Consider the following 72089-nt stretch of genomic DNA (forward strand, 5'->3'; position numbering starts at 1 on the left):
AATGATATGATGTCATTTTTTGAGTGGCAAGTTTTCAGAAGGGCTTACTAGGTTGGCCATAGCCATTCTCTCTCTCTCTCTCTCTCTCTCTCTCTCTCTCTCTCTCACACACACACACACACATGATTTTGAGCTGAGTCGTTGCAAAACTTTGTTCTGGGCATTACTCAATTGAAACTGGCTTGGCTTATCGAGTCAACTCGTCATGACAAACTGAATTAATGCACTTTTCAATGAGATACTGATAAATTCTATATTTTACATATCTAATCCCTGTTGTAACTATTTTAAATATTTACTAATAATTATTGAATTTTAATCTTTATAATTATTGTAAAGTGAGTCGAGTCGGGTCGGGTCGAGTCTTCAAGTCCACCTGGACGATTGAGCTTAGAGTTGAATCGAGTTGTCATATTTTAGACTGTCTCATAAATGTACTTATCACCCCCCCTTTTCCTTTTTTTTTTGCTGATGCCTAAAGTTTGAGAAAGAGAGGGAGCATGTTGCTTCCACCATCGACTGCTACATGAAGGAGCATGGTGTATTAGAGGAAGAAGCATGTACCAAGCTTCGAGAAATGATTGCTATGGGGTGGAAGGAAATAAACAAGACATGCCTTAGACCAACAGTTATCCCGTTGCCACTTCTTCTTCGAGGAGCCAATCTCCCACGTGTGATAGAAGACCTGTACATCCGCGGAGATGGATATACTCATTCCAAACATGAGACCAAAGAGAAAGTCATTGCGGTGCTTGTTGATCCCATTCCCATTCCCATGTGAAAATCAGGTGTCACACAATCATCTTCTGTTTGCTTAAATAAGCTTGTGGTTGTTTAAATAAGGCTTTGTTTTATAGTCACCTCTACTCTATAAGGGTGTGGGCCATCAAAATTATTTCTCATATGCTTGTATTTATGTTTATAAGATTATTGGGTGTTTAATATACGTTTATAGTTTTCATATGTGACTCTGATTATATCCATACCATTATCATGATGTCAAAGCATTAGTCTTTGGTGCGATTACCAGGATGGTGGTGTTATGAGTAGTTGTCAATTTAAAGGCTTGATTCGCTTCTTGAACATAGTTGACCATTGCATGTGGAGTGAATAATTGTAGTAGAGGATAATGAGAAACATGATCTTATGGACCATTTTTGTCTGTACGGCGCTCCTCATGGTGCATGTGTCTGTACATCAAATGTGGACTGTTCATTGTCATTGTCCATTGCTTCACACATGGTGGCCCACTTGATTAATGGACCAGCAGATTATTTTGGGTAAGGAACATCAACCATGGTGAGAAATCTGAATGTATTGGATCCCATGTGTCCGGTACCTGAAGATGGGGCACTGGGATTAGTAGCATTCCTCTTTCAAGATTGATATGCTTTTCAATATCTACCAACCAAAGTTGCAACAAGCACATCCTATAAGCAAAAAGCACATCAAGATGGATGGTTTCTTATTCATGAAAAAATGTATTTACTTGAACTACTTGGACTCATAACCACAGTTGCCAGGTTTGAATCCTTTCATTAAGAAATAAAATATAGAAAATGATCTGCTGAATTTCCAGCATTTCGTTTCATCCAACATTTAGTACAAGTGAAGGTCCATTCAGTATCCAGATTGATCATCTGGTTGGCCATACTATGGATGGGTGACACCATGTGGATGAACAATCCAAGCCATCCGTTCGGTTAATGCATCTGGATTTCATCAGAATCACTAAGCTCAGATTGACTCAACAGACGTTCTAGGTGAGTCAAGTTCTTCAATTATGGTCTAGTCATTACCCGGTGATTTGTGACTTAGAAGCTCTCATATTTTACTCAGGAAACTAAGTTCAATATAGGAGCGAATTAATTGAGATATTTTATTTTCAGTTTTAATAAAGGCGTTCAATGCAATTTAGACCATCAAAGGACTACACTCTGAATCTCAAAACAGAACACAATCCGTTGTACAACAGTATTCAATTCACGAAGTCGTGGGTCCAATCCTTGTATTAGTTCTGTATGAAGTAACATGCATTCCCTGGCATGGACATAAAATTCAAATCTAAAATCACCCAAACTTATCAAATAAAACAATATTGGAGATACTTGATATGAAGAACGGGGAAGAGTCTCGTAAATCATTAAACCAATCAAGACTCTGAAATAATCATCCTAAATTGCAATGGAAATCAAAAATTGAAAATATCAGTTTATCAACAAAAACTGAAATGAGATAGAATTTCACAAATGCTACCAATTACCAAAGGCATTATCTTTTTTTATTTTCAATTTCTCTGTTTTTTCCTCCTAATCATTGAACTACACCAAAGGAGAGAATTTCACAAATGCTACCAATTACCAAAGGCAACCGGGCTTCTTTCAAGTTTCAAAAACCCAAAATACACATCCTTAACTCCAACTCACAAATTCTGGCATCTTTATCTCCAAGTAGAAATACTGCTATTAATGGTTCAGCCGATGAGATAATTGTAATTAAGAAATACATCTGTGCAAGTTCCAAGCACATGGTTGCAAGAAAAGCAAAATAAGTGAAAGAACCTTTGTATTCTATATAAATTTGTATTTTTTGAGTGTTCTACATCACAAAGCTTATGCAATCAAGTGGTGTCTTTTGCCCAATGATCCAAACCATTGCTATTATTGGACCCACTGTAAATGGTCCACACACTGAAATCTCTTTGATGTAAAAATCCCACACCTTTCAACAGGTGGCAACAAGGAAAATGTTAAGGAAGAAATACAGCAATGGTTCCCACACAACCAACATGGTTGGATTGGCCTGAATTTTAGAGCAGCTTATTTCACAAAATTAATAAACTAATGTGGCATAATCTATTTGTGAAATAGGCTGCTATAAAAATCAGGCCAACCAATTACAACCAACGGACCCAACATGTAGCTAGTTGCAAGTTCTCTTAACAAATATTTTTCCAAGAATTTGCGTATCTTGGGACATTTGTGAGTCTCTTGCTAGTAATGAAACAACTAACAAGGACAATCTGATTTTGGAGAAACTAATGTTTTTACTATATGTCAATATGGCTTTTCCAAGAATTTGTGTATCACCTAATGCATGATCAAGAAGCATACCTCAGACGGGACAAAATGGGTTGTGAGACCTTCTGCAATCATTTCTTTCCCATTCAGCCTTGCACCAATTAAGGCAAAGTACTCCCTATACGGAGTTTTCCAAGAAAGTTCTCAAACTCTATACAAGCCCATAAAATATACACAATAACTGTAATTTTAGTTTGGGCTTACTGCTCTGTACAGGCCCTCCTTGCCCTTCATATAACGCAGCAAAGATTGATTTTTCATATTCCAATTCGATCAAAGCCTGATTTTAAGCAATTTTAATTAAGATAAGAAATCCAATGCTTCGAGCTATAGAAACTGATCAAAACACTAAAAATTCAAGAAACAAGAAATGGGTCTAGAATCGAAAGCACATACTGGTTGTTCCAAATGCAAATATCATATGAGCAAATCTTATCACATGGACGGTCAAGATTGAGTGTTATGGAAATGGAAACTATTGTTTAATTAGATTGATTAGATTCACCCATAGTAAGATTGCAATTTTTCCTCATCTACCGTCATCCACTTCAAAAAGGAACATTTATAGAGACAAGATTGCTAATGCAAATCAAATGCTCGATTTATAAATTAAAGAATCTGCAGGAATACACATCAGCAACTACTAAAGCCTAGTCACCACAAGGTATCATAAGATGGAGTTAATGGTTGCAACATCGCTATGAGAAACAAAGGCAGCTTATTTGTAATTAGAGAACAAGAAAAGGAAATCCAACTAACCAGATTTCACCCAACAATTGAAAATGGATGACAGAAACTACTAATACAGTTGAATAAATACATAGTCTGAAATGACGGCAACATGTTTTGCCAATTTACAAAGTAGGTGTCCATGTAAATATTTTCATCTGCTACCAAAACATCCCCTGTTTCTTCCCAATTTAGTTGATGAAAAACAAAGAACTATCCTGCTGAAATTGTCGCATTCGATCAGAAAAAGAGTTTCTGAACAAAAGGTTTTAACTTCAACCTTCTCAACTCGCAAAGGTATCATTTTCCAGTCATAAACCAATTCTAAACTTCTCAACGCCTACTTCTTCTGTAACTCATTTAAAAAGAAAGCAGTTTTTAAACTGAGTTATCGGAAAGAGAGATAATTTTGAGAAAGAATTCTCCCACGAAACCGCCAGCATTTAAATGCTCGAAAAGGTTATTTCATCCCCAAATCATCCAAAATCAGGCAAGAAACCAAAAATTCCTAACCGAAACCATCCAAGTCAACGTAATGCATACATGCATGCTAAAATCTACATTTCCACAATCAAAGAGCAAATGCAAGCTATATTCTTCCAAAATGAAGTGAAAAAATAATAAATATATAAAAAGAAATCCTAACTTCAACCCAAATTACAAAATTCAAAATGAAAAAAAAAAAAAAAGTTCTCAAACAGATCCTCTAAACCAAAAAAGAAAAGAAAAAAGAGAGAACAATTCTTCAAGAAAATCATCGAAAATTAGAAAAGTAGTTCTTCGACCAACCATTCCACTACATTCGGTCAAAAACCCCCATTTCCACAAACCTTCAAACCATTTAAAAACATCAATTCCAGGAAAAAAAAACCATAAAATGTCCAAGAAACCCTAATTCCCAACCAATATCACAAAAAGAAGAGTTCTCCACACGATCACTCCAGAATTCCAGCCCAAATCTTCCAATTCCGAAACAAAAACAGACAAGAAACACAACCTCTGACCAGATCGATCTACCCATCCGTCCAAAAAAAAATCTCAATGAGAAAGGACTAGAAACCTGAAAGAAGATCAAAGAACAGGAAAGAGAAAACCAAATCCAACGAAACCTAGCTTAAAATCATGCCAATGAAGAGGAGAAATCAGATAGAAGACTCTCGAAGAGTAGCAATGTAAGGCTCGTATCCTAGTCCGTACTGTTCCGTCAATTCTCGGGATCCTTCCCGTCGAATTCCGGCAACCTACGACCTATAATCAACATTTGCGCACGACCCTAAGTCGTATCCCGTATATTTGAGTCGGCTTAATCCGAGACTTGTACCATTGCGACTGCACCATCGCCGCAGTTCCAACGCCGTGTCTTGCATACCGATCCGATACCCTGGCCAGGAGATGTGAGCCCGCGTTCAGTTTGAGGAAAACGAGGCGCATTGCAAAACCCAAGAGAATCTCTACAACATGTCACCTCAATCAATCAATCAATCCCATCAAGGGTCAAGTACACCATCACCTCACACTCATCCCCAAGCAACCCCATAAGTCAAAAAGTTCTTACACACCTCATACCTTTCTTACACAACCTACCCCTAAAGTTAACAATCTCTTACACACCCATCACTCACCACATCCATCACTCCATCACCCATCCCTCTCTCTCTCTCCTTACAACCCTCTCTCTCTCATTTCTCAAGCTCCATTCCAAGCAACCAAAAACACCACACGTCCAAACTTCCCAAGCTCTCATGGAGGAGCTTTAATGTGGCCCACTTCCAACCATCTTATCTCCCATCTCAACCATCCAAACTCCATCTCTTCCGTTATGATCGAAGCTAAGGAGCAAAAGAAGCCAAGGGAGCAAGAAGAAGACGGTGGGTGATCTTGGATCTTCATCTCTTTAATTTTTGTGATGTAAGGGCCCGCTTATGGTGGGACCCACCTTGATGTAGGCTTTGTATCAAAGAGGGGCCTAAGTGGTGGGGCCCATAGTGGTGGGGCCCCTCCATCCTCTCCATTCTCTCTCTCTCTCTCTCTCTCTCTCTCTCTCTCTCTCTCTCTCTCCATTGTTTTTTCTATGTATGATGGCCTATGGCCCACTTAATGCATGACCTTATCCACGCTATCCATTGATGTGGACCCTACTGTTTTTATGGGTGGTACGTGCCATGGGAAAAACACAAATATTAGGCTAATCCAAAACAGGTGGGCCATGTGGGACCCACCTTGATGAGGTGTACATCCACACCGTCCGTCCAGGCAGACACACCAGTGGAGGGTGCAGCTAACAGTGAAGTGTTAACTATCAGTGGGTGCACTGACGTAGGGAGTGGTAGCAATGAAGTGTGGACTGATGTGGGTGCACTAACAGTGAAGTGTGTGTAGACGATGGGGTCCATGGGACCCACCCACATCATCCATCCATTTTGGTGGGCCACGCCCCACGCATGTGGTGAATCCACCGTCCAAGGACGGTGGGACCCAGATCCATGGCTCACATGGTAGGCTGAGTGAAAGATACCTCGTTTCGAGGTTGAGGTCTTGGCACGATTCCCTAGTGCAGGTGGCTATAGGGAGTGTGGACTGACGGTGGGGTCCATGGGACCCACCCATGCCGTCCATCCATTTGGAGTGGGCCACACCATCACGTACGTGTGGTGTCCACCGTCCTTGGACGGTGGAACCCAGCTCACGTGTGGGGCCCTCCTTAATGCACATGACTGTCCAGGCCATGGATGGCCTGGACATTGATTTATTATATAATATAATATGTATAATATAATATATATATATATATAAGATAATATATATATATATATATATAATACTATATCGGGTAGGTTCCCACGTGGGGACCCACCTGCTATGATATTGTATATGTAATATAATATAATATAATATATATATATATATATATATATATATATATAATCCTATATATGTAGCTGTGATATTTATATAATATATAATATATATTTTATATGTAGATACATAAAAGCTGCACAGCAGCAGCTATATCCGTAATATATAATATATGTATATATATATTTTTTTATTTACATACATAAGGGTGGGCCCTACGTGGGACCCACCTCTGTTGTTCTCTAAAGCAACCTTAGCTGCATGTACCACAGATATATGGCTGCCTTATGACCTACTACTGTACACGGTAGCAAGCTCTGTGGGTCCGACCTCTTCCATACACGCCGTCTATTTATGGGACCCACCAGGATGCTTGTGTCGTATACAAATCATCCAACCATTTGTGAGATCATTTTCGGGCATGATTAAATGAATGGGTAAGATTTAAAGCTGAAGTGGAGCCCACCATTTAAATAGTGGATAGCAACATCCACCGTTAGAAATTCTAAGGACCGCAATGGTTCCCACTCAAGCTGATATTTGGTCTTCACTTCATCTATCCCTATGTTAACTTATGAATAGGTCGGGTCTCAAAAAAATGCATAAGGGCGGGCTCGATTACATACATGAAGCCCATTGGTAAGGCCCATTTGAATTAGCCCATTTGATTCAGCCCATCTGAGTTAGCCCATTCAAATCGGCCCATTCGATCAGTCCGATGTGATGTATGTGAGGCCCATGGGCAAGGCCCAATGTGATGTATTCAAGGCCCATGGGCGTGGCCCATTGTGATACACTTGAGGCCCTTGTATGAAGCCCAATGCAATGTATGTGAGGCTGAATGTGATGCATGTGTAGCCACCGCGTTGCATATAAATCTCATATGTGGGCCACTCCTTGGGAGCAATGTTGGTTAGATGTCCACATTGAGGGGCAATGATGGTTAGACGTCGTTATTGTGACCTTCCCTTAAGCCTTGTTAGGCCCATTCTCTTTGTGGGTTAACCCAAATAAGTGAGCCCCATTCACCATAGACGGATGACTCTGTGCTATCGGATTTAATATAACCATAGCTGAGTACCGATCTTTATACTATGGTTGACCGGCTGATCATCTATGGACCCCACTTTGTTTATCTACTGATTATCGGTGCCGATTATCCAGGCTGACACCGATTATCAACCCTGATTATTGGTGCCAATTATCAACCCTGATTACCAATGCATATTATTGATTCCGATTATCAATCGATTCTGATTGTCGTGGCCGATTGCCTGTTAACGATCGAGGCCGATTATCGTGACTGATTGTCGGTTTTCAATTGTCATGACCGATTTGTCGATTTCGATTGTCGTGGTCGATTGCTGATTTCGAATGACTTGACCGATTACCAATTAGCGATCGAGGCCATTTATCATTACCGATTGCTGATTCCGATTGACGTGACCGATTTGCCGATTCCGATTATTGACCGATTTCGATTGTCGTGGCCGATTACCTATTAGCGATCGAGGCCGATTATCATGACTGATTGTCGATTTTCGATTAACGTGACTGATTTACCGATTCTGATTATCGATCGATTCCGATTGTCGTGGTCGATTGCCTATTAGCGATCGAGGCCGATTATCGTGACTGATTGTCGATTTTTAATTAATGTGACCGATTTGCCGATTCCGATTGTCGTGACTGATTTGCCGATCGAGGTTGAGTATCGAGGCCATTTCCGAGTGTCGATTCCAATTGTTGAGGCCGATTCCGATTGTCGAGGCCCATTGTGATGTATTCGAGGCCCATGGGACTGGCCCATTGTGATATATTTTCGGCCCATATGGTAAGGCCCGACTTGATGTATATTAGGCCCGTGGGAGCGGCCCATTGCAATGTTTATTAGACCCATGAGAAGCGACCCACTTGATGTATATGTGGCCCATGAGTGAGGCCCATCGCGATGTGTATTAAGCTCTTGAGTGAGGCCCATGCTGTTGTATATTTAACCCTGGTGTGAGGCCATGAGTCCACTGTATGTTAGGCTCTATATGGGCCATGCCTTGGGGGTAATGTTGGTTAAATGTCCACATTGTCGAGGTTGATTGTCGATGCCGGTTATTGATACCGATTATGAGTATGTGACCGCATAGCATCATAATACATGCCCATATGCATCATCTGCATGTTTGTTATGAGATGTGGTTGACCATTGCATATGTCATTAGGCAGGTTGTTATGAGACTCCCTGATGGGCGGAGGTTATCTCACATGAGCGCATGATATGCGCAGGATTGGTGCATGACTGGATTATATGACTCATGCATCTTGTATTGTGTATTGTGATTACTATACGCCCTAGCAACATCAGGGCTGTAGCCTCCACAAGCATATCAAGTATTGCCAGATGGGACACCAAAAATATTTGGTTCGAGCATCGGGCTGCCAAAGATGGTCCTTGGTGAAAATCTCTAAAACCCTCTTGGTACCAGAAGACGCCCCAACGTCGAGACCGAGTGGATGTACATGAGCACCCGAGTGCCAAATACCAGGAAGTCGTGTCTCTCACTGTGTCGTGGTCAGATGGGAGGGGGTGTGGCCTTACCCGCCCGAGGGAATAGGCATAGCTAAGCTGAGTTTGACCAGCTCGAGGAATGGGTCCGCTATCGACGAGCCGGGTAGGTATTGGCAGACTACTGGCCAGGCGGATAGTGAGGTCTCTTCCACTTACCCAGTTTTGCGCTTGATGGGGCAGCAGGTGGCGTGGAGTGTACTAGACCCTAGTGATGATCCCAGAAAGGAACCGTACTGATATGTGGACTTATTGAGTAGGAGTTGCATACTCATGTATTCGTTTCATTCACTATCCACTCGGGCTGATGGTACGCAACTAATTGTTGTGTACCTTCGCATGGCCAGGATTTCGGTTGGGCACGCGACTAACCTAAGATCAGGAGTTCACCACATTAAGTCTGACTATCCAAATTTAAGTATGGGACTGGTTTAGATAAAAGTCCCTTGTGATGGACCCCATAGCCTGCGATACTATGTACTATCATCCTGACTTCACTCCAGCTTGGTCATTTCCTTCACACCGCATATTACATTGCATCTATAATACTTAGCATTTTGAGTTGCCATGTTTCTGCATTGATATGGCCATTAGTACCCATGCCTTGCATCACATAGCCTTGGTACGGCTGATGGCACTCATAGACTTATTAGTATATTTTCGCTTATTTCGATATTGTATGATTTATGGCATTGTATCCTCAACATCTAATATTTGGCTCGCTTTGACTCATCATTTGCATAACTGATTTGCATTGTGTACCCTGATATTGTATGACTCATGGACTTGTCAGTACTTCTGCTTACTCTGATATTGCTTACTTAGCACTTACCTTGTGCACACACTTTCACCACTCACTAAGATTTCTATAAGCCTATGCAGGATAGATGCATGCAGGTGGCGTAGGTTACAACAGCATTGAGTTTAGAGTGTGTAGCGGACTTATGGAGCTTTGATTTTTGACATATGTATTTCCCTTTCAACAATGTATTCAACTGTTTATATTAGTGGATATGTGATAATGATGTTGCCTTTGTGACTTGGGTAAACTTATGGTTATGCTTATTATGAGTTAAATGTACATTGGAAAATCCTCCTTGTAGGATCCCAGGATCGGAATCTGGCGTATGAACGCTGGGAGCCAAGAATGGGGTACTATGGAGGCTGTCAGCACCGGATTCGGCGATTGGGAATTTTATGAGTCCGGTTTTCGAGTTTGGGGCGTGACAGGCAAAGAGACGTGCTTGAATATCGGTCGAAGAAGATGGCATAGGGAGAGAGAAGAAGATGAGATCGCATGGAATTCGAGCAAGAGGAGAGGAGACGAAGGTTCGTTCTCTGCCTTTTGTTTTGAACTCTACGCAAAACCAGAGGGAGATTAGAACTTACAAGAACTCTACGCAAAACCGTGAATCGCGAGATCTAGAGCCGGATTCGAGATCCGAAAGGAAAGTAATGGAGATCTCGAAATTCCTGTCTTGATGCTTTCGAATTCCTAGCCATTGATAGCTGAAGAGAGAGAGGAGGGGATTGTAGATAAAAAGATAGCGTGGAAAAGAAGGAAATGTGAGAGGATTGATTTTTATGAGGTCTGTGTTCAGTTCTGGAATGGCTTCCAGAACCAAAAACATGTCCGTTCCAATTAAGCCATTTTGGTGTAGTGCAACTTGGGCACAAGTGTGCGAGATCATGGCCATTCTTAAGGTGTGGCTGACTGCAAACATGCCCTCATAATAAGACCAATCCACTTATCTGGTGGACATTCATATGAAAACAGAGAGGAGCCGAAAGATTTTCTGTATTTGAGACAACCCAAAAGGGTTGAATATATAGATATTACAGTCATCTATATAAGGAAAAAATAAAATCAGAATCGTCTACCTATGGAAATGAACTACACAAGGTATATAAGGTATACAAGGCATGTTAGCCTGTCTAACATCCCCCTCAAACTAATGCTGGTCATCTCTTAGGTTTCTGGGTAGTCTGACTTACCACGTGCGAGCGCGATAGCTCGAGAGTTCCGGCAGCATGATCCCTCGAGGTTTAGTGGTGACCCTGACCCTTCTGCCGCCGAGGCATGGTGCACTAAGATTGCAAGGATATTTGACACTATGCAGTGTCCTACGGATCAGAGAGTTTCCCTTGTGACCTATCACCTTCAGGGCGAGGCCCGTCATTGGTGGTCATCCGTATCTAGGATGGTAGGGCCCCAGTTTGTTTGGACCTGGGATGAATTTGTGGTCCGTTTTGACTAGAAATTCTTCCCCGAGCATGTTCAGATCTAAAGGGCGATCAAGTTTAAGACCCTAGTTCAGGGAGATTTGACCGTATCTTAGTATGAGGCCCATTTCTTAGCCTTGTCTAAATTTGCTCCTCATCTCACCAGTGATGAGAAGATGAGAGCCCGTCATTTTGTGACTGGCTTGCGTCTTGCCCTTCACAGATGTGTAGTAGGGCATTTTTGGAGACATTCGACTAAGTTGTGCATCAAGCACTGGTTTATGAGGAGGACTGGATTATGACCCAGAGATCGAGAGAGCAGAGTTTCGGTGGAGACCGAAAGAGGAGATCACCAGCCGGCAGTTCCAAGTAGCACCATCAACAGAGATGGAGAGGCAGATCAGGGTATCGACAGCCTGCGGCTCAGTCAGTAGCTTCTTCATTATCATCAGCACCGCCAGTTTCTTCGTCTTCTGGCCCCTTTTCCGGTGTTTTCTTTGGTTGTAGACAGGCCGAACATCGGAGGCGTGAGTGCCCTCTCCCCATACAGCAGCAGAGGCCACCGCAGTTGGCTCCTCCTCATCCTCCTCAGCAGAAGCAGAGAGCACAACCTCCACCAGCCGCTCATAGGGCTCCTCCTCAGCAGCAAAGCCAGCCAGGCAGACCTCCTTGGCAGAGATAGCAGCACCAGCGAAGGGGATATCTGTATGTCCAGTCCCTGGGTCGAGTGTGTATCATAGCCCAGTAGGCACAGACTCAGGACCCCCAGTCTTCCGGTTTGATTCCTCTACCAGCTCAAGGCCGATTTTATTCTGCGCAACAGGCATCAAACCAGGACCCGCAATCATTGACAGGTGGAGTCGTTGAGGGTATTCTTCTTATTTTTGCTTGCGTTGCTCATGTTTTATTTGATTCGGGTGCTTCCCATTCTTTTGTAGTCGAGCAATTTTGTCAATCAACTGGTATTCCATCAGAGTCTGTGTCTGAGGCCTTAGCCGTTTCGACTCCCATGGGAAAGTCCGTTGTCTTGACCCGTTGCTGTCCTTCTTGCCCCGTGTTAGTAAGCAAGAAGTTCCTTCCTGCCAATATGTTCGTGATGCCGCTGTTAGGCTTTGATGTTATTCTGGGTATGCACTGGCTTATGGAGTATCGTGCCATCTTGGACTATACCGTGAGGACAATCACGTTCCACATTCCAGGCTTACCAGTATTCCAGTTTATCGTCGAGCCCAGAGGAGAGTCGTTATCTAGTTTCTTAGCTTCTGTCATTGAGGATTTTGTGACAGAGTGTATTGAGTAGCTGCCAGTTGTTTACGAATACCCGGATGTGTTCCACGAGATACCGGGTTTGCCGCTGCGTCAAGAGGTGGAGTTTCAAATTGATCTGGTGCCCGGTACCGCTCCTATCTCGAAGGCCCCCTACCGGATGGAAGCATTGGAGTTGAGGGAACTGCAGGAGCAGTTAGATGAGCTTCAGGAGTTAGGTTTCATTCATCTCAGTAGTTCGCCTTGGGGAACCCTTGTATTGTTTGTGAAGAAGAAGGATGGTTTGTTGCGGTTCTGTGTGGACTATCGTGAGCTCAACAAAGTCACCATCAAGAACCGATACCCACTTCCCCGTATTGATGATCTGTTCGATCAATTGTAGGTTGCACAGTATTTTTCCAAGATAGACTTACACTCCGGTTACCATTAGATTCGGATCCAAGAGGAGGACATTTCGAAGATAGCTTTCCAGACACGCTATGGTCACTTTGAGTTCCTGGTCATGTCGTTCGCACTGACTAATGCACCTGCTGTATTCATGCAGCTGATGAACGAGGTCTTTCAATCGTTCCTCGACCAGTTCGTACTAGTATTCATTGATGAAATTCTTATATATTCGAGAACCCAGGAAGACCATGTTGAGTACTTGCAGATTATGTAGGAGACCCTCCATGCCCACTAGTTATATGCGAAGCTGGAGAAGTGTGAGTTTTGGCAAGAGGAGGTGAAGTTCTTCGGTCACGTGGTGACGAGGGAGGGTGTCGCTGTGGACCCCTCGAAGGTTGATGCAGTGCATCAGTGGGGCCAGCCCACAAACTCGTCCAAGATTCACAATTTTCTTAGTCTAGCGGGGTATTATCGAGGATTTATCGAGGGTTTCTCCCGTATTGCAGTATCGCTGACCCAGTTGACGCGAAAGGGCGTCGAGTTCGTCTGGAGTAACACCTGTGAGGAGACATTTACAGAGTTGAAGGACCGCCTCACGTCTGCTCCTGTTCTCACTCTTCCTGATGGGAGTGAGAGTTTTGTTGTTTTCATTGATGCCTTTAGAGTTAGCTTGGGTGCTGTACTGATGCAGCATGGGAAGCCAGTGGCGTACACCTCGGCCAGCTCAAGGTCCACCACTCATGATTTGGAGCTTGTATCAGTTGTCTTCACACTGAAGGTGTGGAGGCATTATCTATATAGGGTCAGGTTCGAGCTCTTCTCAGATCATAAGAGCTTGAAGTATCTATTTTCACAGTCCGAGTTGAACCTGCGTCAGAGGCGATGGATGGAGCTGTTGAAGGAATATGATTTTGACCTTCAGTACCACCCAGGCAAGGCGAACGTGGTGGCGGACGCGCTCAGCCATCAGCAACGAGGCCTAGTGGCACAAATGATGGTGCGTGAGTGACAGATGCTCGAGGATGTTTCAGTGTTTGACTTTGAGTTTGGTCTGCAGTCTTCCATTGTTCAGCTTTCGAGCTTGTCGATTCAGCCTTCTTTGGTGGCTAGGGTGATTAAAGCTCAGCAGACGGACGATTCACTTCAGGAGTTTCGAGCAGAGGCCTCATTCGTGGAGCAGTCAAATCGGCAGATTGGTTCCAATGGTGGATTATGCTTTAGAGGCCGATTGTATGTCTCGGACGTGCCAAAGTTGCGTCATGATTTGATGACCGAGGCACACCGATCGAGACTTACTATTCACCTGGGCTCCACGAAGATGTATCATGATATGAGGAGGCAGTATTTTTTGAAGGGGATAAAGCGCCAAATCACTAGTTTTGTAGCCAAGTGTGACACATGCCAGCGTGTCAAGGCTGATCACCAGAGACCCCCTAGTCCCTTGCAGTCATTGAGCATTCCAGAGTGGAAGTGGGAGCATGTATCGATGGACTTCATCGCAGGTTTTTCGAGGACTCAGCGTGGTCACGATACCATCTAGGTTATCATCGATCATCTAATGAAGTCGGTTCATTTTATTCCAGTATGTGCTTCCTGGTCTACGGTCCAGCTTACAAAGGTGTTCATTAAGGAGATAGTGAGACTGCACGGCGTCCCAGTTTCGATCGTTTCAGACTGAGACTCCAGATTTACGTCTCCGTTTTGGAGGAGTTTCCAGTAGGCGTTGGGGGTCACTTTGTGTCTCAGCACCGTTTATCATCCGCAGACAGATGGGCAGACCAAAAGGCCTTGAGGATATGCTCAGAGCTTGTGTGATTAACTTTGCGAACAGTTGGGATGATCACATGCACCTCGCCGAGTTCGCGTACAACAATATCTATCAGGCGATTATTAGCATGGCTCCTTTTGAGGCACTTTATAGTAGACCGTGTAGATCTCTTAGTTGTTGGACCGAGGTTGGAGAGCGTCGTCTCTTAGGTCCTGAGCTTGTGTAGCAGATGTCAGAGGCTATTAATGTTATCAGGCAGAGGATGCACATAGCTCATAGCCGGCAAAAGAGTTTTGTTGATTGTCGGCATCGACCCCTCGAGTTCGTAGTCAAGGACATAGTATATCTCAAGGTCTCGCCTATGAAGGACGTGGTTCGCTTTGGTGTGAAGGGCAAGCTCACCCTGAGATTTATTATGCCTTTTGAGATTATTGAGTGCGTGGGTGTTGTGGCTTATAGGCTTGCCTTACCTCCTGATTTGTCTGTGATCCATAACGTGTTCCATGTCTCTATGTTACGTAAATGTGCGTCAGACACTATTTTCGTGATTAATTGGCAGTCACTCGAGGTCCGTAAGGATGCTTCCTACATTGAGTAGCTAATTCGTATTCTTGATCGAAAGGAGCAGGTCCTCAGGACCACGGTCATTCCCTTGGTGAAGGTGCAATGGGGTCATCATTTGGAGGCCGAGATTAGGGAGCGTTATCCCCATTTGTTCAATTATTGATTGCTTGTATTACCTTCTCTTGTGATTGATGATTGCGATATATATACATGATGATGTTATGTATTTTATTATTCCGGTTTTGTCAATTTCGAAGATGAAATTTCTTTGTTGGTGGGGAGGATTATGAGACCCAACCCGAGTTCGCATGTGTGCATGTGTGTGTATGTAAGTATGCATCCCGTTCATTTTCATCCCGCGGTCCTACCGGTCAAATTCTGGCGATCCGTGACCCTCAAATTGTGTTTGTGGTCATCCTTGAGTCCGGTCACGTAGACCCGACTCGGATCGACCCTAGACCTATGCCATTGCGTCCACATCGTCGCTGAGGTTCCAACACTGCGTCTCATGCACGATTTCATCATGTGCATTTTGAGATATGGATCCCACCATTCTAGGCCCTTGATCATGCATGTGGGACCCACCTAGACCTATGGGCACATTTTCCTCTCTCTTTTCCATTCTATCCACTTATTGCTAGCTACCTATAGCCTAGCTATGATTGCCTCTCTTTTCTAGAGAGTAATCATGAGATCTTGTTGCTTCTCCCATGTGTCATGATGAATTCCTCTTCCCTAGCTAGCTCCTTCTCCTAAATTCATCATTTCATTGCTACTACCTTTCATCTCTCGCTCCTCTTTCTCATTTCTCTTCATCTCATTCTCTCATTCTCCTCTCCTCCTAGCAAAAATTTTTAACACCTTCTCCTTTATCTCCCTCCTCATCTAACCTTCTACTTTCAATCTTAACCCTACATCTATGATCCTTGGAGCTTAAGGAGTCCTATGCTACAAGAATCTTGAAGATCCATTAAGGTGAGTGTACTTAGCTTAAGATTTCCTAATTTTTTTGTGGTAGATTCTCCTTCATCTCATCCTTAGGAACTTGTGGGGCCCATCAAGTGATGATGGAGGTACTCCATGTCTCCATGATCAAGGCCAATGGTCCATTCCTTTGCATGCAAGTTCCATGGATGGGGCCACTCTCCATGGACCCTATTATGCATTTTTCCTTTGATGCATATCCTTTAGGGGTCATTTAGACCGCATTCCTACCATTTGATTGATTCCTAACTCCATGCATGTGCTAGATCTAGATTATATATGATCTAATGGATGACATGAATGTGTTATGATGAAGGGATGGACTCAATAGTGGCGGAGATCCTCTCGTGGCCAGACTTTCATTTTTTCCCTTATTCTATCTTTCATTTCTGATGTGTGTAGAGAGGCAATCATAGTTAGGTTATAGGTAGCTAGCAATAAGTGGATAGCATGGAAAAGAGAGAGCACTAGGTGGGCCCACATGGGAAAATGTGTCCATAGGTCTAAGTGGGTCCATCAAGGGCCAAGAATGATGGGATCCATATCTCAAAATGCACATGACGAAATCGTACATGAAATGCAGCGTTGGAACCGCGGCGACGATACGGACATAAGGTACAGGTCTAGGGTCGATCCGTGTCCGGTCACATGGACCCGACTTAGATCGACCCTAGACCTGCGTCATTACGTCCACATCGTCGCTGTGGTTCCAACACCGCGTCTCATGCACAATTTCGTCATGTGCATTTTGAGATATGGATCCCACCATTCTTAGCCCTTAATCATGCATGTGGGACCCACCTAAACCTATGGGCACATTTTCCCATGTGAGCCCACCTAGTGCTCTCTCTTTTCCATGCTATCCACTTATTGCTAGTTACCTATAGCCTAGCTATGACTCCTGTCATACCCCAGACTCGGTAACGGGATTCACAAGGAACCCGATGACCGGTTCTAACTGCAACACCCTCTATAGTACCCCATTCTCGACTCCTGAGGTAGGTTCCGATCCTGGGATCCTACAAGGAGGATTTTCATAATAGTATAATCATTTTCGATACAAGCATACCCAAGATCATAGCAAGTACATCTGAGAATAACTAAAGGCACACATCACAAAATCTATTAAGAATTTGAACTTTTACAAATATCCATAAGGTCCAAGAAGACATACATAAGATGATCGAAAAAGGAAAAGAAGGTCTGCAACACTGGGGTCCTCAAGCTCAACTCTACTCCACGCTCTGCCGCTACGACGCCTGCCTAGGATCTCCTGCATGCATCAATCGTACATAAGCTTATAGAAGCTTAGAGGGTGGTGAAGGTGTATGATAATAGTGCACAGAAGAATAATAGGGGATACAGGAAGGGAAACATGCTCGATGACAATATCACTAGCCTTACCAAGGCTTATCATGAATACAATGTAATGAGTACTGGGTGTCATACCATGGCAGTGCATAAAGGGACTTATGCAACCAATGCTAATGGGATACAAGTAATGCCAGTGCTCATATCCAAACCACATGTCAAGTACATTTCCAATCATAAGGAAATCACCGGGGTCCATTACACTGCTGAATGATTGCCCCTCTATAAACCCCGCACAGTCAAACGAGCATAAGAGACCTTACTACCTGCCTGTGGACAACCAATAACCAGCAAGGCCTGACGGTAGTGGACCCATTCACAAGTTGGTTAGACTCAGCCTAGCAATACCTCGTTTCATCAGGTGAATAAGGTCATACCCCTATCCAACCGACTACATGACAGTGGAAATCGCGGCCTAACGATATAAGGCCCTCGTGCGCTCATATATTCCACCCGGTCACGGCGTTGGAGCAGATCCTTAGTACCATGGAAGTTTTAGAAATTTTACCCATAGGCATCCTATGCACCCGCTATGCTCAAGTAATATTTCCAGCGTCCACACATCCAGCCATCCATGAATATCCCTGTGGAGGCAAGGCCCTGATAAAGCAATGGCAGTATCATCATGAATGTGATGCCAATGCATGAGTCACACATACAGATCATGCACAAGCTTCAAGCACTCAACGTGCACAAGGGGAGAAACTTCGTCCCTCTATGACCACCATACAATGCAATCAATTCACACAAATGATGCGTATGGGTCACAACAACGTAAGTGTGCTACCTGTTGAATGTATGTATTCCTCCTTCCCGAGGAGGGACAATGACAAGATATATATAGACAGGTACTCTAAGGAGAAATGAAGTTCTCTTAGTGGGGGCACAATACTTTAGGATGACCCACAAGCTAAGAGAGTCATAAACCTAAGGAAGAAGCGGTCATAATCAAGGGCCCAAGGTGAAACTTCAACCACCTATAGGAACCCTATGGGCCTACCTTGGGGCCACCAAGGAGGTCATCCAACCTCAATTAGGTCCTAAAAGGCAGCCTGCTACGCATAAAAGTAAAGTCCAAGGCCCAAGCAATCCATGGCCTAGTGGGCCACACACTAAGCCCAATGCATAGGCAACATGGTGGGCCCTCAAGCAAGGTTTGGGCCCAACCATAAAGATCATGGGTCCATTCATTGTGGTGGGCCTAATGGGCAGCCCATTATTCCATCATATGGGTGATACTTATGTTTAAAACAAATAAGTTGGGCCTCACATCTCGACCCAGGTATGGGTTTATTTTAGTGGGCAAGCAAGGGCCTAACTACTTGAGTATTTGACCCATAAAACCCATCACAATGGCATGATAAATATGGGCCCCAAGGGTCCAATGGGCCTATTGAAAGTTTCAGCCCAACCAAGGTTATAAGGCCCAATAATTAGCTAGAAGACTAGTTCAATAAGAATTCAATTGGAATGGGCCTTAAATATGTATTAATTAAGCCCAAAAAAATTTAATTAAAATGGGGCAAGATGTATGTGATAATATCCCTAAATTTTGGTGGACTATGCTGCCCCAAAACATCCATTTATGGGCAGCAATCATGGGCCTATTGCTGAAATTCCAGCCCACCCACAAGCTGGGCTTACTGGAAATTCAAAATTAATTAATTTATAAATTTATTTTAATTCCTAGTGACCCATACATGTCACAGGGGGGCTCACCAGATGAAGGGAGTAAATTAGACACATAAATCAGATGGGCCATGCTACTGGTGTCACGCCCCGAACTCAGAAATCGGGCTCACAAAATTCCCGATTGCCAAATCCGGCGCCGACAGCCACCTTAGTACCCCATTCTCGGCTCTCGACATTTATATACCAGGATCCGATCCTGGGATCCTACAAGGAGGATTTCAAATATGATTTTGATTCAGTATAAGCATAACCATAAGCATAACCCACAAACAATAACCACAAGAACACCATCACAAAATTCACTATGATCAAAAACTTTTGAGTACAATGCGTCTGAAGGGAAATACAAGATAATGCAAATAACGGAAACTCCAAAAGCTCGATTGCATGGTCCTGCTGCTCCTATGCTACGGCTGCGTCCTAGCGTCACCTGCACGCATCGATCGTGCATAAGCTTATAGAAAGCTTAGAGGGTGGTGTAAGTGTGTGCGCAATATGAGCATGCAAAAAATGCAAGGTCAGAGTAATATGGAATCATGCTAATGAGTACATGAATGCAATCAGCCGTACCAAGGCTATGTGATGCAAGATATGAATGTTATCGGCCATATTAAGACCATGTAATGCGAGATGCAACTCAAGCATGTCAATCCTCATCTACAATATCAAATATCAGTACAGTTCTCATTCTGGATAATCACCGGGGTCTAGTACACTCTACACTAGCTTGTCATCCCTATCCAACGCACAACTGGAAGAGTGGAAGAGACCTCACTATCCGCCTGCCAATATCGGGCTCGACTCGTCGATAGCGGACCCATTCCTCAAGCTGGTCAAACTCAACCTAGAAATTGCCCCCTCACTCAGGCAGGTAAGGTCACACCCCTTTCCAACCGACCACGACAAGTGGGAGACGCGGCCTACTGGTATACGGTCCTCACATGTATCCACTCGGTCTCGACGTTGAAGTCATCCTCTGGTACCATCGGGTTTAGGAATTTTCACCCAGGGACGTCTATGGCCCCCCGATGCTAGAAACAGTTTTTCGGTATCCAATCCAACCACCCACAATGTGTCTGTGGAGGCTATGGCCCTGATGTCGCTAGGGCATACAATAATCACAATCACACAAATGCCAGTGTATGAATCACCCTACCAGACATGCAACAATCATGCACGTACCACGAGCTCATGTAGGGCAACTCTGCCTATCAGGGAGCCCATAAACAATCCGCTCGTAGGCATATGCTATGATCAATCACTCCTCATATCAGGCATACATATGATGCGTATGATCATGAATCATGGATCTATACTAAACATGTTATATGGTGATGGGCTCTGTTCATAACGAAGATGGGCCTAGACGGCCTACACACTACAAGTATGGGCCTATCAATGGGGCTTAGGAAGAGTGACAATGTGGACATTTAACTAACATTATCCTTACAATGTGGACGTCAAACCATCATTGATCTCAAGGCATAGCCCGCTATAAAGTTCAACACATAAACCATGGTGGAATCACGTTATAATGGGCCTCATGTACATCCCATTGGGCCTCGACCCATGGGCCTCCAATACATCAAATGGGCCTCATGTACACGGGTCTTGTATATATCAAGATGGGCCCCAACGGATGGGCCACAACTACATCAAGATTGGCCTAATCGCATGGGCCTTATATTCGTCAAGTGGGCCGCACTAGTGGGCCTCGAATACGTCACAATGGACCTTCATATGGCAAGTGGGCCACACCACATGAGCCACACGTATATCAAATGGGCCACACTCAAATATAAGTGGTGATAATAATTTCCACTATTAAAATTCCCAAGGCCCGCCATAACATTTATTTCTCATCCAATATAATCATAAGGTCCCAAAGGATGTCAATGGTAGCCATTCAATCCTCACCGTACAGTGTGGTCCACTTGATAAATAAATCTGTCTTATTTTTGTCTCAAGCCTTAAAATTATTATTATTATTTTAAAAAAAAGTGGTTGGATGGTTTGGATGAAACTCATGCATCATGGTGAGTCCCATATGGATGGACAGCAAAGATAAAGCACATACCTCATGATGGGGGCCACACTAATGGAAGGTGTGGCACACATACATCAATGGGTCCCATGTGGAGCCCACCATAATGTTTATTTTCCACCCAATCTGTTGACAAGGTCACACAGACATGGGGCCCACTGTAATGTTTATTTGCACCCAACCAGTTGATGAGGTCACTTAGACCCTGACCCACCATAACGTTTATTTGCACCCAACCTATTGTTAAGGTCACTCAGACCTGGGGCCCACCGTAATGTCTATTTTCCACCCAAACTGTTGATAAGGTCACATGGACCTGGGGCCCACCGTAATGTTTATTTTGCCATCCAAACTGTTGATAAGGTCACGTGGACCTGAATGAATAGGAAAAACAAATTTCATATTTGATCCAAAACTGTTGCAACCCAAAAAGGGTTCAATGGTAGGCGTCAATCACCTCTGTTTCCTGTAACGTGGGCCACCTGAGTCCCTGTAGCGGCTAATTTTTGGGAGGGGGGTCACTGCCCAAGGGGCCCACCCAATGCACGGAGTGAATGTTCCACACACATCATGGTGGGGCCCACGGCTGGGACCGTGGATCCCAGCCTCTTTCGTCCACACGGCAACAGCTGGCAGCAGCAGACACTGCTGTTGTTGCTTAACATTTTATTTTTTTATTTTTAAAAGAAAATACGTTTTTTTAAGGAATTCCCTAGGTGGGGCCCTCATCAGAGAAATTCGCCTCGCCCATTGCACCCTACGGCTCAAGACCGACCAAATGAGTCCAATATGCGGTATGATTTGGGGAGTAAAAAGATCAAGGTGGGTTTCAACAGTAAACACCACTATTTCCTACGGTATGGCCCGCTAGAAAATGGGATCAGCTTCATTTTTTGGCTCAACACCTAAAATGAGATGGAGAATGGAATGGACAGCGTGGATTAACTTCATACACCAAGGTGGGGCCTGCATGAACAGCCCACCCCAAAATCTCACACATATATTATATATTATTTTTTTTGTTAACCTGTCAGTACATACCCATGTCAGTACACGCATTCCATGTTAGCCGCTCCCAGCTGCACGTCCAGCATCCAGGGACGCTAAACGGCATGGATATAACACAGGCACCATGGTGGGTCCCGCACGGACGATGTGGCCCACCATGCATGTGTGTGTGTGTGTGTATATTAATATAACATAAATATATATTACATATATTTTAGTCTAATAGGTGGGATCTCCCTGAAATGTGGTGGGCCACTCTTCTAATGGATGGAGTAGATTTTACATAATTCGGTGGGGCCCACTACATTCTAGGGAGAGAGAGAGAGAGAGAGAGAGAGAGAGAGAGAGAGAGAGAGAGAGAGATACGGTGAGATAGAGGGACCCTACCATTATAGGCCCCTCTTGGTTAAATCACATACATCAAATGGGCCCCACCAACAAGTGGGCCCTAAAATAAGAAATAACGGTGGATCACCCACCTCTAGGCCTTCTTCTTGGTCCCTTAGCCTCCTTAGCTCCTATGCTTAACCTTTGACGATGGATGATGGAATTTTGATGGTGGGGATGAGAGATGAGAGGGTGGAAAAATGGGCCACACTTGTTGCTCTTGGAATTGCTTGGGAAGGCTTGGACGTATGGAGCTTGGGAGAATAAAGATAGAATGAGGGAAAGAGAGAAAAAAATATTAAAGGGATGGGTGAGTTTAAATTTTTGTAAAAGGGAGATAGGTTTGTTTGAAAAATTGTAAAAGAGGGATGGTGGGGGAGAGAGAGAGAGAGAGTTGACTTAAGGGAAAAGGAGGGATGGGTTGTTATACTTAGGGTATAATGTATACTTGACTTGGGTGATTGATTGATTGATGGGACACATTGTAGAGATTCCCTCGAAATTCGCAACGTGCGACATTTTTCTCGAAATGAATGCGGACCCACAACTTCTAGCCTGGATATCAGATCGGTGTGTAAGTCATGGCATTTGAACCGTGGCGATAGCGCGGTCGGTAAGGTACAAGTTTCAGTTCGAGCTGACTTTGGTATGTGGGACCCGGCTTAGGATCGCACACAAACATTGGATATGGGTCAAGGATTACCGAAATTTGACCAAAAGGACCGCGGAAGCCTACGGAATGATACGGACTAGGATACAGGTCTTACAGCTAGACTGGATGTCCAGCAGCAGCCCAATGGGCTGGGCGTCCCATGGTGGGTAGTCCTATGGGCCTGGGTATTTGGCCTCAAAACTTACCCAATGGGCCCCAAAAATAGAAAACTACAGAGGGAGGATGATCACTGCCCCTATGGACCCACATAGATGAATGGTGAGATATAAAATACATTAAGGTGAGCCCACAAAGTAGCCTGGATGGCCAGCTAAGGCTGGACGCCCCAACCTGGGCCTCCCAGCTTGGTGGGACACTCCAGGCCGTACCACGGACAGTATAAGGGCCTGTTAGGCCTAAAATTTTGTAGGTTGGTACTTACAAGGGTGGGTCACACCTCCACAAAATTTCATGATTTTTGGATGCCCAAAAGTATTTTAATTTATTTACGGAAAACAGTTTGCTCAAAAATTTCTGATCATCCTGGATGTCCCAACATGGTGGGATAGTCCGGCCCTTTCCATGGTGTGTACAGGAGTTTATTAGCCCTAAAAAATTTTATGTGGGTCCCACCATGGGTGGGTCACCTCTTTGTAAATTTTTGTAATTTTTGGATACTCAAAAGTATTTTAATAAATTTCGGAATTACAAGCTGTACAGGGTGAAATATTGCTGGAAATATAACTATCCTGAATTTGGGCCATCCAAATGGGTGGGTTCTGGTCCTCCAAAATTCCTGAAATTTGGACACAAGGCCCCTCATCAAGCCTACAACAAGTTGGGAACAAGAAATATGGCCCATCTTTTGAGAAAATATTTTTAAAATTTTCTTATGGGACTATGTTGTTGGACTGCATAGCAGAAATTTCTGGCAGTCCACTATGTTGGCCCACCCTTTTGGATGCCCAAATGGGGTCCATTGGCCTTAAAATTTTGCAGGTGGGTCCTACCATGGGTGGAACACCTCTCTACAAAAGTTTAGAATTTTTGAGGTATTATAAGTATTTTATTTAATTCTTACAAATTATGGACAGCAAGGTCCAGAAATAATTCCTGCTGAAACAATGTTGCTGCCCCTGACTTGTGCAGCCCATTAGAGTGGGCCCAAGTTTGCCAAAATTTGAGAAAATATAGGGCCAACATCCCTGCACAAGTATACAACAAGGTAGGGTCCACAAAGGTGGCCCAACATTTTAGAAACAAGCTGATATTTATGTTTTTACAATATGCAGAGTGGCTGGACAGTCCAGAAAATCTGGACTGACCAACCTTCTTAGCCCACCTTTTTGGGTGATCAAGCTAGGGCGGATGGAGGTGGAATTCAACACACATGAAGGTGGGGTCCACACCTCCACGAATCTTCTATCAATGGAGGTGAAACATCCCTCTTATCAGTCCATAATCCTAACCCAAAAACCATCCAGCAACTGTCCAGAAATTTTCTGGACAGCAACATATATATGAAATGAACTGAGCATGGGAACCAAAATAAGGGGAATCACCCCATGAAATCAATGTTGTGGTCCACCTCAGTGGGCCCCACAAACATCCAGACCAATTACCCTTTATAAAACCCATTGCATGCATCCGATATGGAGTAATTAGGGTGCCAACATCTAGGGAATGGACAGCCATGGGCGTCCAATTTGCTTGGATGGTCTGGATATTCCAGGGCCCCCAAGTGGGCCACACATTAGAAATGAAAGATAGAATAAGGGAAAAAAATGAAAGTCACAAGAGAGGATCTCCGCCACTATTGAGTCCCTCCCTTTATCACAACACATTCATGTCATCCATTAGATCATATACAATATAGATCTAGCGCATGCATAGAGTTAGGAATCAATCAAATGGTAGGAATGTCTTTCCCACCTAAATCTATGGTCTAGATGACCCCTAAAGGACATGCATCAAAGGAAAAATGCCATGATGGGGTCCATGGAGAATGGCCTCATTCATGGAACTTGCATGCAAAGGAATGGCCTATTGGCCTTGATCATGGAGACATGGGGTACCTCCATCATCACTTGATGGGCCCCACAAGTTCCTAAGGATGAGATGAAGGAGAATCTACCATAAGAAAATTAGGAAATCTTAAGCTAAGTGCACCCACCTTAATGGATCTTCAAGATTCTTGTAGCATAGGACTCCTTAGGCTCCAAGGATCATGAATGTAGGATTAAGATTGAAAGTAGAGGGTTAGATGAGGAGGGAGATGAAGGAGAAGGTGCTGGAAATTTTTACTAGGAGGAGAGGAGAATGAGAGAATGGGATGAAGAGAAATGAGAAAGAGGAGAGAGAGATGGAACATAGTAGCAATGAAATGATGAATTTGGGAGAAGGAGCTAGCTATGGAAGAGGTATTCATCATGACACATGGGAGAAGCAACCAAGATCTCATGATTACTCTCTAGAAAAGAGAGGTAATCATAGCTAGGCTATAGGTAGCTAGCAATAAGTGGATAGCATGGAAAAGAGAGAGCACTTGGTGGGCCCACATGGGAAAATGTGCCCATAGGTCTAGGTGGATCCCACATGCATGATCAAGGGCTAAAAATGGTGAGATCCATATCTCAAAATGCACATGACGAAATCGTGCATGAGACGCAGCGTTGGAACCGCGACGACGATGCGGACGTAATGGCACTGTCTAGATTAAATGAGATTCAAATCACAAGGAGCTAACAATCTCTTCACTACAATGTTTTCAGCATGTTTCCATTGCAAGTGACTCCCCCTTTTGAGTATTTCAGCCCAATCCCTAGCGAACCACCACTTTTGGAGATATCAACCTCGTTCACAAGCAATTACAAAAAAGGCTCCCAATAAAAAAAAAATCACTGAATAAGCCATAATCACTGCCCCAAATCGAACTCCAATATCTGAAATCCAGTAAATTAAACCATATAGAAGATCCAACGAATCTAGGCCCCAATTCCTCGACCTCCCAAAATCCCCTTCCCCAAATTGCAATCTCAAACCCCCGAAACAAATCACAAACTATCAATAGAATAGAAGGGTAAATTCTACAACACCAATTCGCAGAAAATCATACAATTCGGACAGCTCACAAGCAAATCAAGATGGAAATATGATCATTCAAAAAAAAGAGAGAGGGAGAGAGAGAGATTTTCAAACTGATTAACAGAGAGAGAGAGAGAGAGAGAGAGAGCTACCTCTTGCTCGGAGAGGGGCTTGCGCTGCATGAGCTGAGAAATCTGCCCATCGAGCTGGCTATGGGAGTTCGAAGAAGGGCCTAGATCTACGCTCATCTTCTTCTTCTTCCTCTTCTCTTGAAAATCTAACCTTCTCTCATCTTCGAGAAGATGGGGGAAAAGCCCTAACCCTGGTTCTACTCTCTCTCTCTCTCACTCTCTCTCTCTCTCTCTCTCTCTCTCTCTCAAATGAAATGAAATGAAACAAGAAACGAATAGAGGGCAGTGGTGCTTTAACCAATAAGAGAATACCCTCTCAGTACGCATTCCGCTTCCCGTCCTGGTGGGGTTTATACTGCATTAACTTTGGAACTGCTTGAGACCATTCTAGAACCAAAGATACACACCTGTTACCAAATTTAGATTTTGGTGGTGTAACCTTTTAGCCATCCATTGTGTGATGATATACCTAGGATAAGATAGATTTGTGTGTTTGTATTATTTCTTCAATTAACTACCTAACCATCTCTTTCTTTTTCTTCAAATGAAAAAGAGTGAGAAGGTGAACTAACAACAAAATAATACAACCAACCACAAAAATCTCCCTATAAACAACTGCAAAACCAACCAAACAAAACTCATTTTTCTCACCCACACACTGCTCTCTTCCGCTACTATCCTCCCTATAAAAGACCCAAACCCTTAGCTTCTTCTCACCACATCTCATTCATATATCTTAACTAGTTTAGTACCTTTTCTCGCACTACCATTCATGGCTTCAAAAACTTGCTTCTTAATTATATGTGTGCTCATTTGTGTGTCACTGGGCCACTTGTTGGACACTCCTGAGCCGTCAGCCCCTCCACCAATGCCGACTATCCGGATCCTGCCGAAACCCACATTGCCAAGGTTGCCTCCTTTGCCTGAGATGCCGACTCTACCTATGTCAACGTTACCACCATTGCCGAGTGCCCGATTGCCACCTTTGCCGGTCGTGCCTACACTCCCAAAGGCAACATTGCCACCATTACCCACTACCCAATTACCACCTCTGCCTGTCATGCCCAATCTGCCGAAGCCTACGTTACTGCCACTGCCTGCCATCCCTTCCATTCCAACAATCCCAACCATTCCCTCCTTCCCAACCAACCCTACACTCCCTTCCCTCTCTCCACCTCCTTCAAACTAGGTTATGATAGCTGTGGCCTGGCCCACTCATTGATATAAAGTCCTTGCATGTGATGGTGCACTCTATTTTGTGAAGATTATTTTTATTTAGTCTGTGGATATATAGTACGCTTTGTGCCATCTTTTGGCACATGTGGTTGGTCTGTATTTTTATTTTATTTTTGTGGGATTTGGATTGTGTGTGAGTGAATGTATTACTTTTAATTGGTCATTTGGGACCTGGACTATGTATTGGAATGTCTTTTGCGTTAATAAATTCTCATTCATTTGATGTGCATATCATGAACTTGCCTCCTTTCACAATCTTGAGAAAGAGAAGTCCATGTTTGGACTGGTTTAAGCCTAGATTTTTTATTTTTTATTTTTAATTACTGTTCCAACCTAGCTTGTCTAGCACAACTGAGTTTTGTGGACTGGCCGCAGCACAATGACCTCCCTAGAGACTGTTGGTGTGTGTGCATAGTAGCATTCATTAGGGATGCACCTCGGACAAGTTGGGTCGGATTGAGGGTTAACCCGAGCCGGACATGAATAGATGGTTAGGATCATTTGTTTAGAGTGACTTTCAAGATGGATGGACAATAACATGTGGGCAACACATCATGGACAATCCAAATCAAGGATTGTACGTTCTGTGTTATACATTAAAATGGACTGCCCATTTGTCTTGGAAATTTACTATATGATCAAGATCTTCATAACTTTCAAGAGAGTTGGCAATCAAAAATAGGCCACACATGCTGGATCGATTGTCAACATTAACAATTGGATCTTCTCTATTACAAATAATATGTACCAGTAATCTCCTAGTAACTGATTGAATTGTTAGGATCATGATACTAAAGTGTATTTTAAGAGGGATAGAAAATCCAATGTGGGCCACACATGATGGATGGTCTGGATCAATGAACGAACCTTCTTTATTATAATTATTATGGAACATCTATTTTCTTAAACATTGATCAGATGGCTATGATCATTTAATCAAGTTGTCTTTTAAGAGGGATGACAATGAAAGCGGGGGCCATGATGAATTGTATCTTAATGGATCTTCCAATTTCTTAATCACGCATGGCAAATATTTAACTCAAAATTAAACTCTACCAAATTTCGATGGATCATAAACCAGATTAGATTAGATCTTAAATCAAATAGTAAGATTAGATCGTAATATTGGTATATTTGTGGATGATCGACGGACAGTGTTTTATGTTTAATTTCAATTCCAAAAAAAAAAAAGAGTGTTCAAATAGAGTTCAAAATTGTTCCTGATTATGAAACTATGTTCACCAGACTGAAATTTTTGTAAGAAGCAGATTTTCAATGGTATTTTTGTTCAGATTTTGATTTAATCAGTTCCAAACGTATTTGGGTAAGTTTCTTATATCCCGAGAAAAAAAAAAAACCAGCATAAGTTATTATCCCATATTCGGAGTTTACACCTTTGATTTTTAGATTGGCCATGAATTTTTATAAAAAAAATTTTCGTTACTCTAATTAATCTCGAATAATGATGATAATAATCATTTGTTCAACCCTTATTTTCAATAGCCGTTATAGCAGAATCTAGCATGCATAGTTCTGACACTACAACAAAAACTGGATTAGCCCACAATTTATGTGGCTAATTTACCGGTTCTAATTAAAATGGGCGTCGATTAGCGATCGGGTATATATACCAGTACCAAAAGCCCTGACCCTGTTTTTCTCCCCTCTCCCGACTCTCTCCCTCTCACCGCCCCCGACTCTCTCTCTCTCTCTCTCTCTCTCTCTCTCTCTCTCTCTCTCTCTCTCCTCCAGCTTTCTTTTTGTTTGAAAAGAAGCAACGCCGTCAGATCTGGCGATCTGTGATCGTTACCCCTGAAAACGTCGCTCGATGCCACTGCACCTAAACGCGTTTGCTATGTCCGCTGCACTCGATCGGTACTCTCTCTCCCTCTCTCTCTGCACCTCATTCCTCTCATGCATCTCCCGATTTCTCCAAATCTCCCAAAACCCTAGAGATTTTAGTTGATTTCTCTAAATCTTCTAAAACCTTATTCACATTCCAACTCTACAGCTGCCTGAACCGAAGAGACTGGTCAGGTGGTTTTTTTCCTCTCTCTTTTAATCACTAATGGATTTATTTTTTTACTTCACTGGATTTGGGATTTTACAGGCCACTTATTTCTTACACAAAGCATGCTTGTATAGAATTTGAGCTATAAGCATGTCACATGTTTGACGAAATTCCTGAAACAAATGTGTGTAATTTTTATGTTTGTTTTTCTTAATGGTTTGGTAGGTCCTTTTTTTTTAATGGCTTGGTAGGTCTTTTTTTAATGGTTTTGTTTTCATGTTTTGTATATCTGTGCTTGTACGGTACAAACATGCATCTCTTTTATTCTCCCATCATGCTGAAAACACTTGCCCCAGTGAGGAGAAACAATCAGGCCAGAAACTATAGAGGGCTAAGGCTCTTCAGGACCTGCTACAGGTGAGGAGGCACATCGTTATGCCTACACCATGGACCAGAGCACGATTACACAAGGAGACCACAGACATAAAACTTTAGCTATGAAATCATGAGAATTTCTGTTTGGTACATGATTGACAAAGCATGATCATACAACCAACCCCAAAATGGTGGGATGAGGCTAGGATGATGATGATGGTGATGTAAATAAATAAAGATAAAGAAATTCAAACAAAGATTAGTGACTAACCAGGGAGTATTGGTGTGAAAATGGAAAATCTCCAACTGTCCTATTTTGGCAAACAAATATCTGTGAATCAGAGATTAGGATTGTTCAATCAATATAATCTTGGGATTGTGACTTGGCAGTAGTGAACTACACAATATACTTGTTTTGGTTAAGTTAAGCTTGTTTTGGTTTTTGCAGGGCATAATGAAGTGCATAGAAGGAATTTTTTTATTTTTTTATTTTCATTCATCAATTGCTTGAAGGTGGTGTAAAATATTCGTTTCTTTGGTGAATGATTTTATGCTGCTCTGCCTTTCAGGAACAACCCACTCCGAGTTTTTTGTATCTTTGATTTTAACTTGTCAATGTCATTGTCAATTTAATACAAAATTCATGTTCACCTGCAGTGTTGATGAGCAGGTAGCCAAGGACATATAACTGCTAGATTCCATTGCTGAGAAGCAACCCCAAATCTTCTCTGAAGAATGCAAGTATTATTGAAGTAAAGAGTTTGATTTTTTTCACCGGAGTTTGAAGATGAGATCATAATGCTGGTTGAGTTACTTGATGCCTCTGCCTTTTGGATGGATTGAAGATTTTTGGGGTCCTAATGCATTTGGTTTATTTTGACTTTTGTTACTCAATATTTATTGGATGTTGCAGGTTATTAGCACATGGGATGGCCAAAAATGAGTGATGCCCCATTGGTTTGACCTGGAAATTTTATTATAACTAACCTTTTCAAGTAATTGGATGATTCATATGATCCAGTAACATTTGTTGTTTCATGTCTACTTGTTGAGGCAAGGCTTTTAAGATTAAATGGTTGTAGCTTGATTGGGAAGTAATGGGATTTTGGTTGTTAAGCTATTAGCGGCTCTTACTTTTTTGGTTGGAGAGCATTGTGATTACGGTATATCTGCATCCAACATGACTGTTCATTTTCTGATACATATGTATCTCACCTTATATTTGATCACTTTAGTCTTTTTTCTTTTTTCTTTGGGTGAAATTGGGCAAGTTTGAGTTGAAGCTTATTAAGTGGTTTGGAGTGTGTTGAAATGCATTGAAGCAATTGAAAATGCTGCTTAGTTCTCCTGTTTAATCACTGTCAACTGCAAATTGAATTCATCTCATCCATTCGTCTTGTTTGTTTACGGGATACATAGTTTTGCTAATTATGTGGACTTAACAATTTTAAGTAAATGGGTTGGGCTTGGATTGAGCCCTAGTCAACTTGTTCTACCCCTATAAGTTATTAATGGGTTGAGTTGGATTTAGCCCAGCTGATCTGATGGTGGCTTATATCTCTGTAATTTCTTCATTTTACATGTTCTTGCCTTGAATTGAAATCTCATGTCACTAAAATTTGCTTGATTCCGTGGAAATCTTTAGGAACCCTGAAGAGATCCCATGGGGTACGACTGGTACTGAGTATGTTGCAAAAAGGAGGTCCGTAGCAAATAATGATGAGGGATTGCTATGTGTGCAGAAGACCATGTTATGAATGAGCCGTTCTAAATCCTGTTTTCCCAGACAGTTCTTCAAACTTTTTATTCCACTTGCTAATGTTCCTTGATACAAATCATGCAGTCCCTATATTTCTATATGGAGCAGTAGATGAGCAAGCAAGGACCCTTGATTCAACCAGTAGAATTGCTAGATAGGTGAGTATGTATGCACTCTCCTTGTCGCTGGTGGAGTCTGATCCAAATGCTCCTTTTGGTTATGGCTTGTGTTTTTTGAACTTAGCAATGGATGGATTCACGAATGCAACTCAGGATTCCATAACTGCAAGGTTTGTCAGTTCATGAGTTGATTGTTTCTCCTCTTGTTGGTGAACTTGTGCTTTCTGAAAATATTATCTTTCTGAAACAGAACATTATTTACTTCGATCTTGCATCTAACTTCAAAATTTCTTTCTCCTTTTCTTGTTACTATCAGAATTTTCTATTCATACTTATCAAAGGAAAATAAAAATATTTTTTCAGAGATGATGAAGCTCTTTAATGTTGCATACCATTCCTAAATGGCACATGACGCATACCATTACTATCAGAATTTGTTTTTATTCCTGAACTTTATCTTGCAGTTTTTGGAATGGGTTGATGAAGTAACAAACGGATGACAAAAAACATCACTGTGGGGCCTTGGTAGGTTTCCACCATTGACATCATTATCCCCACTGTTTCTACAGTGTGGTCTACTTGAGCTGGATATGCTTTATTTTGGATCCGTCATTATCCCCAATGTGGGGCCTTGGTAGGTTTCCACCATGGACATCCAAGATTTTCTGTTTCTTTGCTTTACCTCTGTCTCTCTTTTCATTTTTCTATTTTCGATGGCAAGAGCTACAAATGTATAAGATACTTAGAATTGTAATGTATATCTTCCTTTTCTCTCTCTTCCCATCTGAGCCCATCGACCTGAAAAAGGTGAAAGAGCTTCCACCAAATCTCTTGTGCAAAGGGGCAATGAATCGACAAATGATCTCATGTTTCTGCATCCCGATGGCACACGATGCACCCATTCAAAATGATCAGCTTCTTTTCCCTTAAGTTTGCTTGGTAAAAAGATTTATATCGACAAAATACCTTGTAGGCAGATCTACAACAAAATTCACATATGTATATTCTACCCTCAACCATTCTCTCAAACTGGAGTGTCACTGAAGATGACTGAGTTTCTTTTGTCTGGAATTTTTTTTTCTTCTTCTTTTCTCTGGAAAAAATCTGTGATCTGATTGAAAGATGAAATGTCAGCTTTTTGTTTTCACAGATTTCTAAATAGCTTTTCTACATGATTAACTTGGAACTGGAAAAGTGGAGTTTATTTCTCACTTGGAAAAATTAAAAAGATTTAAAAGCATATTTTGAAGACCGAAAATTTCAATTCTTCAAAAAAAGAAGAAGTAATAATAATTAAAAAAATGAAAGAAAGAAAGAAAAATAAAAAATAAAAAACTGAACATCTCAATGAGCCTTGATGAACAAAAAAAGGTTGAGAGAAGAAAACAGAAACCCTTAGCAGTTTACACAAATATATAATTAATTCCCAATACATGAGCGCTTTCTCAATGGCGACATGGAATTTTGAAACTCTCCATCTTTCTCCATTGCTGCCCTCAAATGACCTTAACCAGTTTATAACCTTTTCCTCCTTTTCATTCTCCCATGCATTGAGGTCTTTTGCAATGCTATCAAGAACAGGACCTTAATAGTAACTCATTACTATTTCTTTTCATTATTCACCACCAGCACCACTATCATGGCCTTTTTCCAGCTATTCATGGTTGACTACATGATTTGATTGGGAAATATTTGATAATCAGCTGCCACCTGACATAAACTCTCTTCCTTTACCTTGGCTTGGGACCAGCTGGCATGTTGCCATCTGGCAAAGTTCTGGATAATGTTCACCCTTGTTAGGTTAAAAAAAGCTAATGCTCACTTTCGTTACGACTCCTTAATGTTTCTTTCCATTAATCACCATCATCACTATCATCACAGCCTTTCCGAGCTATTCAGGGTTGGCATCATGGTTTGCTTGGGAAAATTTTGATGACCAGCTGCCCATCTGATATCAGCCCTCCTTTACCTTGGCTTGGTACCAGCTAGCATGTTGCTACTGGGTGAAATTCTGGATTATGTTTACTTTTGATACATTAAAAACATGAACTGCATAAAGTAAGGAAAAAAAGAAAAGAAAATACATCTATAGCCTTTTAGATACTTTTTTTTTTTTTTTTGGTTTCTATTTTTCCTACTTGTTGAAAGAAATATTTAAATCACGAATAAGAAAAGGAAAATTAATTTATCGATAAGAAAGAAATACTAAATTTTTTTCTAGTTGCTAATTAGATAAATTTTGCTTGATATGTCCAAATAAGTTGATCAGATCTAAGCATATTTTGCTGTTAAAAATATAAAAAAAGGAAAAGAAAAAAGCAAGCATATTATTATTTGGTATCTCTCTTCACAAGTTTCAGGTTGATCTTTGTATCTATGATTTTTCCCATTCATGTTGTTTCTGCTATTTATAGTAGTCGCTGCTATTTGTTTGGTGGCTTTATTAATTTCTATTTTGTTCTTTATTCTGCAGCGAATGCAGAGCTGTATTGCAAAATTGGTTTCTCTAATAAATTTCTCCTGTTGAAAAATTAGAATTCCTGTTTTTATTTTTTTATTCTTGCAGTGTGTATCTGCTGATGAAGACAACTAGGCTGGGTAACTATAAAAACTGATAAATATTTTTTTTTTTTTTTTGGGGGTTCTTGTAGTATTTTTTTTTTCCTTTCCTCTGATTGTTTGTTATGATTCCTCTGAGTACCTATTTTCTGCTTACACTTGCTAGCTGAGGAGCACCTTCTTAAGATCCTAGCTAGACATCCATCAGTCAGGTCCCACCATGAACATTCTGTGGTTCCAATGCAGGTGCCAATGCTTGGGTATTGCATCATTTTGAATGAAATTCTCACCAAATGCTTTAGTTAATCAGTTCTATCATGACTAAAATTCAGTCTCATGCATCAATCAAAATGAACTATTCCTAGGTTCTAAATGTATTTTTCAGTCTCTCTATCTACAACTAAAAATCAGGCTAATCAAAATGTAACGCTTTTGTCATGATTGATTGGTAAAAGTTTTGTGAGTAGGTGCCTGCCTGACATCAATGATACAATCTTGGACTATGTGGTGCATTGTTACTAGGCAGGGTTGAATAAAATATCTAAATACCAAGCATCTTTTTTCAACTAGATCACCTTTTTTCAAAAAATACCTATGGTGTTGTTGCTTATATCTTAGTTATCATCTCTCAGAAAATACACGTAGCAAAACCTGACCGGTCACATGCTGGGCACTACCAAAGATAATGTATTCCAAAGAAACCAACGAATGGATAATCCTTGCAAATGATTGGGAGACTCCTTCAGGGCGGCAATAATCCAGACAATCTGTTGCTTGCTGGGTTCAGCCCTATCAGGTACCAGGCCTAAGATTTCAAGCCTGGGCATTGTCCTCAAGTCATGGCAAAAACTGTAGAATTTTGGTTTTCTAATTGTTTTTCTGCAAATCAGTTAGTGATTTTTTCCATATTTTGTAACTCTTTCTGCAAAAAAACAGTAGAGTGATTTAGGTGATCTCTTGTTTTAATTGCAAACAGTTTTGCACTGCAACATGTGGTTAGATGTAATCTTTTAATTATTTATCAATACAGACGCACATTCACTTATGCTGCCCACATATCTATGCTTGGCCCTGGGGGGTAGCCCTGGGGGGTAATAGTGGTGGTTGCACCGACGAGAACACAAGCTGTGAGAGGTGGGTCGCTCTCGGAGAGTGCACGAAAAACCCAGAGTATATGGTGGGATCTGCAGAGGTTCTTGGTGCCTGTAGGAGGAGTTGCAAGGTGTGTTAGCTGACTGTTTTGGTCATGTTAGCAGTTGTCGTAATCTCACTGGGGTTGCTACTGGTGGTGATCTCTTCTAGTGAGTCTGGTTATTTAAGCACCTAAGATGTTCTTCCTTATTTCTAGTCTTCTATCATTGCTGACTTTTTCCTTATTTCACTTTTCATTATAACTGACAGTTCTTCCTTATTTTTACACTGCCAGTGGGTACGCTTTTTGGAAGATGGGTCTGTGAATTACATAGTTGGTAATGGATCTTATTTCTAGTCTTCTATCATTGCTGACTTTTCCTGAATATCCAGTTTATAAAAATATTTCAAGCAACAGGAGCGAAGCAACCTGACTATCTAGTTATTACTGATGATGTTGATTCATACCTTGCCATTGAAGTACAGCCCCTTGAGGACTGGAACAGGAAGGTATTTCACTTGCACACATTTAGTGGATAAAACTCCCTCCCTAGTGATTTTCTATTCTCGTTTTCAAAATGTTTCTTGTGGTTAGCTGTTTAATTTACATTTGGAACTTCAAACATTGTTACAGTGAGGCAAATGCATTTTAGTGGCTGACCACAAGGGTATTTTGATGCAAACATCAATTGGGCCCCCAGTACCACCACTCCTAGAAGAATAAGTCATGTATCCTTGCCATTTTGTTTTGTTTTGCAGGTCCAGTGGAGCTTACTGCATGTAAGATGATGAGAACTGAAGAACGAGGAAATGAAAATCTGGAAGAGGCTTTACCTTTAAGCAATGAAATGAAAAATTTGCCTTCACATCTTGGTATGCCAACATCCATACAGCCTTGTTCTTAATAAGAAGAAATGGTTGGTCAGATAAAGTGATGAAATTAGAAAGTGTCTGAATTTTCTTTTGATCTCTTTCATATTGATTTTTTCATGTTTACATTCATTTGGAGTTTCTTAGTTCAATTCAACCACCTGGAAAATCAACATGCTTTCTTTCATCATTGCTCTATCAGATTCTGGCAAGGATGAGTACCACCCATTCATTGCTTTTGAAAATCAAAATATGGCAGAAAGCAGGTTTTTTTTTTTTTTTTTTGGGTTAGCTTGTTAGTACAACATCCACTCTGTCTATCGATGTTGTCAGATCACTTCTATTTTCTTGCTGTGTATGTTGAGATTCCTGAAAATATATTGTTCTAAACATTTAAACTCTTTTAACATGTCGATAGTTTGATTCTGCTTGCATATCAGACTAGATTGCTTAGGGTATTCCAACAATGAATTTACTGTTGGATTCTACAGTTTTCCATTTGCTGATGATTCCTTAGGGTATTCCATGTACAGTTTTTAAGATTCTATCCAAAGATGCTAGTTGAGGATCCAAGCTACTATTGTTGGATATATTATGTTATGAATTATGATGCCCCATTGAACACAACTTTTTTTTTCTTGGCCAAGAAACTATATGGGTGGGGCCCTTATGGTGATCTAGAAAGTTCATTTTCCCATGCAGCAAAGGTGTGAAATCTCAAAAAATGTTTACTTCTTTGCTTTCTTTTGATTGATTTTTAGTTTCTTTTAATCGTGTTCTTACTTTTTGGTTGTTAAGCTATTAGCAGCTCTTACTTTTTTGGTTGGAGAGCATTCTGATTACAGTATATCCGCATCCAACATGATTGTTCATTTTCTGAAATCTCAAAAAATGTTTACTTCTTTGCTTTCTTTTGGTTGGATTGATGGCTTTCTTCTATATTTCCCAAAAACCAAGGAATTGTTACTAATTTCCACTGTTTTACTACTAATGACCTCCATCCATTTCCTCTAAAACTTGTAGAAATTTAGTTAATTAAGTCTTCTTCCTTTTTTGTATGGACTTTAGTAAGTTGAATTTGCAATTAGTATGGCTTGCTAAACAAGAACTTAAAATTTCTTTTTAAAAAAAAAAAAAAAAAAAGTGGAAACTAATCCCATTTGCTTGGAAACAAATTGTAGCTGCAATCATTGTAATAGTACAGGTATTGTTGTCTCCTGCTACCAAGCAAATTGTTAATTCTAATGTTTTGTTTCTCAATTCAAGTGCTTCAAATGTGAGGAAATCGCTTCTTTAAATCTGAAGCATTTTCAATGTGGATTTATATCTTACATAATTTTTTTCTTGGACCAGGAGATTGTCAATATTTCTCTTTTATGCGTAATTTAAGTCTGGAATTCATCTGCTAACCCATTCATATATGCTTGTTCAGGACATACGCATGTGGCTGAGGCACTGAAAGTACTGCTTCACATATTCTTTACTATGCCTTGGACGTAAGTCTTGTTTTTTGAGTAGAAATCCAATACTGTTAAAATTATTAGAGTCACCACCTTATCATTATATTTCACTTGCATTCTTCAAGTGCCTTTTCTATATGCCATATTGTTCATTTGTCACTGTCACATTTTTAGAAAACATGATAAAGCAAACAGAAACTGCAGTTTTTTGCTTCAGATAATGTTATATTCTTTTGCTTTGCACTTACAAGACTTTTCCATTCTAACCCGAGGTGCATTTGAGGTCACAACAAGGGCCATGGAACATCATCTGTCTTTGAATCTTAGGATATTGACAAAAAATCATCTAATGTTGGAATCCTAGATGTTAAATGTTCATTCAAGACTTGGAATTATTTCACCTTATTTGTATCAAAGGCTATAAATTTCTTCTAAATAGAGAGAAGCAAATTGTCTTCAAATTGCATCTCACATATTATCTATCTAGTCGATAGGATATTAAGCTAAGGTAACACACTTTTAATGATCTCATATACATTAGAGCGCATTTAGGACTTGCTATATTTGCATTGAGCAAAATGGTGATTGTGCTCGATTGGATCACTTGGTCAACTGAGCTCACTTGCCATTGTTAAAGTCCCTTGATATACATTGGCATATTATCTATCTACTTTTTTATTATTCTTTTTCCCTGTGCACAGGATTTTAAGGAATTGTGCCTAAATTTAAGCCTACAACCAAGCACTTCAGCCTTTTGACGCTACTCGAGATGGGAGTACCATATAGAGGATTTTTTTAAATTATTTAAGACCATTTTCAATTTATTGTAATAAATATTATATATATTTTTTATTGTGAAGTAATATAGATTTTGTTTAATATTTAGTTTAAATTGTATTGCAACATTTTTTATGTTTCAAATATTTAAAAAAATACAGGTTTTAATTGAATTATATATATAAAAAAAAAAATTTACCAGCCTATGCTAGAGCCACTTAAATCTGTAGAGGAACCTTTACCGGCGCTTGTACAGATCTTTGTCGCCGCTTTTCCGTATTTAAAATTGTCTAGAAGCCAACTTTAGCGGCGCTTAGATTAGCTTATACCGGCGCTTTCTTGCCAGCGCTTATAGCAGCAGAAAAAGCGCCGCTGAAGCCAGAGAGACCGCCGCAACAGCTTTGCGGCGCTTTGAGTAGCGCCGGGAAAAATTGCTTAGTGCTGGGAAAACTCTTATTGACATACGCTTCTGGCAGCGCTTGTCTAGCACTAGTAAAAGAATATGCCGGCATTTTTAGGGGGTTTTACTAGTGGTTTTAGCCACTGGTAAAAGTCCTTTGTTTTGTAGTGTGATCACTAGAGCACTTAGCATGTGCACCCCATTAGGCAAAATGAACTAAAAAGGAAAAAAAAAAAAAACTTTCAAACTCTCAGAGAGTGTGATTGATGATATTTGCAATACCCTGCCATGACCAATTATGTAGAGTTACTTGTGATATGTACGAATATGCATGAAGTATTCAAAAATCTGTAAATATACATGGAGGAAATTTCTCGATAAATGTAGCCAGGACGTATCAGGTGGTGCCGTGTACTACTTGAGAGGCCGATGGAGAAACGATCATGCTCGAACAATTATATGATAGGTGACAAGAGGAGAAGCAAAAGAAGCTAGAACATGGGCATAATCTAGAGAAAAGTAATAGAAAATGGTTATGAAAATCGTCCGAAAGTGAGAAATATTTAGAATAAATGAATTAAAGCTATAAATGGAAGAGGAATGAGATGAAGCAAAGAGTCTCGTATTAACTCAAACAAACCAAATATATCTTTCAATTATCCTATCGATTTAAATTCCATAGTGTAATATTTTACTTACCTTGTTAAGCAAATTTCACTTATTAGTGTAATGTTTACTTTCCAAGCTTATCGTTTTACATTCCGTAGTGTAATCCGTAGCAGTAACTGAGTAGTTGGTAAGCTTTAGCTGTAATTTGAGTTTATACCCATTCGTTGGATTCAGTTCATCCATTGAAAAGGTGTTCATCAGCTGTTCTTCATGATCGATTGTAGGATCTCTTTTCCATTTTATTCTGATATGTATTGAAAAGTCCTTTCATACAGAAGGCAAAGGTGCAACCCATCATTAAAGGATGAACCTCACCCTCTGAATATCACTTGATTCGATTTTACACAGTAAGCGAGTGGCTAAATAGGCGACCGATTTCTTTAAATTTCGATCATACACTATGTATCTGCCTTTTTTGGCGCTTGAGGTCATTGTTGTTCAGTTTAAATTGAAGGTACAATTTCAATTCTATCGCGCCCGTGCACCTATTCCAAAAAACAATGGCAAACAATTTTCTGGCGTGCCCGGTGGGACCCTGTCTCTAAATTACCAGTATAGTATTGCCAATAATGAATAGAAGTGCCCTTGTTGTCGAGGTTGAGCCCTCTACACCAACCGCACTGTCACGCCCCGAACTTGGAAACCCGGCTCACAAAATTTTCGATCACCGAATCCAGCGCCGACAGCCTCCATAGTACCCCATTCTTGGCTCCCAGCACCCATACGCCAGGTTCCGATCCTGGGATCCTACAAAGAGGATTTCAAACATGATTTGATTCGTAATTAGCATAACCACAAGTATACCCAGATCACAAAGGCAACATCAACATCATATATCCACTAATAGAAACTTTGAATACAATACTGAAAGGAAAAAAAATACATATGTCAAAATAAAATCGAAGCTCCATAAGTCAGCTACATACTCCAAGCTCCACGCTGCTGCAACCTAAAATCACCTACACGCATCTATCATGCATAAGCTTATAGAAATCTTAAAGGGTGGTGTAAGTGTGTGCACGAGGTAAGTGTCAAGTATTCAATACAATGTCATAAGCCTACAATACCAGAAATACTGGTAATCCATAAATTGTACAATATCGGAATAAGCAGAAATACTGACAAGATCATAAATTATCAGAGTAAGCAGAAATACTGACAAGATCATAAATCATACGATAACAGAATAATCAGAAATACTGGCAAGTCCATGAGTCATACAATATCAAAGTACGCAATACAGTTCAGCTATGCAAATGAGAAGTCATAAAGAGCCAAATATCAAATGTCGAGAATGCAATGTAATGTACAATTCCTTATGTGTTTACAAATACATCAGCCGTATATAGAAAATGCAGAAACACAGTAACCCAAAATGTCATATGCCGAGAATGTAATGCAATATGCGGTGCGAATGAAATGACCATGCTGGAGTGTGAAGTCGGGATTATAGTACGTAGTATCGCAGGCTGTGGGGTCCATCACAAGGAACTTCTATCTAAACCAGTCTCATACCTAAATTTGAATAGTCAGACTCAATGTGGTAAACTCCTGATCTCAGGTTAGTCGCGCGCCCCAACCGAAATCCTGGCCATTGGAAAGGTACACATAATGAATAGTTACGCACCACCAACCCGAGTGGATAGTGAATGAATGAATATATAACTCCTGCTCAATATATCCACATATCAGTACGGTTCATCTCTGGAATCATCACCGGGGTTTAGTACACTCCAAATGGCACTGCCGCTCTCACAGCCGCACAGTCCAAGTGAACATAAGAAACCTCACTATCCGCCTGGCCAATAGTCTGTCAATACCTATTCGGCACATCGATAGCGGACCCATTCACGAACTAGTCAAACTCAGCCTAGTAATGCCCCTTATGCTTGGGTGGGTAAGGCCACACCCCCTCCCAACCGACCACGACACAGTGGGAGACGCGGCATCCTGGTATTCGGCAGTCGAGCGCTCATATATCTACTCGGTCTCGACATTGGGGTGTCCTTTATTACCAATAGAGTTTAGGGATTTTCATCCAAGGCCATCTATGGCAGCCCGATACTAAAATAAATTTTCGGTGTCCCGTCTGGCTATCCACGACATGCATGTGGAGGCTACGGCCCTGATGTCGTTAGGGCGTACAGTAATCATAATGCAACGTGCATGAGTCATACAATCTAGTCATGCATCAATTCTGCACATACCATGCGCTCATGCGAGATAACCTCTGCCTATCAAGGAGTCTCATAACAACATGCTCAATGACATGTGCAATGATCAACCACCTCTCATAACAAACATGCAGATGATGCGTGTGGGCATGTATCATAATGTTATGCTATCACATACTCATAATCGGTATCAATAACTAGCATTGACCATCGACCTCGACAATGTGGACATTTAACCAACATTGCCCTCCTGGCATGGCCCTCATAGAGCCTAACATACAATGGACCCATGGCCCCACACGAGGGCCAATTATACAACACCATGGGCCTCACTCAAGAACTTAATACACATCATGATGGGTCTCACTCATGGGCCACATATACATCAAGTGGGTCACATCTCACGGGTCTAATATACACGACAAGTGGGCCCTACACATGGGCTTCAAATACATCAAATAGGCCTCATCCTATGGTCCTCATATGTGTCAAGGTGGGTTGTAACGCCCTGAAAATTGGGGGTCGTGCATACGTTCGACTCCCGAGTTCCCGGGGTCACTTATAACCAATTTTCATTAATATGCATTTAATCCATTTTAGTTGCGCAGCCTGGAATTTCCTGGAATATGAAACATAATCACACAAGTCTACTAAAATGAAAGAGATTTATGATATATAGAGGTCTAAAAATATGAATGGGTCGCACAGGGCGTTGCCCAACAGAAACAACAAAAGAATATTATATCCCAAAAATGATAAGGCTGAGCCCACTACTCAGCAATCCCGATCCTGCCCATCAAGCCGATGGAGAGTGGTCCATCAACTGGAAATAAGATAACTCATCCTCCTCGTCAAAGCTCGCCTCGCCAAGCTCCTCCAGTCCTGAGTCACCTGCATCTATGAACGGGTCTAGTTGGTGTTTTAAAACACCGTCCCAGAGTGGAAGTGAGTGATCAACTCAGTGGGTGCTATTAGCCATAAGTTGTAACAAGCATCAATTATAATAAGAATTTAATGAAAAGTAATCAATCATAAACATCTATCTAGTCTTGTTAATGCGCATGCATGCAGGATGATATGATGTATGCCCTCGCCACAACACTCCCTCGAGCGACTCCATCTAACGATCGCGTATGACAACACTCCCTCAGTGCGACCTCGACTGCCGAGTCACCAACCTAGCTAATGCCATGCAATGATGATGTTAACCGGGTTCTTAGTTAAGTTTATTCATCCAGCAGATTTGGGAATCTGATACACCCCACGTATTAAATGCTCTGAACTAGTTGCGAGGCCAAGACCCCCCAATGTGTGAGGCCAAGACCCCGCAATCCTTGATCCCGTCGGGTTTCCTCCATCCCCGACTTCAAGCACATGGGGGGTGCTGAATGTGGGATCGCTCGCGGTCACTACGGGGAGGCACGTCACCCCAGCGTAGGCCGACAGCTCGGACATAGTGTTCCATTCCACCATGCCCAGCTCACGAGACTGGATCAATATTCCATCCGGTATCGATAGGCTACAACGGTGGTAGGGTGTTTCAGTTTCCATACATATGTGAGCAAACAAGGTTAACAAACTGGGTAGGTCAGCCAGTGGACTAAACCGCACGAGTCCAGGCAAGTATGTGGCGGAACGACATCAGGTACAAGCGACCCATGTAGTCTAACTACTGCCGCCCACACATACTCGCCCCAACCCATGAGTTTAGCCTCAAGGTGGTCCTACCAACGGAACCAACTCTACTCTCCTCATGTTCCTGACTAACCCAAGGGTAGGAATAATGATTTATAGCATGCTAACTACTAATGTAACATCAAACATATTCAACACTATGTTCTCATGTTGCTCAACATACAATTCAAATTTCTCTAGCAAGCAAACTATTAATATCATGAATAAGGTGTATGTGTGTGCGCTCGTAAAAGAATATGCCGGCATTTTTAGGGGGTTTTACCGGTGGTTTTAGCCGACGGCAAAAGTCCATTGTCTTGTAATGTGATCACTAAAGCACTTAGTATGTGCACCCCATTAGGCAAAATGAACTAAAAAGAAAAGGAAAAACTTTCAAACTCTTAGAGAGTGTGATTGATGATATTTGCAATACCCTGCCATGACCAATTATGTAGAGTTACTTGTGATATGTACGAATACTCATGAAGTATTCGAAAATCTGTAAATATACATGGAGGAAATTTCTCGATAAATGTAGCCAGGACGTATCAGGTGGCGCCGTGTACTACTTGAGAGGCCGATGGAGAAACGATCGTGCTCGAACAAATATATGATAGGTGGCAAGAGGAGAAGCAAAAGAAGCTAGAACATGGGCATAATCTAGAGAAAAGTAATAGAAAATGGTTATGAAAATCGTCAGAAAGTGAGAAATATTTAGAATAAATGAATTAAAGCTATAAATGGAAGAGGAATGAGATGAAATAAAAAAGTCTCGTATTAACCCAAACAAACCAAATATATCTTTCAATTATCCTATCGATTTACATTCCATAGTGTAATATTTTACTTACCTTGTTAAGCAAATTTCACTTATTAGTGTAATGTTTACTTTCCAAGCTTATCGTTTTACATTCCGTAGTGTAATCTGTAGCAGTAACTGAGTAGTTGGTAAGCTTTAGTTGTAATTTGAGTCTATACCCATGTGTTGGATTTAGTTCATCCATTGAAAAGGTGTTCATCAGCTGTTCTTCATGATCGATTGTTGGATGTCTTTTCCATTTTATTCTGATATGTATTGAAAAGTCCTTTCATAAGGAAGGCAAAGGTGCAACCCATCATTAAAGGATGAACCTCACCCTCTGAATATCGCTTGATTCGATTTTACACACTAAGTGAGTGGCTAAATAGGCGACTGATTTCTTTAGATTTCGATCATACACTATGTGTCTACCTTTTTTGGCGCTTGAAGTCATTGTTGTTCAGTTTAAATTGAAGGTACAATTTCAATTCTATCGCGCCCGTGCACCTATTCCAAAAAACAATGGCAAACTATTTTCTGGCGTGCCCGGTGGGACCCTGTCTCTAAATTACCAGTATAGTATTGCCAATAATGAATAGAAGTGCCCGTGTTGTCGAGGTTGAGCCCTCTACACCAACCGCACTGTCACACCCCGAACTTGAAAACCGGGCTCATAAAATTCTTGATCGCCGAATCCGGCGCCGACAACCTCCATAGTACCCCATTCTCGGCTCCCGACACCCATACGCCAGGTTCCAATCCTGGGATCCTACAAAGAGGATTTCAAACATGATTTGATTCATAATTAGCATAACCACAAGTATACCCAGATCACAAAAGCAACATCAATATCATATATCCACTAATAGAAACTTTGAATACAATACTGAAAGGAAAAAAAATACATATGTCAAAATAAAATCAAAGCTCCATAAGTCAGCTACATACTCCAAGCTACACGCTACTGCAACCTAAAATCACCTGCACGCATCTATCGTGCATAAGCTTATAGAAAGCTTAGAGGGTAGTGTAAGTGTGTGCACGAGGTAAGTGCCAAATATTCAATACAATGTTATAAGCCTACAATACCAGAAATACTAGTAATCCATAAATTGTACAATATCGGAATAAACAGAAATACTGACAAGATCATAAATCATACAATAACAGAATAATCGGAAATACTGGCAAGTCCATGAGTCATACAATATCAAAGTACGCAATACAGTTCAACTATGCAAATGAGAAGTCATAAAGAGCCAAATATCAAATGTCGAGAATGCAATGTAATGTATAATTCCTTATGTGTTCACAAATACATCAGCCGTATCTAGAAAATGCAGAAACACAGAACTCAAAATATCATATGCCGCAGATGTAATGCAATATGCGGTGTGAATGGAATGACCATGCTCGAGTGTGAAGTCGAGATGATAGTACGTAGTATCGCAGGCTATGGGATCCATCACAAGGAACTTCTATCCAAACCAGTCTCATACCTAAATTTGGATAGTCAGACTCAATGTGGTAAACTCCTGATCTCAGGTTAGTTGCGCGCCCCAACCAAAATCCTGACCATTGGGAAGGTAGACATAATGAATAGTTATGCAACACCAGCCCGAGTGGATAGTGAATGAATGAATGAATGAATGAATATACAACTCCTACTCAATATGTCCACATATCAGTACAGTTCATCTCTGGGATCATTACCGGGGTTTAGTACACTCCAAATGGCACTGTCGCTCTCCCAACCGCACAGTCCAAGTGAGCATAAGAAACCTCACTATCCGCCTGGCCAATAGTCTGCCAATACCTATTTGACACGTCGATAACGGACCCATTCACGAGCTGGTTAAACTCAACCTAGCAATGCCCCCTATGCTCGGGCGGGTAAGGCCACACCCCCTCCCAACCGACCATGATACAGTGGGAGACACGGCCTCCTGGTATTCGGCACTTAGGCGCTCATATATCCACTCGGTCTCGACGTTGGGGCGTCCTCTAGTACCAAGAGGGTTTAGAAATTTTCACCCAGGGCCATCTATTACACTAAATCATTAGAGAGGCAAGATTAACATTTAAGAGAAATAAACATGCAATTCATACAATTCCAACAATGTGTCATCCTTAGGTTCCTTTAGATTCTTCCATACAACATATCAAGCAAACAAAATCATTAAACTCCAACTATAGTTGGTGCTAGGCCACCTAAGGATAATAGTCTGCACCTTAAGGGGAGATTTCCATTTTTTGAGATCTTAGGGTTTGAGGATTTGGGTAAAACCACCATTTCCTAAATCAAAATCAAGAAAGACAACATTAATGCCTAGCAATATACAATAAATTGCTCTATTGAAGGAAAATATACCATTCTTACATCCACTTCTTGGCATGGGTGGGTTTGGTGGAGGTTTCCTTGGAGAATGGGTAGAGAGTTGCAAGGTTGTGCTTCCTTGGGCCCCACCTCCTACCACATACTCCTTTCCTTTCCTATTCCTCTCTCTTTCTCCTCCTTTCTCCTCTTTCTCTTCTCCCTTTTCTCTCTTCTCTCCTTCCTTCTCTAGGACAAATTCGTATGGGGAGAGGGGTGCCCCAAATGAGGCCCTTTTATAATGCCAGATTTGGTGCAAATGGCCCTAAGTGCTAGGTTTTTACTATACTAGACCTATGAGAGGGTATTTCTAAGCTCTAGGGCCCACTATGGGGTGTACAAGTCAATATACACCATAGGATAATTAGCACTAATGATGATCTACGTATGGATATGATCGACCCGTCATTTGGATGCGCCGATCGACAGATATGATGAGAAGTCTGTTCAACGGCCGCCGATGGTCGATCGGGACCGCGGCTATACGGATATGAGTAGGGAAATATCCTCACTCTATGTGTGAAGTTTGGTCGCAAACCGACGGTCCAAAATCCTCAACTTTACATGAGAGTGGACGACTCAATTCACTTAAGTTCTAACTCCTTCCTTTAGGGTATTTGCACTTCTCATGCACTCGTCCTTCAGCTCAAGTTGACCGGTTCTGGACCGTACCCAGGTCCGATTCCCGCGATGGACGTCAAGCCCAATGAGACGGACATTATTCTATAGTTTTGGAACTAGTGGTCCACCAACGAGCGGTCTAGAGCTTGTTTGGATAACCGGGGCAGTTCTGGTGGCCCTCTGACCATGAAACTTATAGGATAGGTGCTCCATGGCCCGATGAAGGGCCATGTAAAATTTAGGGATGATCAGATATGGGGTTTGGTCGCACGGGTCTGATTCGCGATCAACGGTCACCATGCCACGATCGGGTCCTAGAGTTTGTGGACAGGCGTAGAAAAATACATTAGACCCTCATCGTAAATTATGAAGAAATCTGACGGCTGAAATGTCTTACATTTCAGTTTTATTTACACGTGCCAGATTCTAATTTTGGCATTGGTGGGGCGCATCTGGCAAGTGCCAGATTCCACTTCTGGGTGTCCACTGGGTCTGTGGTTCGCGATGGTCCACAAGCCCAGTGAGTTTTATGGTTTTCTAAATTTTTAGATTTTTCTGACCTTCCCGCGTCGCGGTACAGCCCGCACGGGCTATCGCTAGGTGTAAACGGCCATCTGGCTTGGAGGCCCGCACCAGGTTCTATCAGGACCTGTCTAGCCTAATCAATTGGGCTAATCTTGGTCTAGTTTATTTGTGATACCTCACTATGAGTAGCTTAAACGAACGATCCTGTGGCAAATCCTACGTGGATGCCCCAGGACACTGTTCTGGTTGGACGGGACGTTACACTACACCTGATGTTCAAATGATCGGGAGAATTTATTGGTCAGACTGGTGCGATTCTTTACTGGTACCACCCCTGTATATACTAACATTGAGTGCTAATGGTTATTAAGTAATATTTAGGTTAATTAAAAATTTTTTTAAAAAAATTGATGGATTTTTGGAAATCCAAAACAGTGAAAATCCAGGATGTTACATGGGCCTCAACAACGGGTCTCATACACATCAAGACAGGCCTCAAATAACGGACCTTGATTACATCAAAATGGGCCTCAACCCATGGACCCCAAATACATCACAATGGGCCTCAACCCATGGGCCCTAAATGATGCAAGTGGGCCACATCACATGGGCCATATGTATATCCAATGGGCCACACCCACATATAGGTGGTCCACTTGATCCTAGATCTGCCCCATTCTTCTGCTCATACCATAAAATGAGCTCTTAAAATGGTTTAGAGGGTTGGGATGCAACACATGCATCATGGTGGGTCCCACTGTCATTGGACAGTATGAATAAAACACACATCATTATGGGTTCCACCGTTCACCTGGACAGTGGAAATAAAACACAAATATCACTGTGGGCTCCACCGTCAGCCTGGACGATGGGAATAAAACACATATATCATTGTGGGTCCCACGTGGGGCCCACCATAACGTTTGCTTTCCATCCAACCTAGTGATAAGGTCACACGAACCCAGATGAATAGGGAAACAAATTTCATACTGATTCAAAACTTCTGTGGTGACCCAAAAGGGTTTCAATGGCAGTCGTTCAATCACCGTTGTTTCTTATGATGTGGGTCACCTGAGCCATATTTATAGTTGATCTTTAAAGGAGGCCCACTTCAGGAAGTGGCCCACCCAATGAACGGTGTGGATAATTAACATACATCATGGCGGGGTCCACGTGTGGTGTCAGCCCAGTAATGCTTCCACCCTCACCGTCACTGGACAAAACGTCCAGGGACTTACTCTTTTTTTTTTCTTCTTCTTCTTCTCTTTCTTCGTTTATTTTTATCTTATTCTACTATGTGGGGCTCACTAGTGGATAATCCATTCCGTCTATTATATCGACCAACTCTTTATGGACTAAAGGAGTCTAATGATGGATAGGTCCACCACTTATACACACAACAATAGGTATTAGAAAGTTTCAACAATGGGACTTTGTTTCCCTCGGTGCGGTCCACTAAGAACTAAGATTTGTCTCATTTTTCAACTCATAGCCTAATATTACATGGGGAAGGTGGTGGACGGCATGGATTAAACAAATACATCAAGGTGGGGTCCATGGTTGGGACGCCCCCACCCCACGTTTGCATGGTTGACGCGATGGGTGCTCCTACTACCACCATCGGTTGTGGTGTGGTCCACCTAATGGTTGGATCGAGTAGATTTCTGGGCTCCACGGCTAAAATGTGCTAGAAAATGGACGTATGGTATGGATCTAAGAAATACATCAATATGGGTCCCATGAGTGAAAACTCACTCCAAACCTCCCATGCAAAAAGTAAGAAATGACGTGGGTAGCCACCCCCTTAGCATTTGTGGTATGGCACACTTGGAAATCGAATTGGCTTCACATTTCGGCTCAACACCTAAAATGGGTTAGGGAATGAAATGGACGGCGTGGATTGGGTGCATACATCAAGGTGGGGTCTACATGAACAGCCTTTCCTAATAGCTTTGAACCAAAGCTAATATTATTTTTTTTTTCCACTTAACGTCCAGCATCCCTGGACACTGGACGGTTTGGGCTCACACATATATAAGGTGGGCCCTGCTCATGTGGGCCACCAAATGATGGATGGTGTGGATACAACACATATAAAGTGGGCCCCACCAATAGATAACTTGGATAAAATGCATGCCTCATGGTGGGGTCCATCTAAGTGGGCCACACGGCCACATCATAACACATAAAAAATATGAAAAAGAGAGGGAAAGAGAGATAGAAAGAGAGAGGGACACGTGTGATGGAGGGCTCCGCCTCCATGAGCCCTCCCATGCATTTAATCATACATCAAGTGGGTCTCAATAAATGTGGGCCCATCAAATCAAAGATCAACAGTGGAGATTCTGTCTTCACCAAAATGGAAGGTCTAGGTGACCTCTTTCAAACTTAGAAAGTAAACATCATGATGGAGTCCATGGAGAATGGCCCCATCATGGAATGATAATGATAATCAAGGTGGGCCATCGGCCACATCTTAGGGTCCAAAGTGAGACCCATACCATTGATCGGTAGGCCTCACTTGGCCCATCATAAAAATATTAAAACTAGCCTATAGAAGCACCCACCTCAAGATTTCTTATTCATTCTTCCATCAACACGTTATATAGCTCTAAAGAATGTGATCCAACGGTTGAGATGAGGCTTGAAGGGTGGGATTAGGAGATAGGAAGGTGGGCCACACAAGCTCTCCCATGGAAGCTTGCTTGGACGTGGGATGCTTGCTTAGAGAATGAGAGAGATGAGAGAGAGAGAGGTGTGAGAGAGAGAGAGATGGGTGTGATGGGTGTGATGTGTACTTGTGTAAGAGAGTTGACTTTAGGGGAGGGGTGGTAATACTTGGGGATGGGTGAGTGATGGAGTGTGATGTGTACTTTGATTGATGGGATTGATGGGATTGATGTGATGGATTCTCGGGATTACAACGGGCGGCGTTTTCCTCGAACTGAACACGGACCCACATATCCTAGCAAGGGTATCACCTCAGCGAGCGAGACGTGGCGTCAGAACCACGGCGACGGTGCAGTCGTGAAGGTATAGGTCTCAGGTCGAGCCGACTCTGAAAAATGGGATACGACTCAGGGTCGCGTGCAACTGTCGATTACAGATCGCGAGTCGCCAGAATTCGACCGAGAGGACCGCGAAAGCCAACAAAACAGTACGGGCTAGGATACGTGCCTTACACGCACCACCTCCAGTTGAGGACGTGCCGGTTCCTGCAACCCCTTAGGCATTAAATTTAAACAATAGCCTAACAACTGTTGCTGGAGACCCAAGAGGGCCATCCACGTCCTGAACTATTCTTCCAAATAAGGTAACTATCGTGCTCCAGGATGTTTATATGAGCATTCGGCTTGTGCAAGAATACGGAAGAACCCAAAGGGAACAATTTTGTATTTAAGCTGAGAATACCAATCGATACATGACTAGCCAGACTAAAACCATGCAATGATTAATAGCTATGATAATTGAATGAACACCATCGGCAGCGCAATAAAATGTTGAGGGAAGTATGATCAACAATGCAATTCCATTGCCACCAATGTCACCTCCGCAGCATAATCCACCCCTGGTTCCTATCCCGGAGATGAGAAATCACCACTTCCTTTGGAAGTTAGGCGACCGGAGTGAGAGGCTAGAAACTTTATGCCTGAAATTAGGAATCAAGGACTTCTAGGTAGATTTAATACCCAACAATTCCTTATATTCTAGGACAATGTAAATTGATTTGGTCCTAACCATCCACCAACCTTAGAGCCTTAGTGGATGGATCACGATCAAATTGTTCAAGAGGTTGCTAGCCAAGTGCTTAGCCCAACACTATCTTGGTATATCACAAGCCATACCCTAAGTGAATCAATCTCCAACACCCATTACCAATGAATTATCAACCTAATTTTGTCTTATTTTAAAGCGAGACCGATCGGTCGACCATCGAGCATGCTGGCCGCTTCACAATGCAGTGTAGAGAATTGGCCGACAAAGATCACCATAAATTACAGTTATTCAGTCATTTGTTGACTTAGCAGCCTTTACATGGTACTCTAATTTACTACCAAATTCAGTACACACTTGGTAAGAGACGGAAGAAAAATTACGTGCTCAGTTGTTTTCTAAGAATCGAGAGATTTCCATGGTTGATCTCACACGGTTCTGGCAATTGGCTGGAGAATTGTGTGCGAGTTACATCACATGATTTAAGCGGGTGAAGAGTCGTCGTAAAGTTGTCATGACTAAGGCCGAATTTGTGTAATTGGCACAAGATGGACTTAAATATAATCTCTGTAAGAAATTCATAAGTACGGAATTTGTTGATTTGTACAACTTGACTAAAAAGGCCACTCGTTACGAAGAACTCCTATAAGAAAGAGCTAGGCAAAAGAACTCGTCATTAGGGATGTACTACAACGACCCTAATTACAAGATTACAATTGTTGAAGTATTTGTAACACCTAATACTTCTCTGTACTTGGGTGTTACCATGAGAACTTAGCTTAATATAGTCACGAAGTCAATTCGTTTAAAGATCCGCCTCCATTCAACGTGAATCCATCCATTAGGGTCATCTGCATCTATAAATTGAGCCATTCAAAATCCAATGCATTGATAAATGGTTAGAACTCTACTTCTATGGTCTTTAGGGCACGTAAAACTAGTGACCATGGGGGTGGTTTGGGACCACGTGTCAATGCATCCATCCAGCAATCATATAGAAGAACCATCACACCACAAGAAAGGATTACTTAGAGTCTTAGCCTCCTCAATAAGTAGGCTAGATCATCCATTATCAATGATAGACCGTGGATCATAAGGTTCACTGTCTATTATACTCTTAACAATCAAACCATACAAACTAACTAATCAACCCCTAAACCACCATTAAGTTCCCTATAGAATTAACTAGGAATCTATGTGGGACTTGGGTATTAGATCTAGAGACGATCTGACCGTCCAATCGGCATAAATTAGTAACAAAATCCAAAAGGTCAAACATCTGTGTGGCTCATGCATGTAAAATGATACCAGTATAGATGGGTAGTGGACCTAATCGACTCACCAGCTGGATGAATGGTTCTGATCGTGGGGTTGGGCCATCAGATCAGTGAAAACCCTTGATTAAAGTCTGGAATTTTAAAGTGTGGCCCACCTAAGCATTTGATATTCCTGATCTTTGGTCAGGGGTCATACATGGACCCATGGAATCTGATGAACAGACCAAATTCCAAATACTAACCATTGTGGACCCCATTTTTACGCGGTGTGTGTGCACGTATCATGCACAGCTGTCGTGCACTGGACCAATGAATCCAGTCAAATCGGGTCTAACCGATACAACCAAAAATCTCCCTCCTTTTGGAATTCTCTCCCGCCAAAATAGACGGACAGACAGAGTCCGTTCTCAGCAAATTTTGGCCCACCAGTACCACCTCTATGAATGATCCAAACCGCCCATCTTGTAGAGGACATAGAGAGGATAAATCCTATCCAGTTTCAACTGTTTGATTGCACATGTGTGCACACAACATCCGCCATAAATTAGGCTGAAAACACACCCACTTCCAAAAATGGAAAGGATTTCGTTCTTTCTACTTTCCACTTTGGCGATCTGCGTGCCTCTGCTCCATTCCATCCCAGCCACGCGTTCTAAGAGATCTCAGCCCTCCATGATAGGTCGCTTCAACGGTCCAAAGGGTTTCCGCCATCACCACAAGTTGAACTCGAGCCATTAAAGAAGAACACTAATCACCATCCATCTAGAGGGTCCCACAATGATCATGGGACCTATCCAAATCATTCATACGTTTCTAATCATTAGATCAGTCGTCCGCCGATGACCCACCATTAACGGCTGGGTCATCTTCTCCGGTAGCTGGAAAAACCCACCACGCTCCCATGGACCCCACTTGCTGATCTAAACCGCCAATTAGGAGGACCAAGAGCTCAGAAGACCATCCCTGGTGTCTGATAAAGGCCACACAAGCAGGATCATGTGCGGCATTCTGATCTCTAATCAGTTAAAGCTGTCAAACCGCAACTAATCCAGAGATTAGTTGCATTAAAAAACGATTAAGGAGATTTATAAAGGGTCCCCATTAGGGCAACCCATTTCAAAAAAAAAAAGAAGAAGAGGAGAGAAAAGAAAAGAAAGAGAAAAGAGAGAGAGAACCGTGGCTGTCGTTGCCTCTGCCGTGCCATGTTTCGTAGTGACTCGCTAGGTGCAAGTTTTCTGGCAAGGTAGAGAGGGAAAGAAGAAGAAGAAGAGAGAGAGAAACAAGAAAGAAGAGAGAGAAAAAAAGGGGGAGGAAATAGAAGAGAGAATAGAGGGAGAGAGGCGGTGCTATGTTGCACCAGTGAGAATCGAGCCGAGTCTGGTTCAAGCCAGGGCCGCTGTTAGGTCTCCAGAGGAGTAGAGAAGAAGAAGAAGGTAGTAGGAGAGAGAAAGGAGTGGTGTCGCTGGGCTGCTGCCCAAGTACCAACCCACTGACTCGCCGTGAGTCAGCCTTATGGGAGCAGTTCGGGTTCGGTCCAGACCCATTGTTGGACACTCTAGCAAAGAGAAAAGGAGAAGAGAGTGAGACAAAGGGCATGTGGTGAGGTGCTCTGAGCTGGGCCAGCTCAGTAACTGAGTTTGGGCTGAGTCAAGCTCGAGTTGAGTGCTTGGGTTATTCTGAACGGGGTTGCTATTCAACCGACCCGTTTGTTGTTGCTACCGAGCTCAGTTCGAGCTTGAGGAGCTACTAGACGTTTCAGCAATAGGGGCTTGCAGGAAGAAGAAGAAAGGGAGTGAGTGAGAAGAGAAGGGGAAAGAGGGAGAGAATGGTTTGGTGACCCGCCGAGTCAGCTCAGCCAAAACCGAGTTGGAATTGGACCCATTTCAAGTCTGGTCCGTCCAAACCCAGTACTGGACGTTCTAGCAAGAGGTTAGAGAGAGGGAGTGAGAGAAAGAAGAAAAAGAGGAAGAAAGAAAGGAAAAAGAGATAGAGAGTCGGGGTTTATGGTGGCTGCCAAGTTGAGTCTAAGTTGACTTGGTCCAGACCATTGTTGGACATTCTAGACGTCCAGCAAAGAGAAAGGGAAGAGGGAGCATGTGGCTACCCTGACTCATTGGTTAACTCACAAGGCCTGTTTGAGTTAACTCGGTGTTGAGTGGTGCTTAGACCCAAATCCGAGTTGGGTTGACTTGGTGGAATAGGTAAGTAGCGCCTCCATGTTCTAAGTTCTAAAGTCATGATATTTAATTCTAAATTTCATTTGAATATATAGGAACCTTACACGTCTCTTAAATTCACCATGTTTGGGCTCTAGACAAAAAGAAGAAAAATCAAGACAGTCAATGTAAGATTGAGCCGACCTCTTGAAATTTCAAATGGGTAGGATTCAATCCTACGAAGCACACAGACAACGCAAACTAAATCATAAGGTGAGGACTCACCATTTGAGCTTCCCACTTAAATTCGCCAATCTAGACATAAATGATGTTTTAATTTCATGAAGTTAGTAGCTCTAAATTATCTCCTAGTTCACTTATCTTATTATATAATTTTGCCAATCTGTCGTGTGACTAACTCATGTGAGAAATAATTGCTGTCTCTTTAACATTAGTAAACATGAATGAACTGATTGCCACATGTTATCTCAAGTTGTAGGGTTGGTTAATTAATTAAATGTGGTCATTTGTGATTATATTATGGGCTGAATGGAACATGTTAAAGTCTTACCATCTTGCAATCCATGGTTGCCTTACATGGCTTGGACCGCATGTTGCCTATGTGGCTTGGATCGTTTAGTTGCCTTCGTGGCGTTGATGGATTATTGGTGCCCTCTTTTAGCTTGATGGTTACATTCATATATCTTGTCGCTTCCTAGCCATCTTGCGGTGTTCAGTTGTACGATGATTTTCGGGTGGAACTAAAGTTCGTTTATCGATTTTCTAGCCATCTTGCAGTGTTCACGTACGACATGATTTTCAGGTGGTCTAGGATTTGTATGTTGTTTGTCTCTTCATCTATGGTGTTCAGTCATACCATGATTTCCGGGTAGAGCTAAAGTTCGCTTATCGATTTTCTAGCCATCTTGCGGAGTTCACGTACGATATGATTTCCAGATGAAGACGAGGTTTAAAGGTTGATTTTCTATTCACCTTATAGATTTCACTTGTACAATGATTTCCGGGTGGAACTGAAATTCACTTATCAATTTTCTAACCATCTTACGGAGTTCACGTACGATATGATCTCTGAATAAAGACGAGGTTTGAAGGTTGATTTTCTATTCACCTCATGGATTTCACTTGTACCATGATTTTCGGGTGGAGCTGAAGTTTGCGTATCAATTTTTTAGTCATCTTGTGGAATTCACGTACAAATGTGATTCTCTGGTGTAATAGAAAGTCGTATAGTTAATTATTTGATTATCTGGATATATTTCCTTGCATTACGATTGCTATTATACTTTGCTTATGATGAGATTAAGTTGATCAACATAGTTTTTGAATATATGCTCATAAATTTCCCTGTTTAATATATCTATCCTCATGACTTGCGATTTATACTGGATTATGAATGATAAGTGTGCAATCTTAGAGGGTGCTCCTCACTGCGATAGCCATTGACGCTATCAAACCGTAACAGTTGATGCAGGTGTAGAGCGAGTCAATGCTGTTCATTGGATTGCTAGAGCAGATCAGGTGGCTGAGGAGTTAGACGGGGTCCCTGCGGCCCACATTGAGATCCACTACTAGTTGATAGACTCCTATTTTTGCTTACATGAACTTTGTTGTTTGAGATTGTAAAAGTCCTATATGGGCGCTACATTTAGAAATTTGGTGATGATCAGAATATTTTTATTCAATGCATGGTTTATTCTAGCTTCGTTGTTATTGACTCTGGTTAATGACAAGTGGTTCAAATTTACACTGAATTTTCAAGGTTAACACTCGGGTTTTTAAGAAACGGGTCATATACTCGGGTCCTAAAAACATAGGGTGTTACAGTATTGGCCAATATGTGATTTGTATATTCTACATTGGTCAAAGTGGAGTCGACTGCTTCGACCACATTAAAGGCTCAGAAGATTTACACCTTTGATATTACCAAAGTGGAAGAGGTTTTTGACATTTTATTGGCAAAAAAAATTCATTGAAGTTCCTATGAACCGTAAGATACCTTCGGACAATTAATTACAGAAGATTGAGTACTGCCAGTGGTTTGGTTAGGGAACAATTTTAAGTCATTCCTAATTGTAGACGGTTTTAAACCGTTTTTAAGGGCATGTTTGGATTCGCATATGGGGTTGTATTGCATTGTTATGCAATACGACACATGTACTCCGAGCATTGTAGACTGTATCAATGAGTCTTATTATTGATAAGTAGAATGTTTGGTACGGAGTGGGTTTGGAAATGTAATCAATGGATATACCTAATTCACTGTTTGTTGAAGGATCGGATTGAAAGTGCCTATAACCAAACCACATACAATACTTGCTATGGACCACCGATGGATTGGCTACCAGAACTTGACACCACCCAATGGCTGGTGTTCAATGCTCTGTGGGCCCCACCACGATGAATGTGTTTCATTCAAACTGTCTATCTACTTATACAAATCAATATAGGGTATGATACCCAAAATGAGGTATATCCAGGATCTAAAAAGATTATATGGATCAATCTGTCTATTTGTATGAGCCCTTCATCTGTGCCTATATGATCTGATCAATATATTGGATAACAATTACCCTGAAGAGTGGACCATAGGAGGATTTAAGTGGTGGATATCCAATCACTTTTCCTATTAATGCGGTCTGCTCCACCTTTAATTCATATACCTCTCATTAGTTTGTATCAAGCCTTAAAATCATGTGAAAAAATGGATGAACGGAATGGACGCAGCACATATATCATGGTGTGGCCCACATAGCACCAATCACTTTGAATGTGGCTGATTACTATGGTTTATCGGACCACAACACTGACATACCCAATTTGAAAAGTTCAATTACCTAATTTGACATAATAGAAACACAGATTAAGTATGTCCCAGAACTAAATTAAATAAAGAAAAAAGAAAAATTATTGAAAATAAGAAAGTATAGGAATAATAAACCAAACGATACAATATAACCGGTAACATAATACGATTAATACAAATAAAGTAAGATTTATCCATTAACTGGAAAAGAGCAAAAAAGGTTAAAAATATACTAAAAAGTGAAAAAAAGGGGAAGAAAATGCATGAACTCTTTCTGAGTCTTCTCTAGTCAATTCAACAGGCTATATGTCCACACCTCACCCAATGATCCCATAAGATAAGAAACTTGAAACAAACCATGCAACTATTGCGTATATAAGCACGACTCCAATCTTAAGTTTGAAGATGACATTCAAAATCCCTTCCTCATCACCATATCGATTCATGTCCAAGATCAATACGCCAGATCCCTGCACTCTATTTTGATGTTTGTCAATGCCCATCGATGGATGAATCGAAGCATCATCACTTTCAAGTCTTCTAAAGAGTCTTTCTGTCATGTTTGCTGACGCCCCGTATTGTTCACCACGAGTGTTGCCTGATCCACATTGCTGCAAAGTGGCATACATTCATGTAACCACATGAATTTTGTAAGTACGATACGATGGACCAATCTCATAATAACTAAAAATATGTAAACATGTTTTCGAATTTTTCATATGATTTTTAGGTTCATACTTTGAATCTGGTCCACTTTGTCGCAGCCTCACCGTACGTTCTGAACGATCGGTGTCGGCACCCAGTTGTCATATATTCCTAGCACTCTACCCACAAGTACGACAAAGTATTTACCCATTTATACCTACAACACATGAGAAGTTTATGATGATAAAGATGGACGAATAAATAGAAATTTTATCTCCACTATAAACATTCGTTTTCTCACCTGAAACACCTTTAGTTCAATCACAACCCTGTTGACGTAAAAGCAGTATCATATAATTTCAACTATCATTATATGAAGTCAGACTGTGTTACCACAAAACTGACTCTACGAAGAAATAATCAAATCTTTAAATTATATATATAGCAGTTGAATGAAATGATATAACGAAATAGCAGAAACAAATCCTAAGACTCTGTTTACGTAAAAGCAGCATTATACAGGTTCAACTATCATTATATGAAGTCAGACTGTGTTACCACATTACTGATTACACGAAAAAATCATCACATCTTTAAAAGATTGTATATAAATAACTGATGAATGAGATGATAGTATAACACAAGAGCAGCAACAAATCCAACCAATTTGTTTGATCTCAGTAACAATCTCAGGCAGACATTACAGTGGGTCCCTGCATTACCTAATCAACCTACACTGGCCAATATATCAAATGAAATCAACTAAAATACATGAACATCCATCCAGATCAAATTACGCGGATATATATGAACATAATTGCGGATGGTCCAACCATCAGCAACACCAATATCCAAAATTATTAGTAACCAGAAGCACCCATGCAAATCGAAATCCCCAACCATCCAAACCCATCATACCATAACAGTTATACAAGACATTAAAAAAAAAAGGTGTCCAGTTTCATCAAGTTCCCATAAGCTGTGTATCAAAGGTAGATTTTTTAAAACAGGGCCACTGCGTTCGAGGAATTTTTTCACCCACTCCTTCCCCCACTCATGGCCCATCTTCATGAAAAAGCCAGCACTAACAAGATCCCCCTACATCAACCGTGCAACACGAAGTTGGTTCTTAGGGCTGAGTTTGTCAACTTCTTCAAGTATGCTCGACATTTTCTAAACTCGAGTCATTGTTTTACCCTGAGACATAGTGATAGTCAAGGACTTGACAGCATCAGCCACTTCACCCATCCTGTCACCGATGACATCACTCGGCTTACCCCTTTTTTGTTGAGACAAGCCGGTAACGGTTGATCAAGTGTTTTTCGACCCCCTAGAGTTCTTCACGGTCCCTGTATTATCCTTGTTTAACCGCTGTGATCCATCATTGACAGAAGGGGCTGAACCACTATCGTGGTCCTCACCAGAATCAAATGAAAGGCGAACCGTTTCAGTCCTATATTCATCAAATTCGGAGTCAGAATTGAACTCATTTCTTGATTGTCGTCGACCAGAAAGTAGTGATGAGTAAGCTGTGCTCGCAAATGACCCATGAGGATAATCGTTGCCGAACATGAATGCCAGATCATTGTATCTGTCAATATGTTTCCCACGCACTCTTTCTGCGAATGGGTGAGACTGCAAAAAGGGTAATGGAATCTCATTAGCACACTTTCATCAGAATACTGAATTAAAGCTATATAATATGAGCTGTAAATATTACTTACAGCAATGTACTTATCCTACACATCGTCTGTCATCGTCACCATTTTGTTTTCACTGTCCTATCCAAACCCGGAGGCATTTAACATGTCTTGCACGACCCAATAAAATTTTTTTAAGGTATGCAAGTGGTTTGAAATATGTTTGTTCTCTATATCAATACCACATCTATGAAAAATTCTGTTATTATGGCCTTATATGTCTCTGGTTTGAATCCCATATTACTTTTCCAATCGAGATTTACTTGTTCGACTAGTGCATCCACTAGTGCATTATCCATAAGGTCTGTCCATTGAATCCGCCCTATTTTCCTACTACTTGTACGGTTTTTTTTTGCTGCTCGGTGTCAGATTTCTCCTACTCGGGCTACCAATTAGCTTACTCAGTGATGTTGGATTTTTTTTGGGGGAGCTTGTCTCATGTCCAGGGGAACCTGTTTCAATTTGATATCTTTTTTCCTTATATGTACTCCGTAAGAAATTCATCTTACCTACGCATTAGTAACAGTTAATGGGAATAAGAATACATGAAATTAAGAATCATTGCAGCTTTACGAATCGACATAAAGAAGAGATTATGACATCCTGAGATAGAATATGAAGTCAGACTGTTATATGGCAGGTAACAAGCAGGGTAAGTTTATGTGATAATAAAATCCATGCATGATCCAAAACTACCATAACCATAAAATTCATCACAAATCCCATTAATCAAATACTGTTGTTACAAAAAATTTTATGTTGTTACACAAACAACATTATACATAAAGAGAAGCTTGGCAAAGTCAATATCATTATTGGGTTTGAGGGAGACTGTCATTCTACATTCTATCTGCAATCTCATCCCTCTTTTTCACCCACTCTTCTCTTGCTTTATCTGCCATGCGAGATAAATCACGATCTTCTTCGGCCGCACTTACGTCCACAGGAGATGGCGAGATTTCTTTAGCACTGTCTGCAATATTCTCAACTATTTCTGTAAATTCATCTTCACCACAAACACGGATGAAGTTGTGTATAACAGTAAGCTATAACAATCTTTACTTGAATTATAAGCTTGAACTGTGGTGCTACACGTAGGATAGGAAAATGACTTTTTCAGAGTCCGAAACAACGTTTTATGATATTTCGCACCTGTGCATGACGATAATTGAAGAGTTTTTTTTTATATTAGCAGACTTTCGTCTTGTACGAACTCATTCAAATGATATTTGACACCTCGATAATGTGCCATAAACCCAAGAGCCATAAACCCAAGAGAATATGCATAACCCGCATCAACGATATAATATTTCCTTACACAAACCAACATATAGATATTAAGAATATTACATTTAACATTTTACTACTTTTTTGAGGAAATAACATCAATGCTTATTTACCATGAGGAACAAGGAAACAATCTGGTCGACGGGTTAACGCATTATGCAAAACACGAGCATTAGAGGCCGAATCATCCCAGCACGCAAGCACATATACAAATTTCATATCAAAAGTACAAGCTGTCATCACATGCTGAGACAAAAAACCTTTCCGATTTCGAAAGGTGGCACTTGCTTCCTTCGGCAAATATGCGGGTATATAAGTCCCATCGAGTGCCTTAATACAATCCTACAAAAAGGTTGTTATGACTTTTAGGTTATTATTTACAAATCAACACATAGTTCATTTCATACAAATTGTATCTGAAATTATTTTACCTGAAAGTATGGTGACCATATAGGATTATCGGATATCTCTTTCAGAGAATGTAAACTTGGAAACTTCACATATTCCGGATAAAGTCCAACTACAACATCAAGAACTCTTTGAAAATGATGACTAATGGTCTCACCAGACCTAGAAAAGCGATGACCAATGACATGGTTTCATACATTGTAACCGATTGTATGCAGGAACAATACCACTTGTTCCTCCAAACTGCACCTTCTTGAATCAGAAAGTAAATTTCTATCTCTAAGTAGAGAGCATAATTCGAAGAACTTATCCCGACCCATTCTTAACTGTGCTAAACAGTCAATGTCGCTCTTCATAATAATTTCATTTATGAATCTACTTCTCTCAATATGACCACCTCTAGGCGATGCCTTCATACAATAACGCCGATAATATTCAACAGACCCTATAACACATGTAGACGCTGCAATCGCGGTTAATGCAGCAGCTTTCGTTCTCATTCCGTTCACTACTAGAAGACTGATCTCGGCTGGAGTCACCACTATGAGACCCCATTAGACAAATGGGGGAGCGCCCTGTTATTCTTCTCAGTTATTTTCTATTTCTTAGTGCAAATGACACTAGATAACTATATGTATAGCTACGAATTCAAGTAGAAATAAACTGAGTTCAAATCACAACATATGAATTCTTAACAGGATTGGCATATGCAAGATATATTTAAATTTGGGGTATATTAGAGTCAAGCAATCCCAGAAATATCGCATGTTACAGTGGAGCAAAATGAGTTATTGATTAGGGCAAGTTTAATAGTACCATAAAGAAAAATACACATAGCCTAAAATAGGAGTGAAGAGTAAACATGTTTTGATTTTAGGCATGAATCAGCAGAGTATGCTTACGCACCTCTGTTCTTTGTTAAAGTGGAATGAACTGATTAGTATGAGGATCTGCACGTATGCAAATATCGTTGTCTGCACCAGTGGTCGACAGTCAGACCTCAAAATATACTGATTTCAACAAGAAAATGAAAAATAGAATCGAAACGATGTTGGAGCATTTTATATTACAGCTTGCAAGATAAGAAATCTGGTCTACTAGTCTTTCAGACATCGTTTATATCCAAAGAATATTCACAGCACGATAGACTACAATAAATAGAAACAATGGTTTCAACATGCATCCTATATTTCTTATCTTACTCGGATGATGCATTCAAGACATTGTAATATTGACAAAGGAGTATTATCTTCTACAATTAATAAGCCATTGGAGGAAACAAACCTTTCAAAACATTTACAGAACAGAGGTTTTTTGGTGGAAGAAGATGAAAGATAATAGCTTCTTATATGGCCATACAAGAAATAGAGTAAGCATCGGTAGATGGAGTTCATAAATCCAACACTGTATGACATGCAGTGGTCATGTCCTAGATGTCATGAGGTGAATCCATCAACTAGATTCACTTCTGATACGCATTCACCTCATGTAGATCTAAACAGTCAAGAAAATCAGAATGAAATGTATTGCAGGATACACCCTCTGCGTAGGGTATAAGAGAGAACAGTTTACACATAAACTTATCTCCTCCTGTAAAAGAGGATACATGGAGAGAAATGATATCCACCACTGAAAGGATGGATATGCTCGACATAAAACCATGATCACCTTTTGTCCCTGAACGTGTAGTGGAAAGAAAATTATCTACCTTCTTTCACTTATGTTGTTAGAGTAATTTGTATTGGGCGAAAGAAAAAAGAGATTTATGCCAGGATCAACTTATGATGAAGTCATCTCATCTTCTTCGTAGGCGAAGATAACGATGCTAACATCTGCCTCTATGTCTTAGGTATAGCCAGAAAGACACAGTACCCTCTTGTACAAGGCTGAAGAGGGACAAAGAAGAGGAACAAGGGCCCAGGAACCAGCGGGGCTTGCGAAACATAAAGAGCCGAACCTCTTTTTCTCTTGCAAGGCGGTGCAGGGCAACGAGGGCGCCCGAAGCGGAATGAATTTGCCAGCGGAACGCGTGTCGCTGTTAATGTGGTTCGGCGCGGTACTCCCGCCACGTGCAAAGGCGGATTTCAATTCAAAATCAAACGTACGATATTGTATTTTTTAATAATAAAGCAACGCTGTACCACGTGGGCCGTTCATCTAAACACGCCCTAAGTGGGGGCATAAATCACCTTTTCAAAACCCAACGTTATTAGGGCTTTTTGTTCCCCCGTTTCTTCTATCCTGTCTCGCGTCTCTCTCAAAAGGAGATCGGCGTCCGTCCTCCAGTCCGCCAAGAACCACCCACCGGATCCATCTCAAATGGAAATCTCTCTCTTTCTCTCTCTCTCTTAATTGGAGATCTGGCATGGTGTTTTTGTGCACGATTCATGAAGGAAGAAGTTTCAACCCTAGCGTCCATCTCTCTCTCTCTCTCTCTCTCTCTCTCTCTCTCTCTCTCTCTCTCCCCTCTGTTTTCCTTTCTATCTATCCGAAACTCTAGAAACCCTATTTCCAATTGAGGTTTTCATTGAATTGCTGAAAAATGCTATGTTTATGTGATTCTCACACTGATCTCGGCCATCGTAACCCTCGGATTGAAGAAACGGGGCCCTAACTTGGTCTAAAGATATGCATGGTGACCTCGTGCATTTTCTTAGTCCATCTCAACATTGTTGATTCTGTCATCAGCAAGCTGCGTGAAGAGTTCCTCCATGAGGGCGTCGATGATTCCGTTCTGGACGAGCTTCAAGGGGTATGTTATCTCCCTCCTTTACCTAATAAGCATCTGAATCCTTCATTTTTCTTAGCATATTGTCTTTTATTTTATTTTTTCTTTTGGGGTTTTTGGTAGGGTTGCAATATATATATATATATATTTGCAGAGGGTGGATCAGTAAAACAATCGTCTATGAGTGCACTAGCAGCCACTGGAACTGGTAGTGAGGGGAATTCAATTTATGTGTTATTGGCTTGCTCAGATCCATCCTGTCAAGAAGCTGCTTTGCATGCTGCCTCATGTCATCTTTCAGTTTCCATGTAGCTTTGTTTTATTACGTGATTGAATGGATTTTTTTACTTGTTGAACACTGTTAGTTTTTCTGTGTTATCATCACTTTTTTGATGGATAGTATTGATTTTACATGTAAATTCTAGAAAGGTTGTTGATATTCTTGTTTACTGTTTGACGTCCATATTCTATCAACTGTATTTCATGGTTTATTTTATTTTAATTTTTATTTTATTTTAATTAAAATTTTTATTTTCATATAAATTTATTTGTGAATGTGTACTCCATGGGCATTGAAGCAATGACCAGTTGCCTGGAGATCAGGATGCACCATTAATTGGATCTAGGAAAACATGTAGTGTGTTAGGAATTGATTTTATGTGGTGCCAGTGAGGTTGAGTTCACTCTGGCTAAAAACAGAATATGCAGCATTGTCTTTGTACCAGGCACAATGCAGTTCTATTTTCTACTTTACAAAATTTTCCTTTTAACAGAAGAAAAAGGAAGCTATCTGCACAAGTATTTGGCTAGGTAGAGAAAAGGCATGCAATAAAAGAATGTTGTTGTCAGTCCTTACATACAAGGATTGTGGTTATCCTACCTTGTATTCCACTTTCAGTTGCAAGATCCTTCTAACCAGGTGACGCTCCTGCTTCAAGTCACTCTCTGGACTCATGCTTCTGCTCTAGCTTGAGTTGACCATTCATCAAGAAAAGAAAAAAGAAAAGAAAAGAAATTCTAAGGAAAGGAAAGGAAAATGAAAAAGGGTTTCCCAAGACATGGCTTCTCCTAAGGACGTGTTTGTTTACACCAAATATCATGAAATTCTGCACCAAGTTAGACTGATTAATCATTGAATATAATGAAATTTTGCACCAAATTAGACTGATTAATCTTTGAATACAACGAAATTTCTGATTTGGTGCAACCAAACACACCCTAAACAATGCTCACTACATAACGGAAAATTTTATATCAGCCATTAAATATTATAAAAGCCAATAGAATGGACATTTCGGGCACTTCTTTCTTCTATTGTTTCAGTCTTTGAAATACTCAGCATGAAGGTTGTTGGTACACAGTGGTAGCCATTATTTTTCCTCTTAGTCTAGATCCTGATATGCGGACTAGTTGACAGCAACTTAGTCTCCGAACTGCAATGAACATATTTTGACTTTTATATGGCTATGGCATCCTAGAATTTCTTCTCTCTAGTTTCTTAATTATATTTTCAGAAGATGTTTTCAGCTTTCATATGCATATGACATATTCCTACTCACGTTTGTAAGCGTGTAGTGGAGCATATTGTGGTGTACCAGGGAGCTAAGTAGGGTTGTTCAAGGGTCGGGTTCAAGTCTGGCACCATCGTAGCCTACTCAAGCTAACCTGGTTTGGATCTTGCTGGGTCTGGGTCCCTTTAGGCTTGAATTAGATAGATATTACCTTGGGTTTTGTGGCACCTTTCTTCATCTTCTATGTGGCGCAGTTTCAGCTTTTACATTTCTTTCCTTTTTAGATGCATGGTTTCTAAGTTCCAACTGATTTTCTTAATTTTGTTCTCCATATGTTCATAAATGAGGTTTTGACCCCTTCTCAAAGTCTACATGTGGTTCAAATGATTTGTTTTTCTTGTCCATGTTCACTAGGAAATTGCCTTAGTAATGAGACGCCACGCTTTTGCCATTAGTGCCCAATATTATGATATTCTCAGTTTAGTCTCATTTTGTCTTGAGAATATATTCAATAAGTACACAAACTTCATGTTGTCTAATCTTGACACAGCACATGGCAGATATGGATTAGAGGCGTTCTATTGAACTTTACAAACTTATTATAAAAAAAAAGAGCTTTGCAAGACTCAAGATATGTCGGGGTATGACATAATATACAGAAACAATGACATGCACACATATCAATGTGTTTGGCACATGCAATGGGGTTAATACAAAGCAGCATGAATAATGGTTTTGTCATGTCTCCATGTAATGCACCTCCTAATTGCTCTCTAATGACATGCATAAATTTACCACCGCCAACACCACCATCGTAGCCGTTTTCCTAGTTTGAGGTCCAATTTGGAATGGTCGATTGGCAAAAGTTTCATGGTCATCTACTGTTTGGATATCTGCCTTCCTCTTCTACCTAGGACCTGGGCTCTACATCTGGTTGGCCATGGTTGTTTCGACAAGAAACAAAAGTATCCCGTTTTGGGGAATTATCTTATTAAATAATAACAAAGAAAGAATGAAGAGAACAATCATCATATTTATTTATTCTGAATTCATTTACATCCTCATATAGTTCCTTGATTCTAAGATAAGATATTCGTGACTGTAAAAATATGAATATTGAATGAGTTTAGATATCGATTCTAGCAGCGTTTCGGATCACAATAAGATCTTTTGATTGAAGAAATCATCGTGTGGAATTGATATACATCTTGATCTCTCTAGTGGGCTTGAAATACTTTGATCCTTTGTCTGAAATTAAGCCTTCTTCAACATCTTTAAAAAGACGAATTTCAAAGGAAACAGCCTGTCTGCGCAAGGAGACAACCTATCCGCGCAATGGACTTGTTGCGCTGGCAGGGAGTGAATAACTTCACCCATTGCGCGAGCCATCTCATTGTGCGGGCCACCCTTTGCGCGCCGCGCAATGCTTCTTCTCGGATACCTAACTTTCTTCAAATATCTGAAATTCTCCTTCTACTCCTGAGATTTTTTGATGATCCAAATGAAGAAGATGGTGGGGTATTTATAGGCCTCCACACGTGTGAACCCTCTCATCCGCGCAACGAATCAACTTCAACAAATTTATTGCGGGAGCCATTGATTGCGCGCTCACATCCATCGCGTGTTGATCTTTATTGCGTGCTGCGCAATGGTTCCTCCACTACCTGTGTTGCACGCCATGCAACAAACCATCATTGATCTACAATCTTCCTTTTCTTAATGAATTTTTATACTCCAATAGATGCCCCCTTGATCCTTCATTTGAATATCCCCTTCAATATTTATCAAATGGAGGATCAATAACAAAAATCCTTCCCTTTTCTTCTTTGCTTGCAATCAATCACATCGTTGCGCTATCAGGTCCGCGCAATGGACTCGGGTCTGCGATGCTATACAAGCCGGACTCGCCTTTTTTTTTTTTTTCATCCATTCATTCTTTGGAGCCAAACGTTTTTTTGCACTAAGCTTCGTTTCCGCGCAACAGAACTAGCGCGCAACAAGAATTTCCGCACAAGAGAACTAGCCAGCAATAGGAATTTCCATGCAACGAGGTCTTACGCACAACAAACTTGTCCGTTCAAGAAATTTTCCAAGTACCTGAATTCTGTTGAATTTTCCTTTATTTCTGTAATGACTTGATCCAAGAGGTCGTGTTCTTCCCAGGGCGAACATATCGCCGAATCTTCCAACCCTTCATTATCTTCAGAAGATCGTCCCCAAAAGAGAACCCGATCAATTGGAGACCATTTGTCCTTCTTCAAAATACCAGATCTGCCAATCATCAACTTTGCTGACCGTATCTTTCTTCTTGCTGATCCTATCTGTACCGATGTGATGATGGGAGAACTTGAGAGACCGCTAACAGAGGGTCACGAATCTGATTGGGAGAACCGGTTGAAATCTACTGCTAATTTTCGTACTGACAGCTCTCGCCCTGCACCCACTGAATCCAAGGTATCCCGTATCGGTATCGGTCGGCGTAACGGTGCCCACCGATACGGATATGGATACGGGGGTGTATCGGCGATGCGGGGGTGTAACGGCCACGGTGTAAAAATTTTTTTTTGCTAAAAAAATATTAAAAAATATGGATTAAATTCGGAATATTCTAAGCATTCCAAATATGCATTCATTTATAAATTGGAACATGTTTATGGTGGTGTAACGGTCCACTCTTTGGTGAGAAGTTGTATCAGACTGTCTGATGAATTTATGAACCAGACAACCTGGTATTGGCTATAGATATTTTATATTTAATTATCTAACTATATAATATCAATATAAATTAATTAGAATGAATCTAATACCAAAATATCTCATATTTGTATGTATTGGTTTATTAAATACCTTGTGACTTGTGTACATTTTATTTCAATATACAATCTGGGGACTTTTATGTCCAATTATATAATTCATATATCTAACAAATTAATATAATTTTTCCCAATAAATCTTAAGAAAAAATTTGAAATTATATTCAAGTAAATAGTGTTGTCGATTTAGAGCTGATTTGGTGGACCATTTGATGCCCCAAATCAACGTTAAACTCATGCAATCTATTAGCACTTATCTCACTAATGGATTGACGGATATTTATTGAACAATGATGAATGAAAAATATCAAATGATCCTATTTTAGAAAAACAAGTGTTTGCAAATTAACGGTGAAAATCATTTAAATAATTTAATTTTGGAATTGTGACATGGCAACAATAGTGCCATAATTTAATTTATTAATTTCGAATTAATGTATGCCTCATGGACAATTTTTACGGCCATGTACATAGGGCCCACTACGATGTATGTATTGTATATCCATGTTGTCCATCATTTTTGCCAACTCATTTTAGGGCATGGTCCAAAAAACGAGGCAAATCCAAATCTTTGGTGGACCACATAGTAGGGATTGAATTCCCACAATTAAAACTTATTATGATTGTTATTATTATTATTATTATTATATATATTTTTTTATTTTTAAGCCGCGACTTTTGTTTTCCTTGATCCAAGTCCATGCAACCTTATCAGTAGTTTCGATGGTAAATAAACATTACAGTGGGCCATAATAAGTTTTTAACAGTGGGCATTCAATCCTATTGTGCGGTCCACTTGAGATCTGGATCTGCATCATTTTAGGCACCATGCCTTGAAATGATCAGGAAAAACTGATGGGTAGCATGGATACATAATACAACACATAAATCAAGGTGTGCCGCATGCACTAAAACAATACAAGTGTACAGTGGGCATTCAAATCCTATTGTGTGGTCCACTTGGGATCTGGATCTGCATCATTTTAGGGACCATGCCTTGAAATGATCAGGAAAAACTCATGGGTGGCATGGATATATAATACAACACATAAATCAAGGTGGGCCACATGCACTAAAACAATGCAAGTGCACAGTGGACCTTCAATCCTACTGTGCGGTCCACTTGAGATCTGGATCTGCTTCATTTCAGGGACCATACCTTGAAATGATCGGGAAAAACTGATGGGTGGCATGGATATATAATACAATACATAAATCAAGGTGGGCCGCATGCACTAAAACAGTGCGAGTGCACTAAGCGGCATGCGCCGCAAACCACTTAAAAAAAAAGGTGCATGGTTGTTTTATAGCCACGCCACCCATTCATTTTTAGGAGACCAAGAGAGGGAGAGAGAAATGAGAGGGAAAGAAAGGGAAAATGAGAAAGAGGAAGAAAACGAGAGGGAAAGAAAGAGAAAACGAGAGAAGAAGGAGGAGGAGGAGGAGGAGGAGGAGCAGAAGAAGGAAAGATGCTGTCATAGTAGCGGAATGCAACTCCCACTCAACTAGCCGGAGATGAGATGGAGAAGACTCCTCACATCAAGCAAGTCAGCCACCTAAAATCATGACTTCTCCCATTCGATGGCTTGGCTTAATGGGTAATTAACTGGAGAGGCCTAACTAGCCTACTCCAGTAATGCCCTCCGCTTGTTAGATTGAATTGAATCTTTTATAACCTAGGGTAGCTTAAGAGACTTTCTCAATAGTATAAGTGGACCTCTCAAAGGTATAAGTAGACATTAGTCTTGCTGGTTCGGTCTTTTTCTTTTATTGTTTATATGCCCATATTTCATACTTATAAATTCCAGTTCATGGCTTCGTATGTACTGAGTGACTATAGGTCCATTCAGATGCTGCTCCAAGAGACGGCCGATACAGCCGTATCGTAATGGATACGGGACACCCTGGCCGAATCTTCCCCTGAAGAGTAAGAAACAGAAAAGTAAAGATGAAATTCTTCAGGAGAAGATAAAAGATCATAAGAAGAAATGTTGTCAAAACGTTTGAGACGGTTAAATTTCAAGGAGTTGTGATCAAGTTCAAGAACCCTTATAAGGATGAAATCGTCATTATTCCGATGAATATCCATCGTCACCTCTCTATGATCTAAAGCGAACCTTCTGATCATATGACACAAAACTGGCTACTCTATGTTGCGAACTGGGTCATAAAAGAGCCGAAGATTCTAGAAGGCTACGTCACGGAGAAAGGACTCGAACAAAAGATGGGGCAAATATCATATATGCGATTCCTTATCCCATGCTATAACCCTCATACTTTGTCCCACATTATTTCGAGACTGTTTAGCAACGTTTTTGTAACAAAGATTCTTTATGGAGTAACGACGAATTTAGAACGCGCGGTCTTCTCTTTCCTTGTCAATATTATAGTTCATGGGTTAAGGCGATCCTACAGAAGTATAAGAGAGTCCTTGGCGAGGTTAATCCATATGTTGCCGTAGAAGCTACTTCGGACTTCTTTCAAAAAGATACCATGATTTATAAAGGATCCCTGAAACATTGGTTTTCTACAACAAATTCCTTTCATTTGCCAATCGGTGAAGCGAGTGTTACTTTGTGGGATCTTCATCGCATGGCGGGTCTTCCCATCACAGGATTTTTTCTTAACAAATTCATTCCTACAAATGCAGATTTTGCTTATTTTGATCCTAAAAGAGATCCTTCAATTTTTGTTTCTATTATCGAAC

The 72089-nt window shown here is 41.1% G+C and overlaps 1 protein-coding gene and 3 long non-coding RNA genes across 4 annotated transcripts in view; all 4 read left to right on the forward strand.

Annotated features, from left to right (window-relative positions):
- The window catches only part of LOC131246392 ((-)-germacrene D synthase-like), a 6210-nt gene extending 5247 nt beyond the window's left edge, over nucleotides 1-963 (forward strand). The window contains exon 7 of the mRNA XM_058246482.1: nucleotides 482-963. Coding sequence (XP_058102465.1) covers nucleotides 482-781 — 300 coding nt within the window. The 3' untranslated portion in view covers nucleotides 782-963. The remainder of the gene's footprint in view (nucleotides 1-481) is intronic.
- Nucleotides 964-29708: 28745 nt separating this feature from the next.
- Nucleotides 29709-32591, forward strand: LOC131246398 (uncharacterized). The gene is made up of 3 exons (XR_009171362.1): nucleotides 29709-29897; nucleotides 31066-31212; nucleotides 32054-32591. It is a non-coding gene; the product is annotated as an uncharacterized LOC131246398 (long non-coding RNA).
- Nucleotides 32592-35494: 2903 nt separating this feature from the next.
- On the forward strand, nucleotides 35495-37125 carry LOC131246396 (uncharacterized). Its single transcript, XR_009171353.1, has 5 exons — nucleotides 35495-35641; nucleotides 35876-36146; nucleotides 36272-36314; nucleotides 36395-36486; nucleotides 36611-37125. It is a non-coding gene; the product is annotated as an uncharacterized LOC131246396 (long non-coding RNA).
- A 32370-nt stretch (nucleotides 37126-69495) lies between these two features.
- Nucleotides 69496-70752, forward strand: LOC131240807 (uncharacterized). Its single transcript, XR_009168871.1, has 2 exons — nucleotides 69496-70124; nucleotides 70313-70752. It is a non-coding gene; the product is annotated as an uncharacterized LOC131240807 (long non-coding RNA).
- Nucleotides 70753-72089: the final 1337 nt, after the last annotated feature.

The sequence above is a fragment of the Magnolia sinica genome, chromosome 1, assembly GCF_029962835.1.
Source record: "Magnolia sinica isolate HGM2019 chromosome 1, MsV1, whole genome shotgun sequence".
Lineage (NCBI taxonomy): Eukaryota > Viridiplantae > Streptophyta > Magnoliopsida > Magnoliales > Magnoliaceae > Magnolia > Magnolia sinica.